General features: G+C 40.4%; 1 protein-coding gene across 2 annotated transcripts; it reads right to left on the bottom strand.

Moving 5' to 3' along the window:
• Positions 1-11387: 11387 nt before the first annotated feature.
• On the bottom strand, positions 11388-61540 carry LOC126234578 (uncharacterized). 2 transcript variants are annotated; one of them, XM_049943283.1, is made up of 5 exons: positions 61444-61540; positions 48831-48951; positions 46751-46886; positions 34566-34727; positions 11388-11969 (listed from the first exon to the last, which is right to left on the bottom strand). In XM_049943283.1, exons 1-5 carry the CDS (start codon positions 61473-61475, stop codon positions 11866-11868), a joined length of 555 nt encoding a protein of 184 aa, XP_049799240.1. In that variant the 5' UTR covers positions 61476-61540; the 3' UTR covers positions 11388-11865. The 2 variants fall into 2 exon arrangements, with proteins under 2 accessions (XP_049799240.1, XP_049799241.1); XM_049943284.1 differs by having other exon boundaries at positions 48831-48947; positions 61444-61515.
• Positions 61541-62379: the final 839 nt, after the last annotated feature.

The following is a 62379-nucleotide window of genomic DNA, read 5'->3' as shown; positions in this document are numbered from 1 at the left end:
GAGGGAACCAGCCGGGAAACGGTGGACAGTCCCACTAGATGTCCGTAGTTTTGGGGCTAGACAATATTATGACAGGACAACACATAACCGAAACTGGAAAAGGAGAGGATACAATGTAAAGAGTAAATACCATGAAAATACTGATGTTGTTAGAATGAATAAATTAGAATTTAATAAAAGGTTTTGGGATACTATGAGTAAAAGTGATACAGTTAATAAAAACAGTGTTCAAGCACAGGTAGTTAGTGAAAGTGCAGAAGTTGAAAGTATTGCAGAGTTCCATAGTTGGGCTGAAAAAGATACTGGTGTTAATAACAAGTCAGACACACCACAAATAGAATCTATTTTGGGGGGTTTATTTGATAAGAAGGGGGATGACGAAGTGTTTAATGGAGCCAAAGACTCAATTGCTGAGATTCAGATACATAGGGGGGAAACTGAAGATGGGGTTGTTGTGGAGCAGGAGGAAGAAGTAATAGAGGGACATTTAAATGATGATCCTAAATCAAGTAATGTTATTGATGAGAGTGTGGAGGAAGAAATAAAAGTATTTGTAGAATTGAAAAGTGATGATGAGATAAAGGTAAGTGATGTGACAAACATGGGTAATAATGAGGTTAATTTAAGTGAAATGCAGACTAGGGAATGTGTATCTGAGGACAAGCTATTGCCTATTGGGAACTATGAAACGCTAATCTATGAGAATGATAATAATAATAATATTAAAGAAAATATAAAGGGATGGAATGTAAATGTGTGTTTTCAAGGAAAAGGGGAAAAGTTTTTAGAAGTTTTGTGGAACAACTATGGAAACTGTATAAACAAAGATGCCTTTTGGAAAGAATTAGCAAAGGTAAGTGCAACCTTGTATCCTATATGGTGGATAAGAATCCGTAGTGGACTTTATAAAAAATGGGGTGAAAACAATAATTTGTTGAGTGGCAACACAGTGTTAAGAGGAACAGATGAAAACAAAGGTTTATGTTTAAATGTCAATGCTTTGCAAACAGAGAGGGATGTGTCTAAGTGTAGGAAAGAGACATTAGACTTAGGAACTAAAGAAATTGAAAATGATGTATTATATGTTAAAGTAAACATTGACATTTGTCCATTTGAAATAAAAGAAAGCCCACATCCTAATGCTTATAGACTTATCTTTCCCAGATCAAGAAGGTTTTTTGGATTTAGAAACATCACTGAATTGAAACCATACAAACATGATTAAGCACATTTCCCTGTTTGAATACAGTTACTTACCCATTTTCCGTAAAGTGTTTTACCAGCAAAGATTTTTACTGGGTGTGTCAAATAGCAACTACCACTACAGACCCTGGAAAAGTTCCACATATCTGAGACAATGTTTTTATATTTTTATTGTCACTATTGAATATTAAATATTGTGATATCTTCTTTACTTGCAATGGGCATGAAGGTGACAAACATTTATTACTTTCTTTTTGTATTGTTGAATATGGGACATACTTGCACCAAATATAAAAGACAATGAAAAAATTGTTGTGCAAGACCCATCATTTTGTTACTATTCTTTTTTAGGCATAAGAATTGTGTACAATTTTCTACAGCTAATCAGATGTTCACCAAGTTTGATGTTTGTGTTATGTTGTGACCCATTTAAGTGTCCAATTTTAGTATTAATATGTTCTTGTACTGTCTTGACTATGTGTCTCAATGGGAGACAAGTTTGCTAAATATTTTCTTTTTTTTTTAAATGCATACTATATTCATACATGTGACTTCTCTAGTGTTTCAATGTGACTCAATGAGAACCGACTTTGAAATAATTTACATATATTTTTTATATATCTTAAAAATCACATGTGATATATTTGTGTCTGTTTTTGATCATTTTTCATGTGGCTCACTGGGAGCAAAGATTAACATTTTTTTTACTTTCATATATTACTAAATATTTTTATGATGCTGTCATACTGAGAGCCATAACACAAAGTGCATTTGAAACAACACAACTAAAATATTTGCAGGAAAAAGTCATTTTGAAACGGTGTAATGGTCGTTGTATACATACACATTATGCATAGTAATTGACACATTTGTCCTAGTCATCTAATATCATTAACATTCTGTAAATGATATTACCCAAGGGGGGTATTGTAACGGAACATATTAAAGGCTTTACTTTAATGAAGTATGCGATCCCTTCCAAATTCAACCAGTTTAATGAGTATTTATGATTATAGAAAAGTTAATGTGTATGTTAACAATGATTGCATAACATGTCTCCATAAACAGTCAACCCATTAAATTATACTGAATAACTGACCCACACAAAAGTTTATATCACTTGATCACTGATACAGCAAATGTCATCATGTAAAAACACTAAGTTCATCTTAAATAATTAATATGAAGTACGAAAAATAGTGGCCAACTTAGGTATTTTGGATCTCCTTAAATAAAAATCACCCAGTGAAACCTATTTGTTCACTAGGAGCGTTTTCACTCAGTATTCACGTAATCAATCCTATTTTAGACGAAAACCAATGTAATTCTTCATAATTCATGTTACTTACTTATTTATGCAAATTAGAGAAGTCAATTGACAAACTTCTAAAAAACAGCCTTTTTGTAACAAAGAATTATTCTGTCAAGTCAACAAATCTGTCTGTCATTTTAATAACATGTTAAATTATGTCACTCGATGCAAATTAATAACTTTTCTGCACAAATTATGATAACAGATGTACATGTGACTCATAAACTATATCTCTTTTTAGTAGTTCTTTGACAATGTTATAAATACAAGCAGCGAGAAGGGTCGAAAAAACAGTCGGAGCAGTCGAAGGGGGCAGTCGGAATGTCACTTTGGTGAAGTGTGTTTCTGTGTTATTGTTTGGGATGGAAAAACAATGCAAAGAACATGTAAAGGAAGTACTACTTTGTGTTGTGTTATGGTCTTTGGTGGACAGTGGAATTAAGATTGCCACCAAAGTAATAAATATTTGATGTTTACATATGTGTTGGTTTCGTTTGTTCTTTATCATCAAAAGCACATGAAAAACACGGGACCTCATGTTTTTAACCCTAGACAACCAGATTTAGAGCCAGCATCAGCATCGAGACACAGCAGCGATCCAGCAAGCAGCAGCGATTACTACAATGCATTGTAATGGCGCCAACCTAACATCAAGTGCTAACAAGCTCCGTAAATGGGAGTGAAATAGTGCGATTACAGCAACTAGAGATATCAACGACTTAGGCGGACCATTTACAAAAGTGGGGGCTCGTCCGGGATCTTTAAGTGCATCGATGATAATAGTGCAGCGATAAATTTCGTAAGTGCTTAGCATTCCAAAAAAGTTTATTTGTGCAGTGTGGCAACAGTGAAAATATGTCAAAAATAAATAAATAAATAAAGTGTGTTTGTGCGACTACGAAAAACTATCATCACACCGCTCGGAAGATTAACGTCTGGATTATGTCAATGGAATTCATCAATCAAGACTTCAGCTTCGATAAAACCGAATATAAGTGAAGAAAGCCAACAAGAACACCGATCACGACATCATAGCATAGACATAAAGCAAGGTATTTTGTTGTTGTTGTCATTTAAAATAATTAATTGTTAACATGTCTCTACCTGAGAGGGATGAGATCGTAGGAAATGTAAAAATTGAACCAGGGGGTGGTGAACAATTAAACTTAACAGAGTGGCTAGCAGGGTTTGCAACTCAAATAAGCTCGCAACTTAAACAATCAAGTGAACAAGTACGTTTGGATTTTAAACAATCAAATGAACAAGTAAGTTTGAAGCTTAAAGAAAACACAGATAGACTGGATAAGTTAAGTTTGGATTTTGATCTATTAAGTACTCATCTCAATGAGAAGTGTGAGGAAATTAAAACTACCCTCAGTAAGAACACTAGCGAACAGTTGATACACTTCAGAAAAGAATTTCAAGTTAAAGTTGAAAGTTTAAATGAAAACATACAAGCGAACACAGACAGCATTGCTGTCATCTACAACAGAGTAGATACTGAAGCTAAAAGATTAGATCAGAGAATAGACAAAACATCAGAAAACCTGAAACAACAATACAACCTGTATACCACTAATGTAGATACAAAAGTAGAAAATATACACACTAAATATACACAATTGGAAGATGCATTGATGTCAAAACAAATATTTTACAATCAAAATACAATGTATGGACACATCCATGTGAAATGCTTTCCTGGTGAAAATCTGCACCCTATTGACTTTATTCACCAATGTAAAGATATGTTTGTTGTAGGAATGTCAGATAACATAAAAATTAAGTTAGTTAAACGGTTTCTAGAAGGGGAGGCCCTATCCTGGGCAAATGAGAATAATGATTCTTGGAATACTTTTGAAGCGTTTGAAGCTAAATTTATTTGCAAATTTTGGTCACAATCCATACAAGCCAGATTAAAGTCAGAATTTCTAAATGGACCAGTGTATAGAGGGAAAGTAGGGGGAATGCAAAAATTTTGCAGAGATCAATTGAAAAAACTTGCTCACTTGAATAACTCTTTTGATATTATGACACAAATTGATGTTTTAAAAAGAAGATTACCAGAGAGACTGCAGTGGGAATTGGTCCATGGACCAGACGATTCAATGGAAGAGTTCCTGAAATTTGTAGATAGATTAGATAGGGCCTTGGAAAGAGAAAGTAACCAAAGTTTTGGCTCTGGCAACAACCAGTATGGGGGGTGGAACAGGAATGTAAATAGAGATTATTATGGGAGGAGAAACTTTGAAAATTCTGGAAATAATGCTCCAAATAGGGGAGATAGGAGATATGAAAATGATTTCAGAAACAATACACAGGAGGGAGGATGGAGGAGAGATAACAGGAATGATAGAAATAGGTATTGGGGAAGAGAATCAGATAGAAGGGGGTTTCTTGAAACTAGTGAACAAAATGACAACTACAAGCAGACAGACCGAGGGAACCAGCCGGGAAACGGTGGACAGTCCCACTAGATGTCCGTAGTTTTGGGGCTAGACAATATTATGACAGGACAACACATAACCGAAACTGGAAAAGGAGAGGATACAATGTAAAGAGTAAATACCATGAAAATACTGATGTTGTTAGAATGAATAAATTAGAATTTAATAAAAGGTTTTGGGATACTATGAGTAAAAGTGATACAGTTAATAAAAACAGTGTTCAAGCACAGGTAGTTAGTGAAAGTGCAGAAGTTGAAAGTATTGCAGAGTTCCATAGTTGGGCTGAAAAAGATACTGGTGTTAATAACAAGTCAGACACACCACAAATAGAATCTATTTTGGGGGGTTTATTTGATAAGAAGGGGGATGACGAAGTGTTTAATGGAGCCAAAGACTCAATTGCTGAGATTCAGATACATAGGGGGGAAACTGAAGATGGGGTTGTTGTGGAGCAGGAGGAAGAAGTAATAGAGGGACATTTAAATGATGATCCTAAATCAAGTAATGTTATTGATGAGAGTGTGGAGGAAGAAATAAAAGTATTTGTAGAATTGAAAAGTGATGATGAGATAAAGGTAAGTGATGTGACAAACATGGGTAATAATGAGGTTAATTTAAGTGAAATGCAGACTAGGGAATGTGTATCTGAGGACAAGCTATTGCCTATTGGGAACTATGAAACGCTAATCTATGAGAATGATAATAATAATAATATTAAAGAAAATATAAAGGGATGGAATGTAAATGTGTGTTTTCAAGGAAAAGGGGAAAAGTTTTTAGAAGTTTTGTGGAACAACTATGGAAACTGTATAAACAAAGATGCCTTTTGGAAAGAATTAGCAAAGGTAAGTGCAACCTTGTATCCTATATGGTGGATAAGAATCCGTAGTGGACTTTATAAAAAATGGGGTGAAAACAATAATTTGTTGAGTGGCAACACAGTGTTAAGAGGAACAGATGAAAACAAAGGTTTATGTTTAAATGTCAATGCTTTGCAAACAGAGAGGGATGTGTCTAAGTGTAGGAAAGAGACATTAGACTTAGGAACTAAAGAAATTGAAAATGATGTATTATATGTTAAAGTAAACATTGACATTTGTCCATTTGAAATAAAAGAAAGCCCACATCCTAATGCTTATAGACTTATCTTTCCCAGATCAAGAAGGTTTTTTGGATTTAGAAACATCACTGAATTGAAACCATACAAACATGATTAAGCACATTTCCCTGTTTGAATACAGTTACTTACCCATTTTCCGTAAAGTGTTTTACCAGCAAAGATTTTTACTGGGTGTGTCAAATAGCAACTACCACTACAGACCCTGGAAAAGTTCCACATATCTGAGACAATGTTTTTATATTTTTATTGTCGCTATTGAATATTAAATATTGTGATATCTTCTTTACTTGCAATGGGCATGAAGGTGACAAACATTTATTACTTTCTTTTTGTATTGTTGAATATGGGACATACTTGCACCAAATATAAAAGACAATGAAAAAATTGTTGTGCAAGACCCATCATTTTGTTACTATTCTTTTTTAGGCATAAGAATTGTGTACAATTTTCTACAGCTAATCAGATGTTCACCAAGTTTGATGTTTGTGTTATGTTGTGACCCATTTAAGTGTCCAATTTTAGTATTAATATGTTCTTGTACTGTCTTGACTATGTGTCTCAATGGGAGACAAGTTTGCTAAATATTTTCTTTTTTTTTTAAATGCATACTATATTCATACATGTGACTTCTCTAGTGTTTCAATGTGACTCAATGAGAACCGACTTTGAAATAATTTACATATATTTTTTATATATCTTAAAAATCACATGTGATATATTTGTGTCTGTTTTTGATCATTTTTCATGTGGCTCACTGGGAGCAAAGATTAACATTTTTTTTACTTTCATATATTACTAAATATTTTTATGATGCTGTCATACTGAGAGCCATAACACAAAGTGCATTTGAAACAACACAACTAAAATATTTGCAGGAAAAAGTCATTTTGAAACGGTGTAATGGTCGTTGTATACATACACATTATGCATAGTAATTGACACATTTGTCCTAGTCATCTAATATCATTAACATTCTGTAAATGATATTACCCGAGGGGGGTATTGTAACGGAACATATTAAAGGCTTTACTTTAATGAAGTATGCGATCCCTTCCAAATTCAACCAGTTTAATGAGTATTTATGATTATAGAAAAGTTAATGTGTATGTTAACAATGATTGCATAACATGTCTCCATAAACAGTCAACCCATTAAATTATACTGAATAACTGACCCACACAAAAGTTTATATCACTTGATCACTGATACAGCAAATGTCATCATGTAAAAACACTAAGTTCATCTTAAATAATTAATATGAAGTACGAAAAATAGTGGCCAACTTAGGTATTTTGGATCTCCTTAAATAAAAATCACCCAGTGAAACCTATTTGTTCACTAGGAGCGTTTTCACTCAGTATTCACGTAATCAATCCTATTTTAGACGAAAACCAATGTAATTCTTCATAATTCATGTTACTTACTTATTTATGCAAATTAGAGAAGTCAATTGACAAACTTCTAAAAAACAGCCTTTTTGTAACAAAGAATTATTCTGTCAAGTCAACAAATCTGTCTGTCATTTTAATAACGTGTTAAATTATGTCACTCGATGCAAATTAATAACTTTTCTGCACAAATTATGATAACAGATGTACATGTGACTCATAAACTATATCTCTTTTTAGTAGTTCTTTGACAATGTTATAAATACAAGCAGCGAGAAGGGTCGAAAAAACAGTCGGAGCAGTCGAAGGGGGCAGTCGGAATGTCACTTTGGTGAAGTGTGTTTCTGTGTTATTGTTTGGGATGGAAAAACAATGCAAAGAACATGTAAAGGAAGTACTACTTTGTGTTGTGTTATGGTCTTTGGTGGACAGTGGAATTAAGATTGCCACCAAAGTAATAAATATTTGATGTTTACATATGTGTTGGTTTCGTTTGTTCTTTATCATCAAAAGCACATGAAAAACACGGGACCTCATGTTTTTAACCCTAGACAACCAGATTTAGAGCCAGCATCAGCATCGAGACACAGCAGCGATCCAGCAAGCAGCAGCGATTACTACAATGCATTGTAATGGCGCCAACCTAACATCAAGTGCTAACAAGCTCCGTAAATGGGAGTGAAATAGTGCGATTACAGCAACTAGAGATATCAACGACTTAGGCGGACCATTTACAGTACCCATTTCAATTGTAGTTTCCGATGTCGTGGTGTTAACACTTGCACATGCATGGGTCGTTGGCTTTGGAGGCCCATAATTATGAGTGTTTGGTACACTGTGTGTTCACTCACACTTGTACTCTGCCCAGCATTAAAGTCTGATATTAGTTCTGCCACAGTTCGCCGCCTAGCCCAGCCTACGAAGTGTAACGCCTGTTGGTGGATGTGGTTTCACCTTGGTTTCGCCACATATTGAGGACACTTACCATAGTATCCCTCGAAGTCCTGGTAAATCATGTAGCTCTCGAAATGCTCGAGCGGAGCCTCTGGGCCATCATGATCTGCCCTTGGACAAACTCAGATAGATTGCGCACCTTCCTTATTCTACACATGGGCAGCACGCTCACTGATACTACATGCACCATGTGTTTGTCTGACTAGCCGTCATTCCTCACCAGGTGATGATGCTATCGCCTGGACAGGTTTATATCTTTAGCAGGTCAGTGGTCATAATGTTCTGGCCGATCAGTGTATGTAATTTAATTATGTGTTTTTCTGACTACAAATATTTATAAATTGCATCTTGGACACTGCCTAGTTAAAAAAGTTAAGAAATACTTTCTACTAATTTATTTAGACTTTTTAGAATGGCCAATGAGAGAAACGAATGAGGAAAAATAAAGGAAATCCCACGGTGAGCCAATGAAGACCATTGTTAGTCGACTGACCGTTGGGTGATCCTCAGTCATTCATTACCGGATATGGTCTGGAGGGGCATGGAGTCAGTACACCACACACGCTGCTGTTGCCAACGCTCTGACGTCGGAGCCAGTGCCTCTCAGTCAGGTAGCTCCTCAGTTGTCGTCACAAGGCTGCATGCATCCCGGTCCAGTCCTCTCATCAAGGAAAAATCCCTGGCAGTACTGGGAATTAAACCCGGATCCGCAACTTGAGAGTCCATCGCACTAACGTCTGAGCTGTGGAGGAGTACAAGTAAGGGAATAAATAAAAATATCAGTGATCCATAAAAATTAAATACAGAACCTGGACAGTAGCTGACTAGAGCTGTGTAGTTTGGTGTGACGAAGACGTTAAGTGCACCAGCAGCTCAATGGTGCATTTAATTTGTAGTGTATGAAGGCTATAGTTCAAGACAGATGAGATTATGTAATGTTTTGGGGGTGTTTTTTGTACCCTGACTTGGGCCCATTCATTCAGGTTACTGTGAACATTGCCGGCCGGGATGGCCGAGTGGTTCTAGGCGCTACAGTCTGGAACCGCGAGACCGCTACGGTCGCAGGTTCGAATCCTGCCTCGGGCATGGATGTGTGTGATGTCCTTGGGTTAGTTAGGTTTAAGTAGTTCTGAGTTCTAGGCGACTTATGACCTCAGATGTTAAGTCCCATAGTGCTCAGAGCTATTTGAACCATTTGAACTGTGAACATTGAACAGGATGTTTATTTCAATATTCCCCTTGACTGAGTGTTGATATTTCTCCCACATCTACACAATGAGTATGCTGTGGACATTTTTATCTTCCAAGTGGACAACATCAGAGTTAACGGAGCTGTGCGCTTTCATTCTGGGTCTGATGATCGACCTCGAACTCAATGACATCTTCATTGGATCTCTGAGTCATCCAATCTTAAGCCCATGGAAAATAACTGTACTTACTTGGAACAGCGGATGAAACGTAGCAGTCAACATCCGTACAATCTGATAGCTCTATGGGATCCAATCACCAGTGAGTGAATTAACTACATGTGTGACAACGCTCTTGCCACTTTGGTAACACCGACTCCTGCCCAATCACCAAAGCTAAGTAACATTAGGCCTGGTTCATACTTGGACGGGTGGCTATCTGGGGAGAAATCAGGTGCTGTTGACCCAAGTGGCGGCCAACTAAAGGACTTGCACCAAACGGTGGTGCCATAAGGCATCATCATCTTCAACTGCTTATTGTGGCGTATCTGAAGGTAACCTGTTTGCTCTCTTCCTCGCAGAACTGAGGCCGTTATTAGGTCTAGAGATGATGATACCTGGTATTAATGTGACTAATATTTTATCCTGTGTGTTAACGTCATCACTGAGACAATCTGAGCAGCCATCTTAGGTTGTTTGCAGATGACGCTGTCGTTTATCGATTAATAAAGTCATCAGAATATCAAAACAAATTGAAAAACGGTTTAGAAGTAGATATCTGTATGGGGCGAAAATTGGCAGTTGACCCTAAACGACGAAAAGTGTGAGGTCATCTACATGAGTGCTAAAAGGAATCCGTTAAACTTCGGTTACACGATAAATCAGTAAAATCTAAAGGCCATAAATTCAACAAAATGCCTAGGAATTACAATTACGAACAACTTAAATTGGCAGGAACGCATAGAAAATTTTGTGGGGAGAGCTAATCAAAGACTGTGTTTTATTTACAGGACACTTAGAAAATGTAACAGATCTACTAATGAGACTGCCTGCACTACGCTTGTCCGTCCTCTTGCAGGATACTGTTGCACAGTGTGGGATCCTTACCAGGTAAGATTGACGGAGTGCCTCGAAAAAGCTCAAAGAAGGGCAGCACGTATGTATTATCGCGAAATAGGGAGAGAGTGTCACTGAAATGATACAGGATTTGTGTTGGACATCATTAAAACAAAGGCGTTTTTCGTTGCGTCGGAATCTTCTCACTAAATTTCCATCACCAACTTTCTCATCCAAATGCGAAAATATTTTGTTGACACCGATCTACATAGGAAGAAACGATCACTATGATAAAATAAGGGATATCAGAGCTCGTACTGGAAGATATAGGTGTTCGTTCTTACCGTTTGCTATACGAGATTGAAATAATAGAGAATTGTGAAGGTAGTTCAATGTACCCTCTGCCAGGCACTTAAATGTGATTTGCAGAGTATCCGTGTAGATGCGGATGTAGATCGCTTCCAGTCCGGCACCTTACGTTCAACTGCTATGAAGATGTCATAATTTGTTGTTGGTTACACACTTACTTATAGTTACCAGAATTTGACTAAATACTGTACATGAAGATTTTGTGTTGTGGCACTGGGACTGAGTTGAACATGGTTTTGGATCTCGATATTTCTCATTAACAAAAATAACTGTCTTTACTTTTTTGTCAAGACTGTTACTTGCGTATCAGAGTTTTGTATCGTTTTGAAAAATGAAAAAAAATAAAATAAACACAGAGAAACATAGACTTTTATAAATCTGACTTTGTCGGATTTTTAAGGACATAAAATTACCTGAATGTTACTAACATTGAAGTCAAAATTTCTGTAACAAATTTTTATTTGTTTAAATATGAGTTTCCAGCACGCTGTCATCATGATTTGTTGATCAACGCATGTAAACACATCTCACCTGATGGTTCAGCAGGTATATAAGCTTGTACCAGATAAAGGAAATATGTTAGACTCAGACAGATGTTTAATTACAGAATGTTGTGGACAGACACCAAAAGAGACGTTGTGGAAACAAGTGGACGTTTAAGTTTAGTATAAACGCATTCGTGACTTAAATTAATTTTTTTTACAGTTTCCTTCTGGAACACTTGAAGATTTCCATTTGCAACTGGACATGGAGAGATAAGCATATAAATGAATTTGAGTCATAGGTGAGGGAAGTGCCTCGGCTCCAGCCCGTCTTCAGGGCAGATAGGTCACCACCAGCTGTAGGACGCGATGCAGCAGCAGCTCATAGCCGTCTCACAGTCCTCATAAGATACCTTTCCGTCCTGGAATGCTGCACATTTTGATTTGTTTCCTGGAACAAAACAGGTTAGAGATGAAAAAATTTTGAAATGTTTTGTGAATTAATTGTCTGAAAGTAAGAAATAAAATAGACCAATGAAATACTCGACACGTCTTTGAATGATGCTCGAGCAGATACTAGTTGATATCTGTTGGCGAATTTCGCTCAGTGTTTTCCTGACGTCACTAATGCACGATAATCCCTGCTGTTACGGTTAATTATCTGCTTTGCAGTTGTAACTCTGTTGGTAAAACATTCAACCGCTTGACTATCCATACCAGTAGTAGCTCATTGGTAAAACATTTTACCACTTGATTTCATATGGCAGTAGTCTCTCAAGGCCGCACAATAGCAGACTGCACAGTGTACATAATCCACCAACCGACCAGACAACTATTCTCTACTGCTCTTTAAAATCTTTAGTTAAACACTGAACTTTAAATTCTCAGTCGGTACCTCATTTTCTGCACATGTTTTATGGTATCTTTCAGAGAGACGTAAAATGTTTCTCTAATCTACTTTATTTCTTATTTTTAGACAAATCATTCCACACAACGTTTGACGGTATTTTTCAAGTTGTTATTTTCAATTGTTTTCACGGTTAAATATGACTCCAATGTAACTTTTTATCCATAAAATAGCTAGGCACTTTTTGATGCTTAATTTACAAGCTATTCGTGAAATACTTCAATTTTTCCTCAAATAACTAAATTTTTCTTAATTAACTTGATCGCTTTCAAGCAGTTAAATCTTATTTTAAAAATTAGACCTCAAGCTGGTCAATTTCATACCTCATTTGTCCATTTCCCATTCTTCGTTTGGGTATGGAAATTCGGACAAAACATTTTCCCACTGCCAATAATTAACTTTTTCTTATTACCCTAATTATTTTTAAACAATTAAATTATTTTTGCAAAACTAGACCTCACGCTGGTCTATTTGATATCTCATTTGTCCGTTTCCTACTCTTTGTTTTGCGACGAAAATTTGGACCAAAAACCATTGTGTATTTTTCCCTCAAATCAGTAATTAAGTTTTTCTTAATTATTATGGTTATTTTCAAGCAGTTAAATATTTACAGAATGAGATTTCCACTCTGCAGCGGAGTGTGCGCTGATATGAAACTTCCTGGCAGATTAAAACCTTGTGCCCGACCGAGACTCGAACTCGTGACCTTTGCCTTTCGCGGACAAGTGCTCTACCATCTGAGCTACCGAAGCTCTCCTGCGGACATTGCGAACCAGTTTGGAAGGTAGGAGACGAGATACTGGCAGAAGCAAAGCTGTGAGGACCGGGCGTGAGTCGTGCTTCGGTAGCTCAGATGGTAGAGCACTTGTCCGCGAAAGGCAAAGGTCCCGAGTTCGTGTCTCGGTCGGGCACACAGTTTTAATCTGCCAGGAAGTTTCAGCTAAATATTTTTTGCCAAACTTCACCTTATGTTGGTCAATTTGATACCCCATTCGTCCATTTGACTCTCTTAGTTTGGCAATGAAAATTCGGACAAAAATTTTCCTTTAAATTACCAATAATGTTTTCCTCAATTACGCATATTACTTTCATGAACTTGAATCATTTTGATGCCGCGCAGGATTAACCGAGCGGTCGAGGGCGCTGCAGTCATGGACTATGGGGCTGGTCCCGGCGGAGGTTCGAGTCCTCCCTCGGGCATGGGTGTGTGTGTTTGTCCTTAGGATAATTTAGATTAAGTAGTGTGTAAACTTAGGGACTGATGACCTTAGCAGTTAAGTCCCATAAGATTTCACACACATTTTTTTATAGTTCCGCTTGGGACGCGACAGCGATCGGACGTGTCGGTACTTCCGCGTAGTCGTAGCGCCGCAAGCCGTGTTTATAATAATTCTTGGATTGTGACCTGTGATATTCTCAGCGCTTCTTCACTACCGTCGTACACAAGCTTCTTAATTCACTCACAGCGGTCCCGACCGCTCATATGGTGCAGTTATGGCTCCCAGTGTCCCCCGTAAGAATACCCTGTGTTTTGCATTTGAGAATACTTCCAGGAATGTGCAACCGAGTTCTCTAGAAATCCATGACTGGATAGTAGATATTATTGGCATCACATCCGATCAGGTCCACACAGCATATTATGACATGGCGGAATACTGTTTCTTTGTGAAGTTTTTAGACCAGATACAACTGGAGAAAATTTTGGTGAATACTGGTGGGAAAGCAGAGTTCCGACATCGTGATCAGTCGGTGAGTACAAGTTTCAATAACTAACGCTGACATTGAGTATAAACAAGTGCGAGTGTTCAATTTGCCACCTGAGGTTGAGAATTGTTTTCTTAGAGATGTCCTCGCCAAATACGGTGACATCCGACAGATTAGAAACGAAAAATGGTCGAGCCGTCACAAACTCCAATGTTATAGTGGGGTTCGCTCAGTTGACATGGCTGTTAAAGTCAATATCCCATCCTATATAATGGTTTGTGGTTATAAGGCTCATGTCATTTACGAGGGGCAAGTAGGCACTTGTTTTATCTGTAACACGAGTGGCCATTTACGAGAGGATTGCCCACGGCGAGTTGTCGTACTTCGAAACAATCTACAACAACGACAGAGATTAACATTGGCTGATGTCCTAACTCAAAATCAGACGCCTTCTGTGACTGACTCCCAACCGAGTGCATCTGTGTCAGAGGACAACGATCTCGGTAATAGCACCTTCCCACCCTTGCCTCAAAAACCCGTTGCATTAACTGTCGGTAACAAACGACGACGTACTACAAGTGACGGTAGTGGTTCCGGCGACCAGGTAGTAAAAAATCAAACCGATGACGCGGAGCCACGGGCCTCCACACAGGACACGCATGTGTCGGATGGCTCAGTTACGACCCGCCAAATTCCCATTCAACCGCCCGACGCAGAAACTGTCAATACGAGTGCAGCCGAGTGTTTACAGCAATCCGTTCCGATACCGCTTGCCGACTCGCCGCAGGTGGCCAACACACAAGAGGCTGCAGTCAATCAACAGCAACTCGTAAACACGGCGGATGAAGCACGCGGTGTGGAGCATAACATAAACAGCCGCCACCTCGAAACTGCTTCCAAACAACACGAGGACCCGGACAGGTGAATACAAACAGCCAGTGCGGCTCCAAACAAACACAGTGAGTCTACTGAAGCCGCGTCTTCGGACTTGCCGTCACCCGTTCCGAAGCAAGGACTTTCACATACTGCTTATAGTCATGACTCGCCGACTCCGCCGTCTTCAATGACACTTCGGACGACTTTGCGACGACAAAATAAAGTTAAACCAAAGGACTCCGTGGCTGGAAGTAACTCAAAAAGTAAAGTCAGCGCAAAAACTGGTACAAAACCTGCGGATGTAGGTTCGAAGTCCGACGGTGAGATGGACTGGGCTTCCTACGCTTCCCATCACCCACAAGTCTCGGACGATCATGAGTCAAGCTAATACGTTTTTGTCCCTGAACATTAGTAGAGTTAGGACAGATTTAAAATTAGCAATGCTACGGCAGTTTATCTATGAGTCCGAAGCTGATATAGTTCTGTTACAGGAAGTGTCTATCTTAAGTTTTCATGTATCAGGATTTGCAACAACCGTAAACGCCGTGGCGGACGGGGGTACAGGTACGGCCAATCTATCACGAGATGGAATCCCAGTGAGCAATATCGAAGTGATGGACTCCGGTAGAGGCATAGCTTGCCAAATTTTTGACGTCAACCTCGTCAATATCTATGCTCCATCTGGAACGACCTTAAAATCAGAAAGAGCTAACTTCTTTAAACAAGACATCATATACTTGCTACGCCGCAACCCAACCCAGTTGATAATTAGTGGTGATTTCAACTGTGTGATCCACAGGAAAGACCAATCGACAAACTTTAATTACTGTAGGGAACTACATGATCTGGTGCGTCACCTACAGCTGAAGGATGCGTGGGAACTAAAATTTCCTACCCTGCTAAAGTACACGTACCTGACTACCACCGCATGTAGCCGTCTAGACCGTTTGTTCATATCTGAGAACATTTGCCAACATGTTCTGGACGCCGATGTCATTCCGGCTAGCTTCTCCGACCACTGCGCCCTCTGTGTCACGATAAATCTGGCCAAACAGCATACTAAATGGCATAGGATTCCGTGGAGCCTAAATGTTTCTATTCTCGCCAATGCCTTGCTACAAGATGTCATCTCCACGACATGGGCGGATTGTCTCAAGCAATGCTGCAGATATCCGAGCAAGATAGCCTGGTGGAATGCTGTGGTCAAACGGAAAATGCGATTATCCTTAAGAAACTACAGTTGGCAACGGGCGCAAGATGTCAAACGCACGATTGATTTTTATCAAACAGTTCTGCGAGAGTTGTATGCGACTACGACACCAACCAACACACAGCTGACGACCATCAAACAAATAAAGGCGAAGCTTATAGGCATAAAGCGAACGCAGCTTGAAGGTCTGAAGATCAGATCTAAAGCAAAATCACTTCAAGAGGACGAACTTGCATCGCTGTATCACCTCATAAAACATCGTGCCCATCGCAAGCGAGCTTTTATCGGGGAGCTGGACACAGATGATGGACTCCGTTTGACCCGACAGAGTGATATTCTTACTGCAGTTTACCGGTACTTCACGGATCTGTACTCGCAATGCGATACATATGGTGATGACGGCGGCGATATAGTGAGTGCTCTGCCCACCGCAGTCACTCCTGCGGACAACTCGGCGGTCGTACACGATTTTGCTCCAGACGAAGTCCTTGAACTGATTTCTGGCTCGCCATCGAATAAATCCCCTGGCCCTGATGGTTTGCCACGGGAATTTTATGTGCGCTTCTGGCCCATAATTGGACACGCATTTACAGGTGTTCTCAATGAAGTGATGCGAGGGAGTGACGTGCCGGCCGAAATGAAGGAAGGCCGAATTGTATTGATACCAAAAAGCAAACACCGAAAAACCTTAGATAACTTCCGACCTATTGCTTTACTCAATTTTGATTACAAAACCTTCGCCAGAGCACTCAACAGCAGATTGTCTCCGTTAATGAAGCAAGTGATTCACAACCATCAATCATGCATCCCTGGTCGCACTATTATGACGCCCCTTTCGGAATATAGAGATGTAATAGCCATAGCGTCAGTCACTAACGTGAATATCGCATTGCTGTTTATCGACTTTTGCAATGCTTTTGATCGCGTCCGCCACGAGTACCTCCTACAGCTACTGCAGCGTTGTGGTTTCGAGCAACGGGTTATAAATGTCGTGCAACATTTCGTCACGGGCATTACAACCAGCGTAAATGGACAGCTTACTCAACCCATGGAGGTCCAAAGAGGAGTGCCGCAGGGAAGCCCTCTCTCCATGATGTTATTTGTTTTATCGCTCGAGCCGCTCTTACGCTCTATTCACGACAAACTTGCAGGCCTTTCGATCGCCGGGACGTCCTTCGTGGTTCGTGCTTACGCCGACGACGTCGGAGTGTTATTGCGCAACGACGGAGACGTATCAACCCTCAAGACCGCGGCAGACGAGTACTGTCGTGCTTCCGGTGCTAAAATCAACGCCGGTAAATGAACCTTTGTCAACATTCGAGGATTCGACGCAGTTAATATACCTTGGGCGAAGCGTGTCGAATCCCACACCACTCTGGGGATGATTATCGACAAATACCCGCTAAAATGAATGTAAAAAATTGGAAGCAGGTCACCAATAAAATGCAAGGTGCCATCTATGAAAACAATTGGCGGTCCGTTAACATTCTCCAACGCATACGACTCCTCAGCAGTTATATATTCAGTAAAGCGTACTATATGGCCCAACTATTTCCAGTCCCCAAGATGCAGGCCAAACACGTGATGAAACTCTCTAATAGATTTATCTGGCAAGGGCATCTGTTCAAAGTGAAATACACCACGCTGACGTCTTCCCGACAGGCCGGCGGACTAAACATGCCTGAGATTAAACGAAAGTGTACTGCGTTATATATTAAACGAATCACCCATTTGTTGGACAAGGAACCTCTCAGCGTAACCAGTTGGCTCTTCCGAAACTTACAACCCACCGATATGCATCCACCCGTTGATGTAGGTAAAATACATTACAAATTACGACATGTCAAGCAGTTTTTTCTTGAAGTAAGCTATATTGATGGACATTATTGCACGCAGGATTTACCGACGACGCACCTGTTATTAAAAAGATGGACATCTCCAATAGTCCGGAATCCCATTGAACTTAAATACCCGAGTGTTCATTGGAAGGCAGTTTGGGACAGCATAAGTTTAACCGTACACGCTGCTGAAGTGGCGTCCACATGGTATAAAGTGGTAAACGATGTTATACCCACTAATGAAAGGTTGCATAGAATCGGTTTAAGTGACAGTGATAAATGCGTCCGCTGCGGTCTGGTCGACACCTTACGCCATCGCTTCACTTGTGGCGGTCATCTCATTAACTGGAAATGGATGCAGCAGAGGCTGGGCCTGATTACCCGCAGCAGCCCAGCCAGCCACTGCACCGACATCCTTCTCTGGCCGGACGCGAAATATTTTCCCGCCACCAAGAACAACACCGTGATCTGGATGTTAGGACAGTTTGTGACATATATCATCATCCACAATAGTGAAGATAATCTCTGGAAGATGAAACGTTACCCAAATTTCAGGAAGATGTTTGCTAACATGTTAGACATAATTTTTGAAAAATAAGGCGTAGGGTAATTCTCGATGCCAGTAAGGACACAAATCACATGCAAGACTATGTAGCGAACAAAATACACAACGAATAAGGGGTTATACCAGTTCCTAGGACTACTCCCGACTTCTCAATGGTCTTATTAACTTCATTATGACGTTTTCAGTAATTTATGTTCCTGTGCATCTCTTGTTATCCGTTTGTGTGCTCCAAATGACTTTGAGTTTTGGACGGTTATGAATCAAATGACAGAACTGTCATTCCAGTTAAGACAATCAACTATATATATGTTTGCGTTTCGGTTCTATGTTTCTGTCTGGACTGAAGAGGCTATTGTCAGTTTACTATTTATGTTCTATTTTGTAAGCTTACAAATGGCACTAATTGAAATGTATTCTTCAGTCTATTGTAGGATACAATTCGTGCTGAATCAGTTCCAGCACTTCAATATTTTGTTTTTGTGCTTATGTACATATATGGTTGTTTTAATAAAGGAGAAAAAGTAGCTCAGATGGTAGAGCACTTGTCCGCGAAAGGCAAAGGTCCCGAGTTCGAGTCTCGGTCGGGCACACAGTTTCAATCTGCCAGGAAGTTTCAGCTAAATATTTTTTGCCAAACTTCACCTTATGTTGGTCAATTTGATACTCCATTCGTCCATTTGACTCTCTTAGTTTGCAATGAAAATTCGGACAAAAATTTTCCTTTAAATTACCAATAATGTTTTCCTCAATTACGCATATTACTTTCATGAACTTGAATCATTTTGTTGCTAAACTACACTGCACGCTGGTCACTTTGATGTCCCATTTGGCCATTTTCCACTCATCGTTTGTCTATAAAATTCTGACAAAAATCCGTTGTGTAATTTATATGGAGTCTTGTTTTCGCTCGGCTGAAACCTACGTCTAAAAGATGGGGAAAAAATATTCGTTCTCGACATCAGTAATGAACATTTATAATGTAATTTTCTAGTTGACTCGATGAATTTATACTATTATTACGTATTTTGCTCAATTTTACGTGTTTTCTACAATTTTATATATTTTGTCCGATAAAGGAAGACTGTTCTCGACGTCCCATCGACGTCAAGATGACGTACGCTTCGATCCCGATGTTTGTATCATCGCGAAGTCACCACTCCATTACTAGTGTGCCACGTCATAGTGTTAGAAACGAATACGTTGATAAAAATAGTGACGTCTTAGAGAATTCTGTAAGTGCCCAGCAGTCGCTGAGAAAGTTGTGGTTGGTGCCTAACATTAACAGCCGAGAGATCTCCCGTTCACGGTAATAACGGCAAACAGATCCCAAGATGTAGGTGGAATATCGAAGACTAGACCTCCGACAATGCAATGTCATCGATGTCAGAGCACAAATCTGGTAATATTGGAGACCAATTCTTCTGAGAACAACGGTTGCAGAGTCTATCTGCATAGCGATGTATTAGAAGAAGAACGTTCTGAGACAAATGGACAGTAACTTGGGTCATGTTTGCGATTGTGACAGGACCCGATAAAAAGAAAGAGGTTCTGACAATGTACGAGTATGTAGTGTTAAATTATGATCGGTGTATCACAAGACAGCCTCATAAATTATTTCCTATGAAGAAGAAAAAAAAGAGCTACGACCAACCAGTGTGTTTTATAAGACTGTCGACCAACTTCGTAGCTATAACACATTTTTTTATAAACCATTATACGTGCTGACTGTCTTTTTTTTAAGTAGAGTACGACGGTATTGCATTATACCAGTACCGAATAATCCATTAAAACTACACTCTTTCACAATACGTACACATCCAGCTAAAAATATAAGATGTATTCAAATTTTAGGAGTCATAAACAGAAGAGACATCACGATGAGTTCCATCTGAGTTAGTGTTAGTCTCCTCGAGTAGACAAATTGCGGAACGATCTCACTTTGATGCAGAGTTTATATCACATTATCATCACACTCTAAAATAAATGCAGATATCCTGTGTCTCCATATCACACTTTTTAACCGATTTTTTAACATGTCCAACATCTTTCGATATTTATCCGTTTTTCCATATAGAAGTATGCAAATATAAAGATGCTCTTACTTCTTACATGACCAGGTACGGCTTGTTATTTTTTTATGTCATCCAACTTTGATACAGAGCCCCAACTCAGCTAGGATATACAGGGTGGTCCATTGATAGTGAACGGGCCAAATATCTCACGAAATAAGCATCAAACGAAAAAACTACAAAGAACGAAACTCGTCTAGCTTGAAGGGGGAAACCAGATGGCGCTACGGTTGGCCCGCTAGATGGCGCTGCCATAGGTCAAAAGGATATAAACTGCGTTTTTTTAAATAGGAACCCCCATTTTTATTACATATTCGTGTAGTTCGTAAAGAAATATGAATGTTTTAGTTGGACCACTTTTTTCGCTTTGTGATGGATGGCGCTGTAATAGTCACAAACGTATAAGTACGTGGTATCACGTAAACGGTATTTGCTCCATGATACATTACCCGTGTTAAAATGGACCGTTTACCAATTGCGGAAAAGGTCGATATCGTGTTGATGTATAGCTTTGTGATCAAAATGCCCAACGCGCCTGTGCTATGTACGCTGCTCGGTATCCTGGACGACATCATCCAAGTGCCCGGATCGTTCGCCGGATAGTCACGTTATTTAAGGAAACAGGAAGTGTTCAGCCACATGTGAAACGTCAGCCACGACCTGCAACAAATGATGATGGCCAAGCAGGTGTTTCAGTTGCTGTCGCGGCTAATCCGCACATCAGTAGCAGGCAAATTGCGCGAGAATCGGGAATCTCAAAAACGTCGGTGTTGAGAATGCTACATCAACGTCGATTGCACCCGTACCATATTTCTATGCACCAGGAATTGCATGGCGGCGACTTTGAACGTCGTGTACAGTTCTGCCACTGGGCACAAGAGAAATTACTGGACGATGACAGATTTTTTGCACGGGTTATATTTAGCGCCGAAGCGTCATTCACCAACAGTGGTAACGTAAACCGGCATAATTTGCACTATTGGGCAACGGAAAATCCACGATGGCTGCGACAAGTGGAACATCAGCGACCTTGGCGGGTTAATGTATGGTGCGACATTATGGGAGGAAGGATAGTTGGCCCCCAATTTTATCGATGGCAATCTAAATGGCGCAATGTATGCTGATTTCCTACGTAATGCTCTACCGATGTTACTACAAGATGTTTCACTGCATGACAGAATGGCGATGTACTTCCAACATGATGGATGTCCGGCACATAGCTCGCGTGCGGTTGAAGCGGTATTGAATAGCATATTTCATGACAGGTGGATTGGTCGTCGAAGCACCATACCATGGCTCGCACGTTCACCGGATCTGACGTCCCCGGATTTCTTACTGTGGGGAAAGTTTAAGGATATTTGCTATCGTGATCCACCGACAACGCCTTACAACATGCGTCAGCGCATTGTCAAAGCATTTGCGAACTACTCGCTGTTGAGAGGAATGTCATTACACGTATTGCCAAATGCATTGAGGTTGACGGACATCATTTTGAGCATTTATTGCATTAATGTGGTATTTACAGGTAATCACGCTGTAACAGCATGCGTCCTCAGAAATGATAAGTTCACAAAGGTACATGTATCACATTGGAACAACCGAAATAAAATGTTCAAACGTACCTACGTTCTGTATTTTAATTGAAAAAACCTACGTGTTACCAACTGTTCGTCTAAAATTGTGAGTCATATGTTTGTGTCTATTACAGCGCCATCTATCACAAAGCGAAAAAAGTGATCCCACTAAAACATTAAAGTTTCTTAAGGTACTACACGAATATGTAATAAATATGGGGGTTCCTATTTTAAAAAACTCAGTTGATATCCGTTTGACCTATGGCAGCGAATCTAGTGGGCCAACCATAGCGCAACCAGGTATCCCGCTTCAAGCCAGACAAGTTTCGTTCTTTGCAGTTTTTTCGTTTGATGCTTATTTCGCGAGATATTTGGCCCGGTCATGATCAATGGACCGCCCTTTATACTTATTCCTCAACTGGCAACACTAAGTGTCAAAACTAACGCTAAGACACACGCACACACGTACGTGGATTCTTATTGGAGGTATTCTGTTGACGTTATTCTGCTGTAAACCCGGAGTTACGGTATTTCGCAGGTAGGCTTCCCATTCTCTTTGTTCAGCAACGCCGGATGCGTCATCACCGGAGGCAGTACCGGCGATTGCGTTAGATCTATATCAGATTTCGTGAGACTTGTTGGAGCTGAGTGTCTGGCACACGATATTTCGATTACGGGAGACATGGTTGTTAGTATGGTTTCTAAAACCGTCAAAAGTGGTCCCCTACCCAGAAGATTTTATTAGTGTGTTAAGAATATGGGGGAAGGGGGGAAAGGAATATAGGAAGAGTAATTCCGATAACGTCAAGGAGAGGCCTAACTGGTGGTTGTACAGATGTCTAAAAGATGTAATATCTAGAGCAGGCGTATATTAGGAAGTTGAAAGCGTATCAGTCTTATATGACCGAAAGTGCTTGCATTATTACACAAATGTTATTTTATGTCATCGGTATGAATAACCACCATCCTGTGTTTACCATACACACACAAAATAGATGTCACATGACAGGGTGAGATGGAAAATACTAAGACAGGTCAATGTGAGATGTAAAAACACAACATTCTCGGGAGTTAAAGTAGGGGTGACGTGTAAAGAGGCACACGTATTCCTGACAGTCATCTGCATCCCTTTAGTTTTAATTACTTAACATAGGAATATGCGTTCCAGAGATTGACATACAAAATAATTGCGAAGTGCCAGATATACAAAATTACTAAGGACAGATTGCAATGGGATCAAAAATGGTTCAAATGGCTCTGAGCACTATGGGACTCAACTGCTGAGGTCATTAGTCCCCTAGAACTTAGAACTAGTTAAACCTAACTAACCTAAGGACATCACAAACATCCATGCCCGAGGCAGGATTCGAACCTGCGACCGTAGCGGTCTTGCGGTTCCAGACTGCAGCGCCTTTAACCGCAAGGCCACTTCGGCCGGCGCCATGGGATCAGCCTACCGCCATACGTAGAATTAATGTAGATATGACTGGGTGGAAGCGTGCCCACCAAACTGGACTGATAAAGAACGACACAGAATACCGAACGGCGTACTGACAGTAGTATTATTGTCTACTTCTTGGTGGTATTCTACGTTGCTCATCCACACGACTGGCTATTTGTCGTAAGCAAATCATTATGGAAAATTCTAGTGACAGTAAATCTGAGAGTGCAAAGATCAAGCACGCATCTGCTCTAGAGGGTCTGGTTGGTTGTGATATAGAATAAATTATGCCTTCCAGATAAGTATAGGAGACATTGTTTGTCAAGTAGACCTATTAAAATTACGCAGACCGTTCCACAGTTAATCTTCTGTGGGTGACTAATACCAGCTCAGATGGAACTGATCGTGACGATTTTTCTGGTTGTGGATCCTAAAATTCGATTACATCTCATATCTTTAGCTGGATGTGAATATGTTGTAGAAGACTATAGTTTTATGGATTATTCGGTAATGGTAGGATGCAATATCTAGACACTCTACTTTAAAAAAAAAAAAAGAAGACGTTCAGGACCTTTAATGGTTTATAAAAAGAAAGTGCTGTGTACATAGAATTCCATCTGCACATCCAGGTGACTGTTGATTCGTCATAAGCAAATTAGTATGTAAAATCCCAGTGAGAGTAAATGTGAGAATGTAAAGATCAACTACGCACCTGCTCTAGAGAGGCTGGTTGGCTGAGATATAGAATAAATTATGCCTTCGTGATACGTATAGGGGACGTTGAGTCTAGCAGATTTGTTAAAATGAACGTGATCCTTCCGTAATTTGTCTACTGGAGGTGAGTAATACTAACTCAGACGGAACTGATCTTGATGTCTCTTCTGATTATCACTCCTAACATTCGAATACATCTTATATTTTTAGCGGGATGTGTGCATGTTTTGAAAGACTGTAGTTTTAATGCATTATTTGGTAATGGTGTAATGCAATACCTTGATACTCTATTTAAAAAAAATGCAGTCAGTATGTGTAATGGTTTATAAAATATATTTCACAGCTACGGTCACAGGTTTGAAGCCTGCCTCGGGCATGGATGTGTGTGATGTCCTTAGGTTAGTTAGGTTTAAGTAGTTCTAAGTTCTAGGGGACTGATGACCTCAGATGTTAAGTCCCATAGTGCTCAGAGCCAATATTTCACAGTGACAAAAACATCACCGCTACGGAGTAGGTCAGCAACCTTATGAAACATATTGGTTGGTCATAGCTGTTTTTTTCTTCTCCGTAGGAAACAGTGTATGAGGCTGTCTTGCGATACACCGCTCGTAATGTAACGCTACATACATTGTTAGAGCGCTCTCTTAACGAGTCCCATCACGATGGCAAACATGACCCAAGTTACAGCATATTTGTCTCATAACGTTTTCCTCCTAGTACAATAAACTTTAAAAAATATCGCTATGAAACCGTTATTCTCAGAAGTATTGGCCTCCAATGTTACCTGATTTGTCATTTGACATCGACAATATTGTATTGTCGGAGCTGTAACGAAATGTGAGAGGCCGATTCGTGTTAGAATCTCAACGTCCAACATCTTCTGATTTTGTTGTAACCAGCAGAAGTATGGAGTGTTTTTTTTTGTACTAATATTGCTTTTTTTAAATTAATAAGACTGTATGCAGCAAGGCATAGGCGTGTAATACAAATTAGTATTTTCATTCCTCTGGCAGTTACGTGGCTTCGCTAAGCGCCACAAACTGTCAACATTATCAGTTGACGGTTTCCTCTGTAGTCTATGGCGCGTGGGCGATTCTCGGCTACTGTTTCAGCTGCCGCATTGCGACCCAGGCGGTGGTAGTTATAAGACGAAAGACGTTAAAAACGAATTTTGGACCTTTACTCCTAGGTTATTTCGCCCACCTCTCACTTTGCGTATAAGTTTTCCTGTGGTTACTTGGAGCCAGTGAGATGGCTCTTCCTACGGGACGTGCACGAGAGGTGTTGCACAACTGAAGATTAGTCAGTATTCCCAGGGCTCTCTGTAGGCTCACAGTGGCAATGTAGACCCTCGTCCTCCCTAGATCTGCAGATCTAGTAAATACAAGCAGCATCCCATCTTATGCTGATTGCCGTCTTATCAGGTGTGTGCAACTCGCTTTTCCAGCGTTAATTGTGCACGTTTTTTGTTGTACACGTCTAGTTCCGTAGGACCAAGTTGAGGAGCAATCTCCAAGATCATGGAACGTGTCAATAGATGAAATTACAACATAAAAGTAATAACAGATAAAATAACATGTTTATGAACCCAAAAAAAGACAAGCCGTAAGTTTATGTCAACGCAATCAACAATATAACACAGTAATCAGCTTAATTTTTCAAAGAACTCCTCGACAGAATAGATGGAGTGACGCTTGAGGAAACTCTTCAGTTTCGATTTGAAAGGTCGTGGATTACTGCTAAGTGGTAGCTTATTGAAAATGGATGCAGCACCATACTAAAATGGTTCAAATGGCTCTAAGCACTATGGGACTTTAACATCTGAGGTCATCAGTCCCCTATACTTAGACCTACTTAAACCTAACTAACCTAAGGACATCACACACATCCATGCCCGAGGCAGGATTCGAACCTGCGTCCGTAGCAGCGCCTAGAACCGCTCGGTCACAGCGGCCGGCCAGCACCATACTGCACAGCTTTCTGCACAGGAGTCGAGGAAGTGCGATCCAGCCGGCCGAAGTGGCCGCGCGGTTCTGGCGCTGCAGTCTGGAACCGCGAGACAGCTACGGTCGCAGGTTCGAATCCTGCTTGGGGCATGGATGTGTGTGATGTCCTTAGGTTAGTTAGGTTTAACTAGTTCTAAGTTCTAGGGGACTAATGACCTCAGCAGTTGAGTCCCATAGTGCTCAGAGCCATTTGAACCATTTGAAGTGCGATCCAAATGCAGATGGGATTTCTGCCCAGTATTAACTGAGTGAAAGCTGCTAATTCCTGGGAATAAGCCGATATTGTTAATAAGAAACGACAGTAGAGGCCAACGTCAGAATACCCGTCCGCAGCTCGTGGTCGTGCGGTAGCGTTCTCGCTTCCCGCGCCCGGGTTCCCGGGTTTGATTCCCGGCGGGGTCAGGGATTTTCTCTGCCTCGTGATGACTGGGTGTTGTGTGATGTCCTTAGGTTAGTTAGGTTTAAGTAGTTCTAAGTTCTAGAGGACTGATGACCGTAGATGTTAAGTCCCATAGTGCTCAGAGCCATTTGAATCAGAATATCCAGACTAATGAACAGTGGAGGACAAGAGGTTCTCGAACTGACACCACCTTTTGCCTGAACCGCCCGTTTCTGAGCCAAAAATATACTTTGAGAATGCGAAGAGTTACCCCCAGATATAACACCATACGTCATAAGCAAATGAAAATAAGGATGATATGATATGCTCTGAGCGCTATGGGACTTAACGTCTGAGGTCATCAATCCCCTAGAACTTAGAACTACTTAAACCTAACTAACCTAAGGACATCACACAACACCCAGCCATCACGAGGCAGAGAAAATCCCTGACCCCGCCGGGAATCGAACCCGGGAACCCGGGCGTGGGAAGCGAGAACGCTACCGCACGACCACGAGCTGCGGGCTGCTGTTCATTAGTCAGGGTATTCTGACGCTGGCCTCTCAATGGTCCAACATTTTGTGATCAACACAATCAAACGCCTTAGTTAAATCAAAACAGATGCCTAGCGGTCGAAGCCTTTTGTTTAATCCGTCCAGTACCTCACAGAGAAAAGAGAATATAGCGTTTTCAGCTGTTAAACCATTCTAAAATCGACTGTACATTTGATAGCAAATTATGTGAAATAAAATGATCAATTACATACAAAGCCTTTTCAATAACTTTAGCAAACGTTGATGGCATAGAAATAGATTTAAAATTGTCTAAATTATCCCTTTCTCCCTTTTTATAAGGCAGCTTTACTATTGAGTACTGTAATCGTTCAGGAAACTGACCATTCTTAAAGAAAAAATTACAAATATGGCTCAGTACAGGGCTAACATGTGCAGCACAGTACTTTCAGTATTCTGCTAGGCACTTCATCATGTCCATGAGAGTCCTTAGTCTTCAGTGATTTAATTATTGACTCAGTCTCTCTCTTGCCAGTATCACAGAGATGTATTTCAGACATCAGTCTTGGAAAGGCATTTTCGAGGAGTTTCCCCGTAGAAACTAAGTTTTTATTTAATTCACCAGCAATGATCAGAAAGAGACTGTTAAATACTGTACATATATGTGACTTATCAGTAACAGAAATATTTTTACTACGACATAACTTCATATCGTCGACCTTGTGCTGCTGACCAGACACTTCTTTCACGACTGACCCTATGGTTTTAATTTTATCCTGTGAATTAGCTATTCTATTTGTGTACCACATACTCTTCGCCTTCCTAATAACATTTTTAAGCACCCTAAAATACTGTTTGTAATGGGCTACTGTAGCCTGATTGTGATACTTCTAACATTTTAATATAATTCCCACTTTGTTCTACAAGATATACTTATCCCACTAGTCAGCCACCCAGGCTGCCTTTTACTGCTAGTACCCTATTTATAAAGTTGTAATGGAAAAGCAGCTTTCAGAGAGCGAGAGAAATGTGTTAAGGAAAGCATTATATTTGTCATCTGCGTTATCGGCACTATAAACATCCTGCCACTCTTGTTCCTTAACGAGGTTTTCTTTTTTTTTTCTTTTTTTTTTTTAAAAAAAAAGCTCTATTGCCATTGGAGTTGCTTTCCTACATAGTTTGTAATAGCCGGCCGTTGTGGCCGAGCGGCTCTAGGCGCTGCAGTCTGGAACCTCGCGACCGCTACGGTCACAGGTTCGCATCCTGCCTCGGGCATGGATGTGTGTGATGTCCTTAGGTTAGTTAGGTTTAAATAGTTCTAAGTTCTAGGGGACTGATGACCTCAGATGTTATGTCCCATAGTGCTCAGAGCCATTTAAACTATTTTTTGTAATTAAATATAACATTTGTTTGGGTACAAAAACCTTTTAGTGTTAATTTGTGCGTCGTGTTCTGAAAGCCCATCCACCGTTCTACTAACAGAATGCCCGACTAGTAAAGAAGAGTGAATAAAAATATTGTCCATGGCTATGCTACTGTTCCCCTGCACCCTGGTTGAAAAAAAAAACGCAGTTTGCACAGTCTGTGTTGTTCACATTTTTGAATGAGGGTAATTGACCTTTGGATGATACACTTATTGCTGTAAGGTGCTCAGTCTCTAAGGTCGCATTTTATAGAATTGTGATCTCTGCGAGTCTATGACTTTGTACGCAAGAAGTGTTTATTATTGCGGTGCACTGTGACCGTTTCCCAGTAAAGTTTGAGCGTGGCAAAGTCATGTATGATCACTTCTACACCTATTTCTTATTGGGACGTCGCATATTAATACTGTGAGAGTAACATGTCTGGCAGATCTATCCCACCGTCAACGTGATCATAGAATTGTATTTTTATTGCTAATTGTTTTCCTCGATGTACACAGTTCGTTTCACGTGTAGTGGGTGAATAAGTCTGTTGTGGCAGTCCTACTCACGTTTCAGAGATACTCATTATTAATTCTCAGGCAAAATTTTCAGTTGCAAATACAGCAGTGTGTTAACTGTACAGCGTGCGTCTCTGGAATTCTATGCATCAGTCGAAATCATGTACTATGTTCTGGTTTTGCCGTAGTTAATATACGAAGCTGACAGTAACGTTGCTTATACTTGTAGCGTTTATTTTGTTACGAGTCTTCCTTCCAAACAGGAGGCTACCTTACTGAAAACGAGTCACCCACGCTAGTTTGTAAAGCATGAGGTTCGGAGAGAGGAGGGGAAGTATGTTTCTGATTGGTACAAAGAGAAAGGGCGTTGGAAAATAATGTGCTTGATGCTTAAACTGTTATCAACGTTTATCTGCAAAGGAGTCCACAGATTTCCTCTGGTAATCATGTAGATGTCTGCGAGTTCTGACTGGTTTGTTTAGGTGTTCCATAGAGGAATTATGGATGAGAGGGAAGGGAGTACTTGGCGTTTAAAGTGTTAGAAGTGTTTGTCTGCAAAGGCGTCGAAAACTTACGACACATTTTGCTGTGGCGGGACGCTCTCTTCCTTGTCGACTGAGCATCATTTTTCACAGCTACTAGGTCGGAGAAGATTATACATACATTTATTACATTTGTCTATCACCTCCGGCGAGATGGTCTGGCGTAGTATTAGACAGACATGTGGATCTCTCCTGAACGCGACCTGGTGGCCACGATCCTAAGATTACCTCCATACCATATCGGTATTATCTGGTAAATACAGGGAGGAGTTCCTCATAATCTAGGTGTCTATTAGTCTTTAATATTCCACCTACAGCTTGGGATCTGTTTGCCCTTATTACCGCGAACGAGAGATCTCTTGGCCATAAATGTTAGGCATCCACCGCAACTTTTCTCAGCAAATGTTGGTCAATGTGACCACCATCGTGACCACTATGTGACCACCGTTCGTGGCTACACACCCACACGTCGGAGTCTGAGGGGGCTGATCTACCGTCCAGCAGGTGACATAATTTTTCCTCTCTAGAAGTTTCCTACATTTCCAATGTCTTTGGTTAGAGGTATCAGAATTTTACTATGGCGCCACATAACTTAGTAACGTGTTGTATTTCTCACAAAATACCTTTGGCTTATAGAATTCTCTATGACGTCACTATTCTACCAACGCATTCGTTTCTAACACTATGACAACACAGACTAGTAATGGAATGCTGGCTTAGCAATGATGCCTAAAACGGGACCACAGCTGATAATATCATAACGCCGACGGGTCATCGAGAACAGTCTTATTTTATTGGACAATTGTGAAAAAGAAGGTAAAAATACGTAAAATTGAGGAAAATACGTAAGGATACATGAAACTGCCTTGGTGAGGTGTCTGCTGGCGGCACGTAGTGTTGTTATTTGTTACATAGCGTTATGTAATTTATTATAAGCAAATAGACACAGCCTCTCCCTGTGATACACAGCTCGACTTATAGATAATAGTGGAAAATATCGCAAAAACTACGGAAAGTGTGGAAAAATACATAAAAATGGGAGTTATTACATATCTGCTGTTGCCACATAATACTGTTATTAACAAACAGAACTCAAGTGACGTGAGTTAATGAAATTTGTTATTAGCAATTAAACAACTCCTCTTCCTACGCTCTCCAGCTCCTGATTAACCCCTCCCCCACAAGTGTCCCAGTTATAAAAGGCAAAGGTGTGGAGGGGAAGATCGATCCTCTTGGGTCCAGGGAGCAGAGGGTTCCCGCCTTTTTATCTCACGTGACACGACTGCCTGGGTGATTCCCTGAGTGACTTTGATCAGTGGTTCCCCAGGGAAGGCGAGAGGGGGAAGCGAGGTGCCTAAGTGTGTAATTCAACACCGGATGTTGTTATCAGAAACATTGAAATAAGATCCTTATCTCACTGTCAGTCAGAATGCCGACTTCATTCCCACTGCTATTCACCCTGGCACCCGAGGGCGTTGACCTCTTTACTCCATAGTGCACAGCCGTGGTCTCGGCAGTCTTGTAAACAAGTCTTACTTCATACAGAGTGCTGCCATCCTTCTGGAGTCCTGCCTGGCTTTATGCCTTGTGTCTTATCCGAATATTAAAGCTTCTCTCTGTTCTTCATAGCCACGCCACATTTTAAAATACTGGCCATTAAAAATTGCTACACCAAGAAGAAATGCAGATGATAAACGAGTATGCATTGGACAAATGTATTATGCTAGAACTGACATATGATTTCATTTTCACGCTATTTGGGTGCATAGATCCTGAGAAATCAGTACCCAGAACAACCACCTCGGGCCGTAATAAAGGCCTTGATACGCCTGGGCATTGAGACAAACAGAGCTTGGATGGCGTATACAGGTACAGCTGCCCATGCAGCTTCAACACGATACCACAGTTCGTAAAGAGTAGTGACTGGCGTATTGTGACCAGCCAGTTGCTCGGCCACCATTGACCAGACGTTTTCAGTTGGTGAGAGATCTGGAGAATGTGCTGGCCAGGGCAGCAGTCGAACACTTTCTGTATCCAGAAAGGCCCGTACAGGACCTGCAACATGCGGTCGTGCATTATACTGCTGAAATGTAGGGTTTCGCAGGGATCGAATGAAGGGCGGAACCACGGATAGTAACACATCAGAAATATAACGTTCACTGTTCAAACCGCCGTCAATGCGAACAAGAGGTGACCGAGACGTGTAACCAATGGCACTCCATACCATCACGCCGGGTGATACGCCAGTATGGCGATGACGAATACACGCTTCCAATGTGCGTTCACCGCGATGTCGCCAAACACGGATGCGACCATCATGATGCTGTAAACAGAACCTGTATTCATCCGAAAAAATGACGTTTTGCCATTCGTGCGCCCCTGTCTGTGATGCAGCGTCAAGGGTGACCGCAGCCATGGTCTCCGTGCTGATAGTCCATGCTGCTACAAACGTCGTCGAACTGTTCGTGCAGATGGTTGTTGTCTTGTAAGCGTCCCCATCTGTTGACTCAGTGATCGAGACGTGGCAGCACGATCCGTTACAGCCATGCGGATAAGATGCCTGTCATCTCGACTGCTAGTGATACGAGGCCGTTGGGATCCAGCACGGCGTTCCGTATTACCCTTCTGAACCCACCGATTCCATATTCTGCTAACAGTCACTGGATCTCGACCAACGCGAGCAGCAATGCCGCGATACAATAAACCGCAATCGCGATAGGCTACAATCTGACCTTTATCAAAGTCGGAAACGTGATGGTACGCATTTCTCCTCCTTACACGAGGCATCACAACATTTCACCAGGCAACGCCGGTCAACTGCTGTTTGTGTGTGAGAAATCGGTTGGAAACTTTCCTCATGTGAGCACGTTGTAGGTGTCGCCACCGGCGCCAACCTTATGTGAATGCTCTGAAAAGCTAATGCTTTGCATATCACAGCATCTTCTTCCTGTCGGTCAAATTTCGCGTCTGAATCACATCATCTTCGTGGTGTAGCAATTGTAATGCCCAGTAGTGTATATTAATATAATTTTACACCCACGACACCTCTTGCATTAATAAAATTTGGTAGCCATGACAAATGAGAGAGCTACGAGGGCTTTCTGAAAAGTAATGCCCCCAATTTTTTTATGCCAGAACTCATAAGGTTTTTTTAGAAAAACAAACGTTATTAACATTCTACATTTTTATTCTTCGCGTCTACAAATTTTCGTCCCTCTGCCGTTAGAGGACTGCGAATCGTAGCATGTAACATGGCGATGTGTAACGTAACTATGTCGGTGCTTGAGAAACAGCATTCGTATTCGAGTTTCGAATGCGAAGAGTTGGTTCACACGTGGAGCACCGTCTCTTCCATCATCACAATGTGACACTACACCTGAGCGCTGCGACATCTGCAGCCGTCCGACGTTTTGGGATCACCGCCTCGGTCATCTTCCATGCAGCCCCGACTTGGTGCCATCCGATTTTCATGTTTCCAAAGGATAAAGAACCTCCTAGAGTACTTTACTTTATGGTGAAGCGGTTAAGCAGAGATGAGGTTGTGTGTCCGTTAACAAATTGATACATTCTACAGTACCAACAATCTTGTCTCTCGTTGGCAGGAATGTATTTGCCACCAGGGTGGCTGTTAAGAAATAAATATGTAGACATGAAGAACAAAGATGTAGAATTTTAGTAAAGTTTGTTTTATTTAAAAAGTTTAAGAGTTTACAAATAAGAAATTCTAAGATATTACTTTTCAGCATGCCCTTGTGTGATACTGGACTAGGAGAAGAACGTTTTTGGTACAGTGATGAATTTGAGGCTTACGCGATACCATCCGAGGCTATGAGTCTGGAAAACCAGCTACTTCAGTTACTTCAGCTATGGCTTGCTCTGCGCCTCAGAGTCATCAGCTTACTGAATGACCTCTTGTCCATGTGTGATCTATTTCTCTTTCACTTTGGTAATTGCAAGAAGCCAGAGATTAGGATATGACTTTTGAATTATACCATAAATATTTTCTTTCTTAATCGTATTATGTGTAGAGAAACCGTCACGGAACAATAACTACAAAAGGTCGTCACGTTCCATTACTGAATATTGATGAGATTACCCTTTAACTGCTCACGCAACCATTATTAACCCTTTGAGTATCAGTGGTTTTGCCTGAAACAACCTTTTCTTTCTTTCTTTTTGAAGTACCAGTTACTTTCGCATGAAATCGCCGACGCTACTGCAAGGCAGAGACATTTAGTGATAGACCGAGCTACTTCTACGGAGATTCTGAAATGTGTTTTTTTATATATACAGTGATCATAATAAGGAGACATTGGTATAGAAAATAAGCCTGTGTATCTTAAGGAAATTTTAATTTGTACTGCTGCTGTTACGCGTTTTCGAATTGAAACCACTGGAGCAATATGTATTTCTGATTCAAATTAATTAAATTTTAGCTTCATTTCTGCTTGTTATTTAGGACCATTATTTGTTTTAGGCATCGTAAGTTCATGAAAGTTTCGAGATTTGGGAGTGTGTCTAGGAAAAATGAGAAATTGCTTTAAAATATATTTCATGAAACGATAGGTGGTTGAAAACTGGACGTCCAAGTGGTTCCAAAGTGTAACTAAGACTTAAAATAACTGATTGTTTATTTTTTGCTGATTTCTTCTTGTACTTGTTACTTACCACGATGATAAAAGTTATATTATTGAAATATTTTAAAATTAACTTTCTTTTTAAATTGATAGGACTCAAAGGGGTAAGAACATCAGTATACGAAATTCCTGCATAGATTGCATCAACTTACCTTCTTGACTCTTGCCGAAAATCCAGCAGCGTTGTCCCTCTTCAGGTGATCGGAAAATTATGGACGAGTCCAGCACTTCCTGTATCTTTGCCAAGCGTAGAATTGGCTCTCCAGTACAGCACTTGACATGCCAATGCTCGTCCTTTACAGTCACCTTTTTTGCTGAAACAGTATTAGGTTAGACGTTTAAGATACTTCAACTTCCTGGTATTTCACAGCTTTTGTTAAAAGCTACTCATGGGTGCAGCACAGATATTTAAAAAATATATGTGTTGCTGCCACACCTACACAGAATAAGAAAATGTTTTTTAGTCTCCCACTTGCGTCCATTTAAATATCGCTTCCACGAAAGTGGTATATTAATGCGAGTACGTCAGGGATAGAGGAAATTCTGACAGTTATTCACTAAAACATTTTCCAGACAAATGTTTGGTGTCAGTGAGCTGTGCATTCCATTTCAGTACAACGAATAATATGCTCTTAATTTCCCATCACCTTCTTCCTTCCCACTTCTACTCAACCTTTCCACCCTCAATCTCCCTACAAAGGACTGCACATTCACCAAAGAACATTCACCAGCAGATATTGCGGCAACGCGACCGAGCTATACCACGCACTGCAGCTGCACCGTGCCGTCATTTAGTTCCATTATCTAGAATGGGTATCTAAATTAACCATATATGTATTTAATTATTCATGTACTAGCTCATTATATGACCTTAACAGTTTACTTACTTTTATGTGAATAAGCTCTAACCCCCTACCACCCAAGCAGCAGCGAAACGTCATCGAAATGGTCACCAGTCAACCATCGACCTGCCGTCCGCTAGGTACGACTCAAATACCAATAATTTTCAGTTGTTTCCCCAGATAGTAAGCGATATGCATACCAAATTTACGTGCAATTGCTGCAGGCCTTGTTACCGCTTTCTCAGCCCCACAAATGGGATGCTAATAGGATTGTCCGCTCTTTACTTTAAAGTATTGTACGTTATTTCGGGCAACAGTTCTCTATACTTTATGAGAACAATAAGATACATGAAAATATCTTTTTTCTTCAAGGATTTATTTTTTGTAAAACATTAAAAGACCTCAAAGTTGATTATAATTTTGGATGTAACAGATTGAACGATTAAGTGAGTACTCGTCTTTGTACACTACCTAACCACAAATGTCAGAGTTTCAATCGAGAAAGAGGGCGAACCGATTAATTTCATATTATTTGGAACTAATAGGCACCACAAATGAGTCTGCTAGACTGTGTGAGGTAATAAACATTTCTTAGTACTGCTCGTTACATATTATCGCAAGACGCAACATTTCGTGTTCTAACCAGATGACAGCTGTCTGCCTCATCGATCTAATACAGAGTCAACCAGAAAAATGTATACACTCTTTGTGAGGTTCTATCGAGATATCGATATTGTCGCTAGATTTGAGTTACGAGTGCGTTGTAGTATGGACTTTGACTCAACAGATGTTAGTACTTTCATCGCAGTAGGCCGGCCGCTGTGACCGAGCGGTTCGAATCCTGCCTCGGGCATGGATGTGTGTGATGTCCTTAGGTTCGTTGGGTTTATGTAGTTCTAAGTCTAGGGGACTAATGAAAATGGCTCTGAGCACTATGGGACTCAACTGCTGTGGTTATCAGTCCCCTAGAACTTAGAACTACTTAAACCTAACTAACCTAAGGACATCACACACATCCATGCCCGAGGCAGGATTCGAACCTGCGACCGTAGCAGTCGCACGGTTCCGGACTGCGCGCCTAGAACCGCGAGACCACCGCGGCCGGCTGGGGACCAATGACCCCAGATGTTAAGTCCCATAGTGCTTAGAGCCATTTGAACCATCTCGATATTGAGAAAACAAGATGGTTGGAGCACGCTTGACATTCGAGCAACGAAAATGTATTGTGAAGTGGTTTTTCAAGTTCGATAATGCCGTTGAAGTGCAACGTTAGTGGAGGCGGGAGTTTGAAACAGAACCACCAACCCGCCTAACAATTAAACGCATCATTAACTAGTTTGAATTACATGGAAAGGTTTGTAATATTCACAAAGGAAGATCACGAAGACAGCGTACAGCTACAAGTCCTGCTTCGTCGGCTCTCGTGTTGGAAACGTTTGTTAATTCTCCACAGAAGTCTGCTACGCAATGTGCACGTGAAGTGGGGGTTAGCAGTACAAGTATACGAAGAATTCTGAAAGCTTCAAAAAAGTTTACATTCCACGATTACTGCACGCGGTTAATGATGACGGTCCTGATCGCTGAATGCAATTTTACGAATGGTATCAGCAAATGGTAACTGATGAACAATTTGTGACGAAGGTAGTGTGAAGTGACGAGGCACAGTTTCAACTTAATGGAACCATGAATGGGCATAACAGTGTGTACTGGACACCGGAAAACCCGCATGTTTGTGTGGATAAAGTAGTCAATCTACCAGGGATTCATGTGTGGTGCGGACTATCATCTAGGAGCTTTGTTGGATCTTTTTTCTTTGATGCTACTGTCACTGGAGAAGTGTACCTGGAAATGTTATGCACATCAATTTTGCCAGATATACATGCGCTTTATGGAGCTGATGAAGAGGTCTTCTACCAACAGGACGGGGCGCCATCACACTACACCTAGCCGTACGAGCTTTCCTGGATGACAATTTTCCGGAGCTTTGGGTTGGACGAAGAGGGCCCATTAAGCTCCCTCCACAGTCGCCAGATCTAACACCTATGGACTTTTACTCGTGGGGAACTGTGAACGATAATGTCTATCGACGTAAGCCACGCACGCTGGAGAAACTTCGCCAGGAGATTACAGCTACATGTGCAGCGATCTCCACTGTAACATTGAGTGAAGTAGTTGCGGCGACCGCTCGTCGTTCTCTTATGTATGTAGCCTTCAACGATGAACATTTCGAACATTTAAGTAATCATGTGCTAAACTGAAGGTTTTACAACATGTGTGATCAATTATTAAATGTAAAATAAACACATAAGTAATACTTTTCGTTTCTTAAAGTGCGTATACATTTTTCTGGCGGACTCTGTAGTTCTGGCACTATTGCAGCGTGACAAACCCTTGTGTTTTGTGTTTGTTTGTTTTGTGTGAGACTGACTGAGTACAATAAAGTACGGTTCTTCAGTTTTACAGCTTATGTAATAGTAAATAGTGGATAAAAGAAGCTTTAGAAAACTCGGTACTCCCAGTACGCCTACAAAACGTGGTCACAGTCGTGAAGTAGATGAAACACATATTGAATAATTCACCCCAAAAAGACTGATACGTCGGTGCACATGATAACACGATTTCAGAAGTATGAAAGTCAGTGGATTATAGAATACAGTACTTGGTTAACTACACTACTGGCCATTAAAATTGCTACACCACGAAGATGACGTATTACAGACGCGAAATGTAACGAACAGGAAGAAGATACTGTGATACGCATATGATTAGCTTTTCAGAGCATTCATACAAGGTTGGCGCCGGTGGCGACACCTACAACGTGCTGACATGAGGAAAGTTTCCAACCGATTTCTCACACACAAACAGCAGTTGACAGGCGCTGCCTGATGAAACGTTGTTGTGATGCCTCGTCTAAGGAGGAGAAATGCGTACAATCACGTTTCCGACTTTGATAAAGGTCGGATTGTAGCCTATCGCGATTGCGGTTTATCGTATCGCGACATTGTTGCGCGTGTTGGTCGAGATCCAATGACTGTTAGCAGAATATGGAATCAGTGGGTTCAGGAGGGTAATACGGAACGCTGTGCTGGATCCCAACGGCCACGTATCACTAGCAGTCGAGATGACAGGCATCTTATCCGCATGGCTGTAACGGATCGTGCAGCCACGTCTCGATCCCTGAGTCAACAGATGGGGACGTTTGCAAGACAACAACCATCTGCACGAACAGTTCGACGACGTTTGGAGCAGCATGGACTATCAGCACGGAGACCATGGCTGCGGTTACCCTTGACGCTGCATCACAGCCAGGAGCGCCTGCGATGGTGTACTCAACGACGAACCTGGGTGCACGAATGGCAAAACGTCATTTTTTCGGATGAATCCAGGTTCTGTGTACAGCATCATGATGGTCGCATCTGTGTTTGGCGACATTGCGGTGAACGCACATTGGAAGTGTGTATTCATTATCGCCATACTGGCGTATCACCCGGCGTGATGGTAAGGGGTGCCATTGGTTACGCGTCTCGGTCAGCTCTTGTTCGCATTGACGGCACTTTGAACAGTGGGCGTTACATTTCAGATGTGTTACGACCCATGGCTCTACCTTTCATTCGATCCCTGCGAAACCCTACATTTCAGCAGGATAATGCACGACCGCATGTTGCAGGTCCTGCATGGGCCTTTCTGGATACAATAAATGTTCGACTGCTGCCCTGACCAGCACATTCTCCAGATCTCTCACCAATTGAAAACTACTGGTCAATGTGGCCGAGCAACTGTCTCGTCACAATACGCCAGTCACTACTCTTGATGAACTGTGGTATCGTGTTGAAGCTGCATGGGCAGCTGTACCTGTACACACCATCCAAGCTCTGTTTTACTCAATGACCAGGCGTATCAAGGCCTTTATTACGGCACGAGGTGGTTGTTCTGGGTACTGATTTCTCAGGATCTATGCACCCAAACTGCGTGAAAATGTAATCACATTTCAGTTCTAGTATAATATATTTGTCCAATTAATACCCGTTTATCATGTGCATTTCTTCTTGGTGTAGCAATTTGAATGGGCAGTAGTGTAATAACGCGTGAAACGAATTTAAGGGAAAATGCAACGTACGTGGAGTTAAATTTACAACTGCTTCAGCTGGAACAGGACAGATGAGTGAAAAAATCTTTTGGGCACCCATATGGTGCGTATATATGCGTGTACGTTCTGTTTGGTTATGATGGTAGGCTGGACTGCTGCCTGGTTATTAATTTCTGATCTCTGCTTCTGCTTTCATTTCTAAAAGTTCATCTTGCGGTGATCAACAAAAAGTTACTGCAGCTGAACTAGCATTAACATATCACACTGTAAAACATAATTTGTCCTACAACAGTATGGACTGTATTGTAAAACTGAATAAAATTATTTATGTCTATTTCTCTACAGCTAAAAGTAGTCTTCTGGCGTGAAAGAAGATGTAGGGCCTAGTTATAGAAGTTTTGGGGCCATCTGCTGTCAAAAATTCAGTAGATGATCAAGACACAGACAATGTATTTTACTGTATACAAACTGATACTTGTAACAAGAAAAACGTGAAACTTTTTCCTTTAGTGCTACAATACTATTCATCCAAAAAAGTTATTCAAAATAAGTTCATAGATATTTATGAAACTAGCGATGATTTCAAGCACTTTAAAAGTCAATGGGAAAACAAATTGTTTTTATAATGTATATGGGGTAAGTGCCGACAACACAAATGCCTTGGAGTTAAGCATTCTTTGTTTACAAATGTGAGAGATTTGGAACCAAAATTGATTAAGGGAATTTATTATGCGCATATAGTGCATAAATGCATGAGATATGCCTTGAGCTTTTTGTCATATAACATAGAGCTCGTAATTTTGAAAATTTATGCTTATTTTTCTCAATCTGCTGAAGAAAGAGAACAGAAAAGATTTACAGAATCAGCGGAAGGAGACCTTCGTGCAGTGAAATAAGCTGGCTCTCTCTTACACCTGGCATAGATGCATTGATATTAAACTGCAAAGCGTTATAACTTTGTAAGCTTAGACGAAAACTGTCCAATGAGTTTTGAAAACTTGTTGATGCTTGACACTGACAATGATTTTATTGAAATTTACTTGCATTACCGTAGCCATATTTTAAATTTGTTTAGTAAAACTCTAAAATGCCTGGAGGCAACTGCATAGCAATTTTGCATACGTATAATACCATGCATAATCTTGAAAACGGGACTAATGACCTCAGCAGTTGAGTCCCATAGTGCTCAGAGCCAATCTTGAAAACGGACTAACAAAAAGAAAAAAAAGGATCTTTTCTTTGAATACGAAACAGGCAAAAAAGTTAATCTGTTCCCTTCACCCTAAATGACTAGTATAATTTACAGTAACTTTTTATTGTTTGTTGAAAAAGCTTTAGACTACCTAAGTAAATTGTTTAATTTTTATGACTCAAACTGGTTATTTACGCTAAGTAATATAAATTAGAAGGCAGTGCTGTATTTGACAATTTTTTAACGTAGTTGAAAATTTAAACTGCAAAAACTGTGTTTAAATATTGATGATATTTATGGGCAAGTTACATTATTAAACAAGTTATGTGATCAAATATACTCTTCTAAAGGTCTCGCAGAATTTTCCACTGCACAAAAATAGTAATAAAAGCTTAAGAAGACAAATGATGATTTTACAGATTAATTTTATTGCTACTGTTTATTCCCATCATTTCAGAATTCACATAGACAGTTTCATCTGTGACAAATATTTACGGGCGGGTCGAAAGAAACAAAGTGTCTCTTAATTTGATAAAAAATGAATTATTTGCCGGCCGGAGTGGCCGTGCGGTTCTAGGCGCTACAGTCAGGTTCGAATCCTGCCTCGGGCATGGATGTGTGTGATGTCCTTAGGTTAGTTAGGTTTAATTACTTCTAAGTTCTAGGCAACTGATGACGTCAGAAGTTAAGTCGCATAGTGCTCAGAGCCATTTGAACCATTTTTGAGTTATTTATTTATCTAATCTAAAATGTGAACTACAAAGATTTATGAAGCTATTTAGCAGTGACAGTTATTTGTTAAATATTACTAAATACAATAAAAATATTTTTAAACAAGATAACTAAACAAATTTGTAATACTACTTTATTTTGACACGATGTACTGTTTTTGCGTCCTTTAACAACCAGTATACCTTATTTGTTCAGAAAAAAATGTAGCAGCCCTAGGTGCTAGGGATATCTTATTCCCACGTTAGATGTCTCCTGACTATAAATCATTTTTTTACGTTTTTTGGGTGAAATGGCCTTTCGCCTCCCAAAGCTATTCCTATGATGTTTCAAACAGGATAAAACCCGTTTCTCAAAGAGAAAAATTAAGTGTCATGTGAGAAAAATATCTAGGTAGCATTTTGCCACTTCAAACTGAAAAATCCAGTTGGTCTTCATGTGGAGATCAGTGTTAATAAGCTATAGACCAACTATATATATATATATATATATATATATATATATATATATATATATATATATATATATATATATATATAGGGTGTTTCAAAAATAATGTTACAAATTTTGCGGACAGTTTACTTACACCAAAACGAAAAAGTAAGTCCATGTGAACAGACGTTCGAAAATCCTTTGTCTTCGAGCAATTAACGAAAGTTGACGTTCAGCGGTTTTCCAAGCAGAACCCAACAACTTATCTATGCACCCCTTTCACTAGATGGTGTTGTGTTGCCAGGGAGAATTGTTTACATTCTTCATTCGTCTGTCTACAACGTGTCTGTCGTGTACATGTTCTACAGACAGGGAGTTTACAGAAGGTGCCCCTCTCAAGCGTGGCAGGATATTCATTTCGAGAGCAGGCCGACATAATTTTTTTTTTCTACGGCTGGATAATGGATACGAGGCTGCAGGGCTGTATCACAAGGCGTTTCAAGACCGAAGATAGCCGAGTCATCCAAACTTTGGTACAGTGTATCGTAGCGCTGCCGAAACGGCATCCGTAGCGCCACAGAATATTGATCGAGGAAGACCTCGTGTTGCTCGTACTCCTGATCAGGAAGGGCACGTCCTGGGCTGTCGAAGAAGAAGCTGGCATCAGCGCAAGACAAGTGACCCTGGAATTTGGTACATCTCAAAGTTCAGCATGGAATATACTTCAAGAGCAAGTCATATATCCTTATCATCTTCAGTATGTGCAGAGCCCAACGCCTGCCGATCACTCAACACAGAATAACATTTGCGGATGGTTTGTTGCGCAGACTGCCAATCCGTTGTTTGTCTCTTCGATTTGTTTATGGACGAAGCGGCGTTTGGAAGAGATGGAATAATAAATTTCCGCAACTAAAACATATGGGCGATCGCAATCCTCATGCTACAGTACGGGGTGGATATCAGCATTAACGTTTGGGTTGGAATCGTGGGCCATTGTCTGGTAGGGGCATACTCTACAATCACGTCTTACAAAGGGAATAGAGCAAAGACGAATTCTACCCGTCTGCTTTGACCCATGACGTCAGGTCTTGAGCAAATAGGATAGTTTAAACGAGTTATTAAGACAACCATACATAACATTTAATAAGAGGCCGATTACATTCTTCAAGATGCCGAACACAAGACACACCATTATGATCGAAAAAACCCTAAAAAAAAATACAGGCGAAATATTTCAATGAGGAGACATTTGTCCTCAACCCATTCCTGTTTAGCTATTCTGTATTTCCTGTCGATGTCATTTTTGAGACGTTTATATTCCTTTACGCCTCCTTCATTTACTGCATTTTTATATTTACTTCTTTCTTCTGTTACCTAAGGATTTATATTAGCCCTCATCTTTTTACCTACTTGATCCTCTGTTGCCTCCACTAATTCATCTCTCAAAGCTACCCAGTCTTCTTCTACTGTACTCCTTAACCCTGTTCTTGTCAGTCGTTCCCTAATACTCCCTCTGAAACTCTGTATAACCTCTGATTTTTTTCAGTTTACCCGGGTTCCAACTTTTTGCAGAGTCTTCAGTTTTAATCTACAGTTCATAACCAATAAATTATGGTCAGAGTCCACATCTGTCCCTGGAAATGTCTTACAATTAAAAATCTGATTCCTAAACGTCTGTCTTGCCAGTATGTAATCAGTCTGAAACCTTCCGGTGCTTCCAGGTCTCTTCCACGTCTACAGCTTTCTTTCATGATTCGTAAACCAAGTGTGCAAAATTCTGCCAGGCGGCTTCCTCTTTCGTTCCTTACCTGCAGCCACATACTACTTTTCCTTCTCTTCCTACAGTTTAATTCCAGTGCCCCACGACAAATTTCTTCTCCCTTAGCTATCTGAATAATTTATTTTATCTCATCATACATTTCTTCAATCTCATCATCATCTGCGGAGCTACTTGCCATATAAACTTGTACTACTGTGGTAGGAGTGAGTTTCGTATCTATTTTAGCTACAATAACGCATACACTATGCTGTTCATAGTAGGTTATCGATTTCCTTTTTTTTATTCATTATTATATATATTTCTAAATTACCCTTATTTGATTTTATATTTATAATCCTGTATTCACCTGACCAGAACTATTATTCCTCCTGCCACCGAACTTCACTAAGCCCAACTATGTCTAACCTTAATTTACCCATTTCCCTTTTTAAATTTTCTATCCTATCTGCCCGAGTAAGGGATCTGACATTCCACGGTCCGATTTTACCTCCGGAATATTTTACTCAAGAGGACGTCATAATCGTTTAACGATACAGTAGAGCTGCATATCCTCGGGAAAAATTGACCGGTCGGACGAGTCTCGTTTCAAATTGTATCGTGTACGAGTATGGAGGCAACCTCATGAATCCTCCATATCAGGAGGGGACTGTTCAGGCTGGTGAAGGATCTGTCATGGTGTGGGGCGTGTGCAGTTGGAGTGATATGGGGCCCCTGATACGTCTAGATACGACTCTGACAGGTGACGCGTTCGTAAGCATTCACGTTCATTGTGCATTCCGACGGATTTAGGCAATTTCAGCAGGACAATGCGACATCCCACACATCCAGGATTGGTACAGTGTGGCTCCAGGAACACTCTTCTGAGTTTGAATACTTCCGCTGGCCAGCAAACTCCCCAGACATAAACATTATTGAGCATATCTGGGATGCCTTGCAACATGCTGTTCAGAAGAGATCTCCACCCCCTCGTATTCTTACGAATTTATGGACAGCCCTGCATGATTCATGGTGTCAGTTCCCCGCAGCACTACTTCAGACATTAGTCGAGTCAATGCCACGTCGTGTTGAGGCACTTCTGCGTGCTCGCGATATTAGACAGGTGTACCAGTTTCTTTAGCTCTTCAGTGTATGTGAATAGTATATTGTAAATTATACCAGAAAACTAACAAATAACAAACAGCCTAACAATTATTTTGTGGAGGACAATGTAAGAGCAGTCGTCGCCAATGCGCCCATGACGGTATTGTGAGATGTTTTTCGTTAAAGAGCCTAACAGTTTCAGATCGCAAACAGCTCTGTGAGCATATGTTTTGATACATCAATCTGATACTGTTTTATCGGACTTCCTTCCAAGTCCGCTCCTAACTCGCAAAACTCTATCAAAAACGATTCGCCACCTATCAAGGTCCGAGAAGCGGGCCGCAAGCTTTGCAGAGACCAGAGTCTTGCCTTCCCAGTATTGGCACATACATTACTGTGGACACCGAGACTGCGTTGCGTGTGACAGTCACTGTGGCCATGTAGGTTCTAAATTGTCACCTTGTATCCATATTTGCATATTAATGTACGGTATAATATGAATGTAGAAGACTCTTTCAACGTCATTACGATGGACGGATAGATCGTGCCAATGACCCCTAGAACACGAAACTAGCAAACGACTGACTAACAACTAACTCTGATATGAATGTAACATATTCATTTTGTGTAGTCTACACTGTGTATGTAATACAGAATTAGTTAACATATCATCGTCTCCTGTGAACTCTTCGTGCTTGTCATTCATCCTCACGTCGGGAACCAAGCCTATACCAAGAAAGGACCTGAAAAATACGGCATGATATTTCTATGCAGTACACCAGACAAATCTGCAATCCTACGTTCTCTGTCTGATTGTAACCTGTTATTCTATGAGCCTACTTTTTCGTTTTAAGCTTGTCATTAACTCATAAGGTGAGGGGCTTTCGCACCCACGGTCAACTTCTAAAAAATTGTTTCCGCCATTACTGACGCAGTATGCAACAGAGGCGAGTTTTACGTAAATTTTAAAGTTTCTGCACAGTCTGTGTTTGTTAAGACACAAAAAGTTCAAATGACAAATGTCATTACACTTTGTTCTATTAGCCAGTTTGGAGTTCTTTTGTAAATGAATCTACAAATGCAGTATTGCAAAGTCAATGGAATACATACTAAAATTATTCATTTACATAGACAAAGAATCTACCTAGCGCTAGAATCCGAAACGTAAGCTGAAATGAAAGGTATTTATTTGCATAGATACACAGAGTGGTCAGAAACAGACTGAAAAGCTTGCAAGCGTGTTTCAGGATAGGTTATGCTGAGAAACAATCGCTAAGTTAAATAGCATTGCGCGCGCAGATTCAAGCTGTCCGCCAGAGACAGTATCGCCAAACGGGTTCTGTGGGATTGATTTTCTTAAAGCGAACAAGTGAGCGATACAAAAATTGGACATGGCACAGTAGTAACGATCGAATTGGGGATAAAGGTTGAGCAGTCTCGTGTGCTATCATCAACGCTCTGATAACAACTGACACTAATTGTATACGGCGGGCCACTTAAATTTCTGCGCGCATGGGTCTCATTGGCTAACTGCAGTGCTAATTAACTCGGAAACTGTGCAACACATCGAATTTTTTTCTTAACAATTATTGCCCAGCACAACCTACCCTTACAAGCTTTTCGGACTGTTTCTGACCACCTTGCAGAATCGATCTGACTCAAGAACCCATAAATTATTGTAGATATGGAAATCACTTAACAGTGTGCTAAAATCTTCATGATCAACTTAAAATAACTGTAAGTAACAAAGACACTGTGTAACGCACGATCATTTGAGGAGGTAGAAAGAAGAGAAATAATTATCAGTGAGAGGAAAGGATCCGCGTTCGAATTTCAGCCGGGGTACTGTTTTAACTAGTGAGGAACTTTTTTGACAGCGCAGAGATTCGATATGGAAAGAATTTTTTTACACGAAATGAAACATTTCATATTGTTGCAGTTATCATACACTGTAGAAATAGATTAGACATAATGCATGAAGTTTTTATAAGAATGTCGTAAGGAATCCCTCGTATCTTTGCTCAAGAAAATATCTCGACAGCCTATTAGAACGGTCTATGGAAACGAAGGAAAACCGATTTAAATGGTTCTAATGACATCAGGATTTTAATCCGGCTCCCTCTGTGCTATTATCCGTCACTGCCGTAAAATTAACGTAAAAAGAGCTATTCTAAAGAAAAGAAATGTTGTATTACTCAACAGACGAAGACCACCGGGTTGAGATGGTGCCATGTGCAACACCAGGCTCACGTGTGGCTCAGGGGAGCAGCTCCAGGACAAATCATCCATGTTGAAATCAGCTGCCTTATAATCCCTCCATGTATATGCCGCCTGCAACACAAGGAGGCACACTGTAGAAAAGAAAGCAGGCACTACTGGGAACCAGTCACAAATATCAGACCACTCCTATTCTGACGGGAGTGAAATGTTCTGTTTCATACTTACCAAAGGTCGAATATTTCTGATAGCAATAAAGGTCGGTTGCAACACTTTCAAATAGACCCTTTATCAGCTCTGAATTTCTAAAATTTTAGGAGTTGGAACGCACTTCTTCAACCCTACAACAATCCCTGCCTCCTCCCTCCTCCGTCATAAATCGCAAGTTGCGATTTTTGAAAATTTGTGGTAAAACTTACTATGATAAATTATTTTTTACAAAATACTGTTCTGAAGCTCAAATTTTTGAAACATAATTTCTTATAATCACAGCAACAAAACCATAAAACTTAATATTATATGTAATACCTCACCCCATGCCCTTGCCAATCGCATCACATTGGTCATCCATTGTGACGTTCACTGTTGCCGGCGCAGCGGCGAATTGCAGTTACATTGGGATTTATTACACCTGTACTATTTTAAATTCCAGTGCCGACTTGTTCCAGCCCGTTTCGGCAGAAATTTAGACCTACCCTGTATGACGTTTTTCTACTGGTAGCTTATTTTTCGTCTAAGGTACGCAGTCCCACATACTCGTAACGAGTTAGATAAATTTCCTCTACTAGAAAAAAATGTACCTGTAGGATTAGCTACTTTCTCCTTCCTTTATAACTTCATCTGCACGTAGGTTACACGAGACAGCACCAAGGACATGACGAAAATATTTTTATGAACGGGTGAGATTTAGTGTCCTTTCCAGTCGCCTATCGAGCGAAGAACAAAATGCCTCTCTTTCAAAGCTTGTCGTTCAAGTTCCCTAAGCATCCCCTTTATACTTCTGAACGAACTACACTGGCCTACTGCGATTCCAGCACCGTGTCTCAGAACTGGTTCAGTTGTATGCGTTTGACAAGGACCCAAAGCATCACTCTGAAATTGCTGTCTAGTGTGCGGTTTCTTTTCCTGTTCCACGACAGTTTGTCAAAATCCTCCAGACAAATCTGGTCTTCCGTTGGCCTTCCATCTACGAGGAGTCGTTATAACGTTTTAATTATCACCTCGAGAAAACCAAGTTGCGCCCGTGAAATTTGTTGATGGTGTTGATTGTTACATATTTTTCTCAACGTAGGGCGACTTGAAGAACACCTCGGTTCTGGAAGTCTGCTTTCTGAATAATCACCTTTTCGTCATTCTGCAAATACCTGCCATGGGATAATTTCTTCATGCTGGGAATGAAGAGGAAGCCGTCGGGTGCCATATCAGAATAATACGGGATACGGGGCAAAATTTCATTGCCGAAAGGAGTATATGTGACTGTGTCTTGAGCAGTATGAGGTGAGAAATTGCCGTGGAACAAAACACCACTTGAACAGTTTCCGCCGACGCTTCTTCTGAATGGCCTCCGTAACTTGGTCAGGAGATTTCAGCAGTAAGCTTCTCTTCCGTTTTGCCACTTATGGACATACTCTAGCAATACGACACCACGGCAGTCCGAAAAAACACTCAGTACTCGATGATGGCTCGGTTCTTGTCGAAGGTGGATCCAAATTTTTTCAGCTCATTGAAAATATCTGGTCATGAGTTGTTGAAAGACGGTCACTTGTAGTAACTAAAATTAATGAACTCTGGCATACAGCTGGGGCAGGATAGAGTGACATGCCCGTATCTGTCATCTAAACTTAGTTTGACTTGATGTCAGCCGGTTTAGAGCCGTTGTCATCAGAGGTGCCTAAGTGTAGTAAATTTCGCATCCTATGTACCCCCAAATCACCAACAAATTTAATCATTTGTTGTTCCTGCTATGCTGTATACATACAATAAATAAAATTTCGTTATTTGGTAACTGTCCTGCTGTTACAGTTTTAATGGGCAGCAGTGTAGGCAGTAAGTACTCACCCGCCTTGCAGTGTTGGGTTCCGCGAAGCATTTCAGTCTGATGTTGACGGATCCGTAGTCAACTGCATGAAGGGATTCTAGTGACACCATATCTGCTAGTATGATCAGCATGAGAGCCTTGCTGAAACGAGATTTCACATGAATTATAGCGATTTTACGTCATCACACTTACAGCAACGTTTCCAGTTTGGGAATGAAATACTATTTGGCAATGTTGATAGAAACAGCAGAACTGAATTTTTGCTTTTCTGTACCTCAAGTCGTTAATTTTCATGAAATCGATGTTACGCATATTATGCGAAATGTGTTTGAAAAAAAAAAACAAAAAAAACTAAGAGCGGCTTCTCCAAAGGAGCAATCTGCAGTAACACTAGCTGAATACTCGGCATTGCTGTGGTACGTGTTTATTCCAAAATGGTGTTAGTCGATCGCCACCACCCCATCTCTCTATACATCTGTTGTTCCCCTCATCTCTGTCTGTTTCCTACTCCCTCCTCCTTCTTCTCCTGTCTACCTTTCCCATCTCCCACTCGCTGTCCTTGTCCTTTTGCCCTTATCTCCGTCGATCTGCTCTTCCCCCACACCATCTCTCTGTCCATCTGACTCTCCGCACTCCTTCTGTCCACATGCTCCCCCCCCCCCCCTCTGTTCATCTGCTCCTTTCCCCTGCGTCCATCTCCTCCTTATCCCCTTTAATTCCATCTCTACCTCCACCCTCTCTCTATCCCCCTCCTCCTACCCCTTCCAGGTAGTAAGTAATACGTGAACAAAGTTTCTTTGAAGTCGATACAGAGGTTCAGAAGGTGCTTTTTACCGGTGGCTTTGCACACGTACCAACATTCACACATTATGCTTCATATACATTTAATAGATTTCACACAGTATTCGTACAAAATTTGACCTGTATCTCGTGCGAATTATCGCCCTGCGGTTTCGATTTCACGCATCTCAGTGTTTATGACGTCATATCTCGTGAAATATGTGTAAGTATAACGATATATTTTCGCAAATATATTCAGTGGTATATGTAAATACTGTCTGCATAATGTGCTACAAATAGAGTTAGTAGTAAAGGGGTGACATATTAAAAGGTCATGCCAGATATGGCAGTTTTACTGTGTGAACAGTGAAAATATGTAGTAAGAGAGAAACGTTTTGCCTTTCATCATTTTGAGGTGGAATCATCAAGAAAAAGTATCGTGAGGGTTGAAATTACTTATAAAAGTTTTTGAGAGTCGCTAAGTGCTCTCATTCTCAAACACTGGATGAATAAATTCTGGCTATTTGCCCGTCGTGAGCTACACTTTTTTTTTACCCCCACCCTTTTCTGAGGTAGGCTGATCTTGCACACACAGTGGTTCCTTCCAGACAGTAAGTGATAACGTGTAACAAGGCTGGTCGAAATCGATCCAGTGGTTTCGGAGGAGATGGGGAACATACATACTTCCATCCAGTTTCATAATATGTATGGTTTAAATTTTATGAAAGAAACTAGTAAGTAGAAAATAATAGTCAACATTTTGTTAGTCGAAGCATCCTCTATAAAAGGTAAAATTGCAAAGTGTCTGGATTGCCAATAATATTGACATGACTGTCGAATGAAAAGTAAAGTTGGAAGTATGGAAGAATATAAAACTGGCTCCAGAAAGTCTATGGTAAATTCATTGACATAAAAATATTATGTTCCTTGACCAATGATTCGAACTGGTGTAACCTACAGCAGATAACGCTGGTCAACAACCGTTCTGGTAAAAAAAACGTGAATGGTTTTTTTCGCTCATTTGTGGATCCTCAGTTCAAAACTGAAATTAGTTTCTGGCTATCGGGCTTAATTTTCTTGTGACCCTCTCCGTCCTGTCTATTGAGACCCCTGGAAACGCTGAAATTTGGTTATTATTCAGTGGCGTCACTTAAATATTCTGCGGATTGTATTATATCTTATTGTTTTATCAGACTATTCTGTGCCACCACAGCCACAGCACCAACCGTCGGATCTATCTCAGTTAAGAGGTACCTACAATTTGTTAATGGATCTTAATGTGTGAATGTCGGCCTGGCGCCTGATAGTGACTGACGTGTTAACTGAAGTGGAGAATGTTCAACGGCTCGGTACGGAGTGCAGTATTATGACATACAGGAAGATGGTGACTGAATAAGACCCGTCACTTACTCTTATTGACGTCTATACGTTTGGAAGCAAGGTATCCGTAATTGACATGTTTGCAGAAGCAATGCTGTAAATAACTTTAGGAGGTGCACACATATACCCTGAAACACGTATGTATTCAGTAGCAGCGATGGCGAGGCATGACAGAATCTCTGACCAGAGAGTTGTTTATCGTTGCGCGAGTCGGAGTTGTGTGTGAGGAGTCGGCGGGGGTCGACATGGGTCTCTGGTCAAGGTTCGGGACGAGGTATATTGTTAAATAAGGTAATGAAGCAGCATTGCGCACATCTGATAATGTAATGTATGTTAATTGTAATTAATTTGTTCAAGAAATGCTATATGGACACGCATGTTACGAGCTAGAAACATTTCTCCGATCTATATATCCAAGTACCATGCTTCTTCGAACCCTTGTGAACGATTAATGAAATAATTAACATTGCGCTGAACAACATCAAACGTGCCGCAGAGCGCCGGAGAAGACAGCAAAAACAGGTTTGTATACGCCGTGACTTTCACATTGGACAGAAGATATTAGTACGTACACACTATTTATCCAGCAGAATAAAAGGCAAGTGCAGTAAATTTGAACTTCTATACGCAGGTCCATATCGGATTCGCAGCATTCCTCACCCCAATGTTGTACACGTCGAAACTCTGAGAACCAGAAAAAGTAAAGGCAACCACCATGTCTCCAATATTAAACCCTTTATTGAATGAAGACACTTTATGATTCAACACACTATGTGATGCCATTTACTAATTTTTATGATCACTTATGCAATTATATTCACATGACTAATTAATGATGATTATCGTATTTTTTTCTTGGCAAGTACCCGGCAAGGTAAGGTTAGCAGGTCGCTCTTGTTGTCGTTACATATCAGACTGTGCACATTTTTTCCAGAGAAACTTACGTATCTTATGAATAATTATGCAATGTTATCTAGTGACATACTAATTTTATTAAATTTTGTCTCCATTAAAGTCTTTAATTATCGCCTCTATTAACTACACAACATACAAGCTGAACACAACGAACGTCACATTTTTTGTCTTTCTTAGGTATATACGATTGTTTCATGTTTTGTTTGTATGCACTGTGAAATAGTTAAGATATAGCAAACACCAGTTGACTTTGACATTTTGCCTTATGATATCTCAACATCGTGACTACTTTACTGTTACATTGTGATACACTGAGTACATTTTTGCCTCTGAACACTATATAAGTTTTTCACATATTACGTTTTCTGTCATGATATGCTGTATGCTTAATTATGTTACCATAAACCAATCATTATTTAGTGAGTATATGATTTAAATGCAAGACATTAATCTCTGTTCATCAATTTCAGAAAGAAATGATGCGTGAAGGAAATAAATTAAACAGAAATGGGAATTTTACCTTCGGAATGATCGAAAGAAGATGCAAACCTCGTAGGGAAGAGTGAATGGATCAGGATTAACAAGCATTAACAAGAATATACTATAAACATCGTTGAATAGCAGTCTTAACTAATTTTTTCTTTCAGAATACAAGGCGATTGATGCAGGCTGTCAGACAGAACTACACATCTTAGTTTTAGTGATGAAATATGCTAGAGATAAGGAATAGTTATGTAATGAGTAATGAAGTGATTTTTTGCAGATGATAATGAATGCTGATGAATAATGATGAAGAATATGCTACTATGGATAATGAAGTTTTTCTTTACAGGTGATGATAATAATTGAGTTATGATAATATAGATAATGAAGTGATGGATAATGAAGTTTTTTTCTTTACAGATGAGGATATTGTTGAAGTTATGTATTTATGCTATGTAGTTATTTAAGTATTTGTTGCAGTTCGCTTTGACAGCAGGTGTTATATTGCGTAGTATAATGACTGAAGGTTTTGGAAAGGACAGCTATGGAACACATTTTTATACACATTTCACTACCTGTTAATTCGAAGTTCACTACTTTTCAGCATAAAATGCATTTCTTCTTTCAGCTTAATAATACATTTTTTGTATATTTTTGCAGGAGAAATTATCTATGAAATTAATGTGCTATAAGCAGTTGTTCATTAAATCTATGTCATTTATGAATGTGATTACATATACTCTACTTGTTTCATAATCTTGCCACAGCTGACTCATGACGAATGACGTTACACATTTACATTTACATCAACAACCCAAAAGCAATTTTTTTTCACTCTTTCCCTTGTAATTACCAAAAGCAATGCATTGCTAACAAGAAATGTATTACCAGTCCCAAATAATGATACCAGTTTAAGAGAGTTCTGAGTAATGCTGATCAGCTATGAATAATATGTCACTTGAATAATGAATGCTACTGACTATGCTTTGTTACTGGGAAAAGAATGCTACTGATTACTGTATTGAGATGATTACTGTATTGAAATGACCAACGATTAATAATGCTTTGTAACTAGAAAATGAATGCTACTCATAATGCTTTGTAACTGGGAAATGAATGCTACTGATTACTGTATTGAGATGAACAATGATTAACTGATAATGCTTTGTAACTAGGAAATGAATGCTACTGATTACTGTATTGAAATGACCAATGATTAATAATGCTTTGTAACTAGGAAATGAATGCTACTGACAATGCTTTGTAACTGGGAAATGAATGCTACTGATTACTGTATTGAGATGAACAATGATTAACTAATAATGCTTTGTAACTGGGAAATGAATGCTACTGATTATGCTTTGTAACTGGGAAAAGAATGCTACTGATTACTGTATTGAGATGATTACTGTATTTAAATGACCAATGATTAATTAATTATGCTTTCTAATTAGGAAGTGAATGCTACTGATTATGCTTTGTAACTGGGAAAAGAATGCTACTGATTACTGTATTAGGATGACAAATGATTAACTGATAATGCTTTGTAACTGGGAAATGAATGCTACTGACTACTGTATTGGGATGAACAATGATTAACTAATAATGCTTTGTAACTAGGAAATGAATGCTACTGATTATGCTTTGTAACTGGGAAAAGAATGCTACTGATTACTGTATTGAGATGATTACTGTATTGGGTTGACCAATGATTAATTTTCAACATTATTCTGTAATATTGACTACCTCCTGTTTTAAGTAATGACTTCCGATGATTTGTAATGAGTGCCAAAGTTGTCTGTAAAACAATTAATGAACATTTTTCTGTAATACTACAGACATGGTACAGAAATGTTCAATAACTGGGCTATGAATGCCGCAAACTACTAATGTAATTCCCAATGAAGACTAGTATGTGACTTAATGTCCTTCACCTTCTGACCTAACTACCCCGAATAACTGCAATATCCATTTGTCCTGTATATCCTCTTGATCATGGAGCACTATATTTGGTTTTTGCACTAATTCTACGTTGGTGTGCCTTGTAAGAGCGTGGTGTTGACACGACATGCTGTCCACCACCATGAGCGATGGAGACGTTATTATGGTCCCACTGTTTGGTGTACCTGATGTACTGCCAAAATGATAACATGGAATATTACTACGACATTTCAGTGTCTTGGGTACGCTGATAAATACTTCTGGGAAAAGAACTTCAGATTGTCTCACTTGGTGTTGTACTTCTGTGGAAAGATATGGACTTTCAGTGCAGCTGCGTGCAACCTAAAGTGCTACAACCATGATGCAATCCTTCCCTTTCCTATCCTAATTCTTGTAACATAGTGAAAATCATTTTTGCTAACATGATTTATGGCCTATACATTTTTTTCGATTTGCTGAACTACAGTGCATGTGCATTTTTGTCATTTTTCTAACATGATTTCTACTTATTGTATATACACTTTGTGATTTGCTGATATATTCTGAATTTCAGTGCGTGTGCACTTTTGTCATTTTTCTAACATGATTTCTACTCATTGTATATACATTTTGTGATTTGCTGATATATTCTGAACTGCAGTGCATGTGCACTTATGTCACTTGTCAACATGATTTTTTTGCCATTATGTTTATTTGTTGTGAAAACGCTAAAGAGTTTTTCAGTGCGTGTGCACTTATGTCATTTGTTTTGTACTCATTGTATATATATTTTGTACTCGGTGCATGTGCACCACATTTACTTCATGTTCTACATCTGAATATTCTGTGATTGTAAAGTTAATTAGTTAAGAAAAAAATTGTTGCTCATGGCAAGTCCAAATGACTCACCATCGCTGCCAAATTTTTGCCCCCCCCCCCCCCCCCCCAGTGGAGGGTTACGAAACACGTATGTATTCAGTAGCAGCGATGGCGAGGCATGACAGAATCTCTGACCAGAGAGTTGTTTATCGTTGCTAGTCTGCGCTTGACTGCGCGAGAGTTCAGTTGTTGTACGTAGCGAGTCGCGAGAGCATGTAGTTCAGTTGCGAGTTGGCAGTTGCGAGTCGGAGTTGTGTGTGAGGAGTCGGCGGGGGTCGACATGGGTCTGTGGTCAAGGTTCGGGACGAGGTATATTGTTAAATAAGGTAATGAAGCAGCATTGCGCACATCTGATAATGTAATGTATGTTAATTGTAATTAATTTGTTCAAGAAATGCCCCAATAATAATTTTGTTTTCAAAGCAATCGTTTTAAGAATATAATCATTCCAATTGAAACAATATTTCCTATGCTTTTCCTCCCAGAATCAATTTATCAGATTAATTATTGCACAGGGCCTAAGGTCAGCGCAGCTGCCCTTATAAAATTTATCAGGTTCAGCATAACGTTAATTTTGTGGGGACTTAACATTTTTGCACATTTTTATTATCATTGAGTTTTATTACTGTGGGAAGCTAACATTTGGCACTATTTGCAATTCTATTCAATTCTTTTCATTTTCATATTTTTGTGGGAAGGTTACACTTGGCTCTATTCCCATTAACATTTAAAGATTATATTTACATTTCTGTGGGGAGGTTACAACCTGTACATTAAAAGTGCAACTTTCGTCAATTTTCGTGAACTAGTCAGTGTGTTAGTGGTCACGAGAGGCAGATTTTGTCCCTGGCACCCATACATCACAGCTGTATACTATGTATTTATAGGCTATTTAGACAAGCATAGTGGAAGTATGAGGCAGTTAGAACAATGTATAAATGCCTGTAATCCTCCATTGCCAAAGTCTATAACAGTTGATCCCATAAACAGATAATCTGTAGAAGTCGAATATGCAGATGGTATACCAGGTATGTCGTTGCTCCTATAGGGTTGAATGTGATTCATGCTGAATTTAAGGCCTGTAAAAACCTATTATTTGCACAGTACTGTAGAACTGAATGAACAAAATGTATGTATAAAAATATCTACTACAAAATTTATCATATTTCTCCCACCCCCATCCTATCAATGAAATGTTTTATAGATCACTGAAATTGTACAAAGAAGATGCAAGTTAAAAATCACACAGACTATAGCTACATTCCAAATGTCATCGTATCCATCATCGCTACCTAGGCTGGGCACAGTGAACAGAGATCCTCAAGGGCCTGTGCATCAAGCAGTACTCTGACTCATTGTACCACAGCATAGGACTACTGTCAACCTGCTGCTGTAGCTAATGCCACCTGGGGGGTGGATGGGTTAACAGCGATGCCATAACCCTCCAACCCTTATGTGACCATTCCTGACTGCCTGACAGTCAGTCTCATCAGCCTGCTCAACAGTCCACCCAACCAACCCCCATGACCATCCCTGGACCCTCACATTGTGATGGTCGCCATCCTCCATCCCACAGCTGCGCATGTTGGGTGAGGTCACAGCAACAGCAGCCAGCATGTCACAAGTACTTAGGAGGAGAAGGCCCACAGACAAGCAGCTGAGGGCCCGCATCTCGTGGTCGTGCGGTAGCGTTCTCGCTTCCCACGCCCGGGTTCCCGGGTTCGATTCCCGGCGGGGTCAGGGATTTTCTCTGCCTCGTGATGGCTGGGTGTTGTGTGCTGTCCTTAGGTTAGTTAGGTTTAAGTAGTTCTAAGTTCTAGAGGACTGATGACCACAGCAGTTGAGTCCCATAGTGCTCAGAGCCATTTGAACCATTTGAAGCAGCTGAGGAGGAGGTAACAGAAGCTCCAGTTCCTTCCTCCATAAGCAGTCAGTGACAAATGTGAAATAAATCCCTGTAGCTGCTATAGCTGTAAGGGTAAGATGCTTGATTCATAAAAAAAAATTAAAAAAACCGACCAACTTTCTAAGTTGTTGTGACTATACACAAAAATATTTTATATACAGATTATTTATGGGAAGCAGTTGATAGTTCATTCATTCAGTTGTGTCAGAACTTTCGAACAATAAGCGCGTCAAAATGCATAGCAAGACAGCCCCCACCTGAGGAGATTCCGCCCAACATGAAATTAACGTTATTTAACGTGACGTACACGTTTAACATCAACGCCAGCAAACACATCTGTGTGGGAGTGATGACAGACCGTGAGTTCTATCCAATGGTGGTTTTCTAAAATCCAGAATAAAGTGATAGCAAAGTCGTGTTATCTGTAAATGAGTAGATGCATCTGTGAAACACATCAATGCAGATTACTTCTTGTTCCACAGAAATTCCAACTCTGCATCAGTGATACTGGGTGATATATGATCGCAGCAACAGTCTTCTCACCAACAATTAAGCTGCATAGTGAGAGAGAGTGAACCCAGCTACAAGAGGATATTTTAAAAGTCTAAGAGGATACTTTTAAAAGTCTAATGTACAGCAGTTACACGATCCAACGTGTTCTAGACAGTCGATTAATCTGGCAACTGCATGTCCATCGATTGTAGGAGAAAATATGAAGCCATCTCTCGGAGTCAGCATGCATAATTTCTCATCCACCAGAGTAAATCATCGCTGAACTTTATGATTCATTTTGTAAGATCACTGCAGGTTAATATGTGTGAACCAACTGTGCCAGATGTAGGCACAGAACTACGCTCGTACTTAAGTATGTTCACATATGGTGATATATTAAAGTATTTGTAAATACTAACACACTAGGGAAAATGCGTAGTCATCATTGTCGCTGAGTGGAGAAACTTCGTAGTATCTGACTGGTCCTGCAATGACACTGAAAACAGGAAAAAGAATAGATCTCTACTCCCCAACAATAAAAGTGCTGTAATTATCAGACCGTCTGACTGCAGAAAGACCAGTGTCGTTCCTTCATTCTTTACACATCCTGAGGGGTCTGTTTTGAGCATGATTATGTATTCTCAGAAACATTATTTCAGTTCAAATACCGGCTGTTACAGGAGATTTTGCATGACCTCTAGCCGGCCGGGGTGTCCGAGCGGTTCTAGGCGCTACAGTCTGGAACCGTGCGACCGCTACGGTCGTAGGTTCAAATCCTGCCTCGGGCATGGATGTGTGTGATGTCATTAGGTTAGTTAGGTTTAAGTAGTTCTAAGTTCTAGGGGACTGATGACCTCAGAAGTTGAGTCTCATAGTGCTCAGAGCCATTTGAACCATGACCTCGATGGAGTGCCTACCAGAAATTCCTACGTCAAGATCGCAATTTTTCTTTACTGATTACCGGTTTCGGCTCATTACCGAGCCATCTTCAGTTCAATCTAAAATGTCATTCAGTGTGTGACACTCATTACACATCGTCGCCTGTCACACAGGCACTTCCTGGTTCCCATTACAAATGACAGAAATGATATCTTGTTTACATCCACGGATGGAAAATGCAGCTACCATTGCTGTGGATCGTATGTACGTGTCTGTGGAAAAAGAGGCACTGTAACAATATTTGATTAGTGATTAATACTGTCAGTTTACACCACCAACTAAGATTTTTACTTTAGGGCGACCTAGCTCTAGAAATACGACGATGTGTAATGAGTGTCACACACTGAACGAAATTTTAGAGCCGGCCGTGGTGGCCGAGCGGTTGTAGGCGCTTCAGTCCGGAACCGCGCGACTGCTACGGTAGCAGGTTCGAATCCTGCCTCGGGCATGGATGTGTGTGATGTCCTTAGGTTAGTTAGGTTTAAGTAGTTCTAAGTTCTAGGGGACTGATGACTTCAGATGTTAAGTCCCATAGTGCTCGGAGCCATTTGAAGCATTTTTGAAATTTTATACTGATTCGAAGATGACCCGGTAATCCACACATGTTGAAGTCAACAGACCGCATACCTCCCCACATTGACAATGTCAAACAATAATAGGAATTTCAAACCTATCCGCAGAGTCTCGTGAAATAAGGTCATGCGACACTACTGATGGTGTTCCATCTGTCGAATGGGGTCGTTAAGCTCAGCACCTCCCGCCATGCTGTTCGAGAGGAGTGGACCGTGTACCCGCACCAGGCTTCACTATCTCCCTCCTCTAATCATCGTGGTGCGACACAAACACGACACTACCCACGCATCCATTAACTCAGCTACACTCTATGTACAGCAAAACTATCACATCTCCAAACGGAAAGAGGCCAATGTGTGCGAAGAATGAATACCGTTTCCAACAAATGGCTGAACTCACCCCATGGGACATTCCAGCCAATAATGCGATACGACTTTTACGTTTTTACTGACGTGTTTAAGTACTTGTTGTCAGCCTAGATGGCTTCCATGCGAAGGTTGCGGATTCGATTCTCGGTACTACCAAGGGTTTTTTTCTTGGTAGGATGACTGGTACAGGATGCACTCAGCCTCGTGATGCCAGCTGAGGAGCTATCTGATCGAGTAGCAGCCGCTCCACGATCTGGAATGCCTACAAAACGTCGGGGAGAGCAGTGTGTCCATCACGTGGCCCTCCATACCGCACCTACGCAAGGCAGAGGATGAAAAGACGGGCAGGCATCCCTTGGGCCTTCACGGCCTGGCGAGGAGCTCGTTGATATATTTATTTCTTAGGATATTTTGAAATATCATTTAAGTGGAGGCGGAAGGCAAGTGGGCTTCAAAAATTCGATTCTTGGATTTTAGGATTTTTGAAATTCCTGGTATTTCCTGCGTGAAACAGTTTTGTTTTACATAAATACGACAGTTTTTTCGTGGGATATGATGGTTTTCCTGACGCTCTGTGCAATCTGGGGACGGTGACAGCAAGGCTTATGTCTGGGTATGTGAAGAACAACCCTATGGTCTTAATGTCACAATTTCTAAATTAGAGTGCATTGGGCATGCCCAGAAGAGAATGGGGTCCAGGTTGAGAAGGTTATTGAAGGAAAAGTCAAAAATAGTATTGGTAAGAAGATAGGTGGTAGAGGTCGCCTGACAAATGTTGAAATATCGATTTCTGGATTATTATGGCTAGGTCATAAGAAGAAATGTAGGGAATTTAGAAAACATGAAAAAAGATGTATTGGCTATCTTTTTCCATAAGCTTTCCACAAATGAAAATCCAGTGGACCGTCTTTGCCCGAATGATCCTGACACTTGGTGCAAGTACAGCAGAAGTGCCAGATATTACCACAAACATTATTTACCTGCATCAGTAATGAATGAAATTAAATCCATATTTAGAGACCTTTGTAAAGATACTTTCTTGAATAAATGTCTTCATGGGAAAACCCAAAATATAAATGAATATGTGAATTCTGTCATTTGGAACCGGTTGCCGAAAACTGTATTTTTTCAGCTTACAACCGTCAAATTTGGTGTTTATGATGCTATTTTATGTTTCAATGATGGTGTAATTAGGAAACTGGATGTTTTGGAATTATTGGGCATGAAATCTAGTGGAAATACTGCAAAATCTTTGGTGCCAATGGATAAAGAGATAATCCACAAAGCAGGTATTGCTGATTTAAAATGCACCAAAGGGAGCCAGACAGAAAAGAGGAGAGACCAAGAGAAGAAAAGAAGATCAGTATGAGTCAGATGATGCTCAGTATCGTGCAGGGAAATATTAGTGGTAAGCAACTCTGATCAATAACAAACTGGAATTGCATATTGAACTTTAAATGGATTTATCTCAAAACCACATTTTTTTTTTTACTTTCAGGTACCATTATTTGATAAACTAATGGGGTTAGAAACATGAAATTTGGTCAGTTTGTACAAGTAAATTGACAACCACCAAACAATCAGGAACTGTTTTATAATAATTAATGTACAAAAAAAGTTAAATTTTACTGGTGAAAGAATAAGGTTTTTTTTTCTTCAAAACCATAAGAGGTGTTATGTTCATTTTACTTTTAAATTGTGGCGTATATCTTATATATATGCAGTAAAAATTTCATTGTTTTATCACGTATAGTTCTTTTGAAAAGTGTACCTATTCAAAGTGTAAAATAGCATTGGCAGAATAGGGATAAAAATTGCCTTCCGTCTCCCCTTAGAGCAACATGATAAGAGCTATACAATTTACAATTCATACTAGGCAATATAATGCTGCTATGTAGCTTCCTTCATCACGAACTTCTAAATTTCTAAAAATGTAAGAATCTACACTGCGAACAGTGCTCTTAAATATAACACCTTGCAGTTTCCTCTGATATTTACCTGAGTTTCTTTGACCACAACGAAGCGCCCATGTTGCTGAGGTGCTTCTTAACTACCTGTCACGATACGAATGGCAGTACTGCCGATGACACTGCAGCCGGCCATGTCTGGGGGATCAGGGAGGATTAACCTAAGCGCCTCAGCTGCCATTTGTTGTTTACCTGCAGGCTATTGCACATAGTGGTTACGTAAATGTATTGGTAAAAGGACGACGCATTTCTGTTTCTAAAGCCTACTAAAGTGAGAAACAGCGCATGTTTATCAAACGAACGCTGAAGAACTACAGAAGGTCATTTCAAAACTTAAAAGCCACAAAGCGTCCGGAGAAAACCAAATAGTGGCCGAGCTATGGAAAAAGGCTGACAAAAATGCAATTACATTCCTTAAGTGTGTTTTCGATAAAATCTGGAAAGAAGAAGAGATCCCCATAGAATGGAGAACAGCTCTCATCCACCCTATCCACAAGAAAGGTTTAAAGACAGACCCCAACAATTACAGAGGAATATCCCTGCTGGGTATAACATACAAGATTCTTTCTAATTTCCTTTTCAACAGGGCAGGGCTGCAATTGGACCTGCAAATTTGGGAATATCAGGGAGGTTTTAGAAAAGTTAGATCATGTTCGGAACAAATACTAAACCTCAAAAGCCGGCCGCTGTGGCCGAGCGGTTCTAGGCGCTTCAGTCCGGAACCGCGATGCTGCTACGGTCGCTGGTTCGAATCCTGCCTCGGGCATGGACGTGTGTGATGTCCTTAGGTTAATTAGGTTTAAGTAGTCCTGAGTCTAGGGGACTGATGACCTCAGATATTTAGTCCCATAGTACTTAGAGCCATTTGAGCCATAAACCTCACAAACATCATGGCATACCAAAAATCAAGGGCGAAGTAATACGTAATCACCTTCATTGATTTCAAGAAAGCATATGATTCGATTGA

Source organism: Schistocerca nitens, chromosome 2, assembly GCF_023898315.1.
Source record: "Schistocerca nitens isolate TAMUIC-IGC-003100 chromosome 2, iqSchNite1.1, whole genome shotgun sequence".
Lineage (NCBI taxonomy): Eukaryota > Metazoa > Arthropoda > Insecta > Orthoptera > Acrididae > Schistocerca > Schistocerca nitens.
The sequence above is the reverse complement of the archived record's forward strand: the minus strand, read 5'-3'. Positions and strand labels throughout refer to the sequence as shown.

Coding starts and splice junctions, on each gene's coding strand:
- LOC126234578 (XM_049943283.1), bottom strand. CDS start 61,475: ATGGGCGCTTCGTTGTGGTCAAAGAAACTCAG. Junction 46,887..48,830: donor AACCCAACACTGCAAGGCGG/GTGAGTACTTAC, acceptor CTTGTGTTGCAG/GCGGCATATACATGGAGGGA. Junction 11,970..34,565: donor TTTCGGCAAGAGTCAAGAAG/GTAAGTTGATGC, acceptor GTTTTGTTCCAG/GAAACAAATCAAAATGTGCA.